This window comes from Spinacia oleracea, chromosome 6 (genome assembly GCF_020520425.1).
Source record: "Spinacia oleracea cultivar Varoflay chromosome 6, BTI_SOV_V1, whole genome shotgun sequence".
Lineage (NCBI taxonomy): Eukaryota > Viridiplantae > Streptophyta > Magnoliopsida > Caryophyllales > Amaranthaceae > Spinacia > Spinacia oleracea.
The window spans coordinates 20,855,357-20,927,013 of NC_079492.1; the positions used below are offsets into that span (position 1 = coordinate 20,855,357).

The 71,657-nt window shown below is 37.6% G+C and overlaps 5 protein-coding genes and 1 long non-coding RNA gene across 6 annotated transcripts in view; 3 read left to right on the forward strand and 3 right to left on the reverse strand.

Moving 5' to 3' along the window:
* The first annotated feature begins 15,121 nt into the window (after nt 1-15,121).
* Nucleotides 15,122-25,883, forward strand: LOC130462993 (uncharacterized). Its single transcript, XM_056832005.1, has 9 exons — nt 15,122-15,690; nt 16,436-16,543; nt 20,376-20,477; nt 23,663-23,981; nt 24,080-24,310; nt 24,436-24,732; nt 24,810-25,250; nt 25,368-25,643; nt 25,731-25,883. Exons 4-9 carry the CDS (start codon nt 23,679-23,681, stop codon nt 25,881-25,883), a joined length of 1,701 nt encoding a protein of 566 aa, XP_056687983.1. The 5' UTR covers nt 15,122-15,690; nt 16,436-16,543; nt 20,376-20,477; nt 23,663-23,678.
* A 1,548-nt stretch (nt 25,884-27,431) lies between these two features.
* Nucleotides 27,432-29,002, forward strand: LOC130464233 (uncharacterized). Its single transcript, XM_056833701.1, has 6 exons — nt 27,432-27,756; nt 27,853-28,056; nt 28,145-28,252; nt 28,344-28,425; nt 28,511-28,612; nt 28,748-29,002. The coding sequence occupies exons 1-6, from the start codon at nt 27,593-27,595 to the stop codon at nt 28,847-28,849; spliced, it is 762 nt and encodes a 253-aa protein (XP_056689679.1). The 5' UTR covers nt 27,432-27,592; the 3' UTR covers nt 28,850-29,002.
* A 5,345-nt stretch (nt 29,003-34,347) lies between these two features.
* LOC130462994 (uncharacterized) lies at nt 34,348-35,317 on the reverse strand. Its single transcript, XM_056832006.1, has 3 exons — nt 34,994-35,317; nt 34,601-34,876; nt 34,348-34,513 (listed from the first exon to the last, which is right to left on the reverse strand). The coding sequence occupies exons 1-3, from the start codon at nt 35,315-35,317 to the stop codon at nt 34,361-34,363; spliced, it is 753 nt and encodes a 250-aa protein (XP_056687984.1). The 3' UTR covers nt 34,348-34,360.
* A 171-nt stretch (nt 35,318-35,488) lies between these two features.
* Nucleotides 35,489-56,126, reverse strand: LOC130464315 (uncharacterized). The gene is made up of 6 exons (XM_056833827.1): nt 55,938-56,126; nt 54,285-54,392; nt 40,221-40,322; nt 36,263-36,581; nt 35,934-36,164; nt 35,489-35,808 (listed from the first exon to the last, which is right to left on the reverse strand). Exons 4-6 carry the CDS (start codon nt 36,563-36,565, stop codon nt 35,494-35,496), a joined length of 849 nt encoding a protein of 282 aa, XP_056689805.1. The 5' UTR covers nt 36,566-36,581; nt 40,221-40,322; nt 54,285-54,392; nt 55,938-56,126; the 3' UTR covers nt 35,489-35,493.
* Nucleotides 36,927-38,990, forward strand: LOC130464316 (uncharacterized). The gene is made up of 3 exons (XR_008924694.1): nt 36,927-37,160; nt 38,602-38,691; nt 38,786-38,990. It is a non-coding gene; the product is annotated as an uncharacterized lncRNA (long non-coding RNA).
* An 11,615-nt stretch (nt 56,127-67,741) lies between the features above and the next one.
* Nucleotides 67,742-71,657, reverse strand: part of LOC110792348 (pyruvate decarboxylase 1) — a 5,300-nt gene continuing 1,384 nt past the window's right edge. Inside the window, exons 2-7 of the mRNA XM_021997156.2 lie at nt 70,339-70,502; nt 69,674-70,235; nt 69,410-69,498; nt 68,802-68,919; nt 68,513-68,701; nt 67,742-68,181 (exon numbers count right to left, since the gene is read on the reverse strand). Of these exons, the coding sequence (XP_021852848.2) occupies nt 68,008-68,181; nt 68,513-68,701; nt 68,802-68,919; nt 69,410-69,498; nt 69,674-70,235; nt 70,339-70,502 (1,296 nt within the window). The 3' untranslated portion in view covers nt 67,742-68,007. The remainder of the gene's footprint in view (nt 68,182-68,512; nt 68,702-68,801; nt 68,920-69,409; nt 69,499-69,673; nt 70,236-70,338; nt 70,503-71,657) is intronic.

Genomic DNA, 71,657 nt, shown 5'->3' on the forward strand with positions numbered 1-71,657 from the left:
AACGATTAATTTCAGACAAACTTCATCCAAAATCTGACAAATGTATCCTTGTGGGCTATCCAAAGGAAACAAAGGGGTATTACTTCTACAATACATCTGAGAACAAAGTGTTTGTTGCTCGAGATGGTGTCTTTTTGGAGAAGGATCACATTTCCAAAATGACAAGTGGGAGAAAAGTAGACCTCGAAGAAATTCGAGTCGAACAACAAACTCTAGAGAATGCTCAAGATGACATTCAGGATGAAACTCAGAGATCTTTAGAAGAATCTGGTGAGAATCATGGTCAATCTAGAAATGTTACCCCGCGTAGATCGCAAAGATATAGATCTCAACCGGAAAGGTACTTAGGTATTTTGACGAACGAGAGCTATGACGTTCTATTACTTGAAAGTGATGAACCTGCGACTTACAAGCAAGCTATGACGAGCCCTAGCTCCAAGCAATGGCAAGAAGCCATGCAATCTGAATTAGACTCCATGTCTGAAAACCAAGTATGGGATTTGGTGGATTTGCCAGATGGCTACCAAGCCATTGGAAGCAAATGGGTTTTCAAACTGAAAAAGGACAAGGATGGGAAACTTGAAGTTTTCAAAGCTAGATTGGTTGCAAAAGGTTACAGGCAAGTCCACGGTGTGGATTACGATGAAACCTTTTCACCAGTTGCAATGCTAAAGTCTATTCGAATAATGTTAGCAATCGCTGCATATTACGATTACGAAATATGGCAGATGGATGTCAAAACTGCTTTCTTAAACGGCGTTTTAACAGAAACTGTGTTTATGACACAGCCTGAAGGTTTTGAGGATCCAAAGAATGCTAAAAAGGTATGCAAGCTAAAGAAGTCAATCTACGGATTGAAGCAGGCATCCAGGAGCTGGAATATACGTTTTGATGAAGCAGTCAGTGACTTTGGTTTCATCAAGAACGCAGACGAATCTTGTGTATACAAGAAGGTCAGTGGGAGCAAAATTGCTTTCCTAGTATTATATGTCGACGACATATTGCTTATCGGAAATGACATTCCTATGTTGAACTCTGTCAAGATTTGGCTTGGGAAATGTTTTTCGATGAAGGATCTAGGAGAAGCACAGTACATATTGGGCATCAAGATTTACAGAGATAGATCTAAAAAGATGATTGGACTTAGTCAAAGCACTTATATCAATAAGGTGCTTGATAGGTTCAAGATGGCGGACTCCAAGCGAGGCTACCTACCCATGTCTCATGGAATGACTCTAAGCAAGACTCAGTGCCCAAAAACACTTGATGAGCGTAGACGAATGAATGGGATTCCATATGCATCATTGATTGGTTCAATAATGTATGCTATGATATGTTGGAAATTCTCATTGGGAAACACAAAGGAAAAAAGGGTGAGTGAAAATTCAAGAGTCCCACATTGGAAAAACTCTTCATATTCCTCTTGTTTATTAATTGGGGAATGAGTGTAACTCTTGTTTAAGAAAGTGTGAGAATGGTATGGGTGGACACATCACACACGCGCGCGCGCGCCGGGCCGGGCGCGGGCCGCGGGCCGTGGGCCTTGGGCCTTGGGCCTTGGGCCTTGGGCCTTGGTACTTGGGCCTTGGTACTTGGTACTTGGTACTTGGGAATGCGGTTCGCGGGCGTGGGGTGGGTTTTGTGGGTCAACCCTATTCTTTTTGGTAACTGGACCGTTTTGCTTAAGTCATTGTTACGGGAATCTGTATTGATTACGTAACCGTTGGATTAATTACCATTAATTACGTCCGTTACTACATTCAATGTCTCTGACCGTTTTTGGCTGTTGCAACATTCATTCCCTCAGCCGTTTTTGTCTGTTGCAATGCTTTCCTTCTAATTATTTAAATCAGAGTTTCAGTTCCCTTCACACAGAAAATCATACACACAAAATACGAAAACACATTCTTACTCTCACACAAAATTGCTCTCGGTTTTGGGCATACGTTCTGACTCCATCCGGCTTTGTGAGTGCACACAACGTCGGAGTTGCGCTAATCCTGGAGGGCGACCGCATTCTGTTCTACTGCACCGGGAGGTAGCGCGGAATCGTCTTTTAGGACAGTGGGTGTCCACGACGCAACAATTGTTCTTCGTTCAGTTCATCGAATCAGATAAGTTTGTTCTAATTTTCGCTTTAATCGCAACATGATATGTACACGCCCGGATGTTGCGTACGCACTCAGTGCTACGAGCAGATACCAGTCAGACCCAGGAGAGGCGCATTGGACTGCTGCCAAGAACATTCTGAAGTACTTGAAAAGGCACAAAGATGACTTCCTGGTCTATGGTGGAGATGATGAATTAATTGTTAAAGGCTATACGTACGCAAGTTTCCAAACCGACAAAGATGATTTCAGATCACAGTCTGGGTTTGTCTTCTGCCTCAACGGAGGAGCAGTAAGCTGGAAAAGTGCTAAGCAAAGCACCATTGCGGATTCTACAACTGAAGCGGAGTACATTGCTGCACATGAAGCAGCAAAGGAAGCTATATGGCTAAGGAAGTTCATAGGAGAACTTGGTGTAGTCCCCTCCATTAAAGGACCAATAGCCCTGTATTGTGATAATAACGGAGCTATTGCACAGGCAAAAGAGCCTAGACACCACCAGAGAGTCAAGCATGTACTTCGTAGATTTCACCTTCTACGAGAGTTCGTTGAAAGAAAAGAAGTCGAGATAAGAAAAATTGGAACTGATGACAACATATCAGATCCATTAACTAAACCTCTGCCGCAAGCGAAGCACAACTCGCACACTGCAGCTATGGGAATCAAGCATATTGGAGAATGGCTTTGATGTCTCTGTTTAATGTTTTAAAGTTTTAGAGTTTAAATCTTTGTAAAACATTATTGGTTAATCATTCACAATAAATAAAAGAAATTCATTTTTCCATTTAATTTGTGGTTTATTAAATGATGAGTCCCTTCAACTTGACGATATATTCAAGATAGACTGTCAGGACCAGTCCTGTGACTAAGAAATGTCTATCAAGTGAACTTGAATGTCAAAGGTTGAAAATGGTCCCTAATCGGAGTTTTCTATAAAATTGGACGCATAGAAAACGTTAGACGATTAGAATGCAAGATGACTAGTAGTTCTGTTTCTTGAACTATGTGGACATGGCAATGTCATAATCATTTGCATAGATACTTACTTTGGGAAGACTAGTATCGGACAAGACCTATGAAACTTTACTGTAAGAGATGAAAGTCTGTCATAAGTAAATTTCATTAAATTATTAGACACTAAATCCTCAATACCTGAGTGATTTGAGATTACTTGTTTGAGAACTGGTTGCTTTGACGTTGACCAACCGTCGCACCGTAAAAGGAGGCTATAAAGGCAACGCTCAGGTAATCACCTATCAAACGAAGTCTAATCTCAAGATCACAAGATTGGGATTGTCCTCCCATAAATCGGGATGAGATGCTTAAAAGTTGTACAAGGCCACTCGGAGAGCTAGAAACTGTGAAATGCATGGCCGTGCTCGGATGAATCATAGGCTATGATTATCTGTTTATTTGATCAGTTGAACTCTGAAACCGAGGAACACCTCTGGACATAATAAGGATGACAACTCTTACCTTATGTTCAAGAGCAAGCATCGAGCGACAAAGGAATTAGGAAATGCACACTTGTCCCTAAGGACAAGTGGGAGACTGAAGGAAATAATGCCCTTGGTCCAAGTATGCATTCTATGTTAAGTCTAATAAATGCGGTTCAGTATTAATTAACAAGTTAATAATTCAGTGAGATCAAGTGAGCTGAATGCCTAGCTAGAGGCCGCTTCAGTTCAAGTGGAATTAATGATATTAATCCACAGCTTACTCTTGACTGAACCCGTAGGGTCACACAAATAGTACGTAAACGGATCAAGTATTTAATGGCATTAAATACTCCATCTATGAATATTCGGAACCGACGGATCTTGGTTTCAGTGGGAGCTAAGATCGTCACAGGCAAGAAATGAATACTCCGGAAACGATGATATTGCCAGAAATGGAAATATGGATCGTATCGGAAATATGAATATTATCCAAGTCGTAGATGTTGCCGGAAACGGAAACATGGTACGTATCGGAAAATATTATTGGAAATGGAAATATTGCCAGAATCAGAAATATTACCGGAAACGGAAATATTGTCAGAATCGGAAATATTGCCGGAATCGGAAAATAATTCCGGAAACGGAAATATTAAATATTTGTTCGAAACGGAAATTAATTCCGGAATCGGAAATGTTAAATATTGTTCGTATCGGAAATAGATTCCGGAAATGGAAATTTAATCGGAAGCGTATCGTACGAATTAGCATCGGACGAGGCTTGCCGGACGAAGGCCCAGCACGAAGCCGGGGCCATCGCCCAGCAAGCATGCGCGCCACAAGCCCAGCCAAGGCAGCGGCCAGGCCTACCGCAAGGCATGCCCAGCGCGCGCCAAGGGCCACGGCTGCGTGGGCCGTGCTGCGCGGGCTGCTGCTCGCACGCGCATGGGCAGCCCTAGTGGCTGCCGTGTGTGTGTGAGTTTGTGCTCATGCGTGATTCCTGAATATGCAAGAGTCAGTGTATGATTAAGTTTCTATTCCTAATTGGATAAATTAATTAAATAGAATTCATGTAGGATTCTAATTCCAATTAATTCGCATCCTACTAGGATTACGATTCCTTTTCCATAACTCTATAAATAAAGGCCTAGGGGTCATAATTTATACATAAGTTTCAAAGTATTCAAAAGTGAGTTTTTTGAGAGAAAATTAAAACACATCTTGCTCATAAAAGTGCCGAATTTTCTAGTACCTTAAGGGCGGTTCTAGTTGGTCAATCTTAAGGCGGATCCGGACGTGCTGTGGACTATCTACGGAGGGACGACACTTGGAGTCCTAAAAGACTTGTTCTTGTTCGGTTCGGGCGCAGCTAGGGAGGGCACGCAACAAAGAGTATGCATCTAAATTATGCTATATGATTATGTGTAAATAATATGTTTCCTGGGTTAATGGTTGTTTCCGCATGATCTATGTAAATGTCATATGTATCATAACCTAACATACTGTACTTAGAATCTTATGTAAAAATATTAATTATGCTAATGGTATATAAGGCACTCAAGGAACTTAGAGTTGAATTATGTTGTTTATTTTACTGGAAGGAAATTTTATGGAAAGCATTTAATTAAATAAAAATAAGTTTTACTTAAATTATATTTGCGTTTTATTTATTAAGTAAAAAATTATTTTCCTAAAAATTCTCCTAAGTTTTTGTAGAAAAATAAAAACGGTTTAAAGAAAATCTTTTAGAGTTTGATTGAGTCAAAACACTAACTGCTTTCTGGTTGAACGTGGGAAGTGGTCTTCCCCTTGTTCCTCAAGTCAAGGAACGTGGAGACCAAAGTACTGGCAGTTAGGAGTTGAGGTTTTGAAGGGAACTAACCCTAGGGATAAACTCTATAAAAAGGAAATAGTTTTTAGTTAAAATTCACACAAACATTCTAAGAGTTTTTGCAATCTTAAAAACGTTTTATTAAAGATTTTCTAAAATAGTTTGTGTCCTAGTTAATTCGAAGTTCCCAAGTTCCTTATATACAAAAGCATTATTAATATCTAGAGTTTTCTAAATACGAATTGTATTTTCAGATTAGAGAGGATAGAGTTATCCTGCAAAGACTTAGAGTTTAAGTCTGAGAGAAAGAGAAGAAAAGAGAGTTGTAATCTGAGTAGGTTACTGTGAGGAACACGAGATTGAGAGGAACTTGTGTTGGAGAATTATTGTAATCGAGGCATTACTATAATATAAAAGAATTCTCTTCCTGATAAGTGTCAAGAAGTTTTCTCAATTTGTTTCCTTTTTATTCTCTAGTTCTTGGTTTCTTTATTATTTTCTAATTTCGAAAGAAACTTGTCTAATGTTCAAATTACAATTCACCCCCCCCCCTCTTGTATGTATTCCTACTGGAATATCAATTGGTATCAGAGCCAGTACTCACAAAAATCACAGGAAACCCTGTTTGAGTCAAGTTCCTAATAGTATGAACTCACAAGAGAAACTTGAAGAAGGCTACTCCACGCAAAGGCCACCTATGTTCAATGGCAAGTTTTACTCATATTGGAAGAACGGAATGGAGATATTCATCAAAGCTGGAAACTACAAAGTTTGGCGTGTGATAGAAGTTGGAGATTTTGAGGTAACACACACCAACGCAGAAAACAAGGTAGTTCCTAAACCAATGTCTGAATTTGCCAAAGAAGACTTTGAAAAATATGAGATTAATGCTATGGCTGTTAAAATCTTGCATTGTGGGCTTGGACCCCATGAACACAATAGGGTCATGGGGTGCAAGAATGCAAAACAGATTTGGGATCTACTACAAGTAACCCATGAAGGAACTAATGAAGTTAAGCGTTCCAAAATCGATCTTTTAATGTCTAAATATGAGAGATTTGAAATGCTCCCAAAAGAAACTATCCAAGAGATGTTCACTCGATTTACTAACATAACAAATTAATTAGTTTCTCTTGGTAGAATCATTCCTACTGATGAACAAGTGAGAAAGATACTAAGGAGCATGCCACAAGATGATCGTTGGAGAACAAAGGTCACTGCACTGTTTGAGACCAAGGAATTTACAAAGTTCAACATTGAACAACTTGCTGGTTCCTTGATGACATATGAACTGCATCTTGGAGTTGTTGTTCCTGAGAGCTCCAGAAACCGAGGGCTTGCTCTAAAAGCTGAGGAACTCGATGAATCTGAACCTGATGAAGAAGAGGCTGCCATGCTGGTCAGAAGGATGAGAAAGCTCTATAGGAACTTCAAATCAAGCAACCAGAAAGGAAGGAACTTTGTAAAGAAAACTGCCAGTTCCAAAACTGAACAAGGTTGTTTTAAATGTGGAGAAACTGATCATCAAATTCGTGAATGCCCTCTATGGGAAAAAGACAAAGCCAAAGGAAAAGGAAAGGAACAGTCCAAGGAGCGCTACAACAAGTCCACCTTTAACAAGCCGAATTTCAAAAAGGCCATGATAGCTGCATGGGGAGAAGCAACAGACTCAGAAGATGATGAGGAACAACCAAATGAAGAAACTGAAAATCTTTGCACTAGTAGAAAAAACCCCTGTTGCAGCCCCCTTTTTGCAGCGTACAGGTATTAATACGCTTCAACAACCAGTCGGTCAACGCGGGTCAAACCCTTTAAAGGGTTATTGCAGCGTACAATTTAATTGTTCCCTGCAAAAAAGTTTGTTGCAGCGTACATTTTAAAAGCCCCCTGCAATAGCCTGTTCTTATTGCAGCGTACAATTTAAAAGCCCCCTGCAATAGCCCGGGTAAAAAAAAATTCGCTGCAGTATTAGTTGAATAATTCAAAACAAATCAAAGCATCTCAAAATTTGGGTTCTCGCACTTAAATCTCTTCTTCTTCCCTTAGATTCCCTGCGTCGTCCCCTCAAAAAAAATACCATTCCCTGCATCGCCCAAAAAGCTTCCTCGTCGATCGTACTGGCCTCCTTGCCAATCGCTGGTGGGTCTCTTTTTCGCCTCCTCTCCAGTCGCAACCTGTTAGCTTGCTCGGCCGGTGGTTTCAAGGAAAAACTTAGCTGGCTCGCACCGGTGGTTCCAAGAAAGAAAGTTGCTCGCGTCCTGCTTTCCGTCAACCTCTTCCATGTCCCTTCTTTTAGGTTTGTTCAAGTCGCTTATCTGATTTTCGTTTTAAGAATTAGGGTTTGTTCATTTCATTTTTAGGGTTGTGTGAGTTTGTTCAATTCGTTTTTAGAGTTCAATTCGTTTTTAGGGTTTGGTCATAGATAAAGATGTGGTGGTGTTGGAATTAGAGAATGGTGGTGGGGTGGTGGTGGTGGGGTGGAGCAAGGGAGGTGGAGTTGACGGTTGTATTTTCACTACGCACTTGAATCATGTATGACAGTGTACCCGAAATCTCTGACAAAACCCACCAAACTCCATAATTCTATATTTCTTTTATTGTATTTATGCTGTCTTAAGTTGAGTACATCTTGCCTCTTTTTAGCTTGTAATTTCTGCTACAGATCTCCAGTGGTGCTTGTTCTTGTTCTTAATCTTCTGTATTAATATTCAAACTTTTGTATGCAAGATGCTGATTGATTTTCTCTTCATTACTTGTCAGGTTCCAGAGCAAGATTGATTCTGCTAAAGGATCATAGCTGCCAGGACATTCATACCCGTCATGTTGCACAAGGTTGTAGTTGCCTGCTTGGTGATGGTGGTGGTAACATTGCCTTGTAAGATTCCCTGTGTATTGGTAACTCCCTTAAGAACTGTGTAGTAGATTTTATCATTCCATGTGTCTTATGCAGTTGATTTCTAACTTGAGAATTATTGCCTCTAAAGTGTGTGTATTTCTAGTAGTTATCCTTTCATTGATATGTATATGAACTAAAAATCGGTTAGGAGCGGGTCACATGAAAATGGTGTCGAACATTGGTAGAAAGGGATTCAATATGTTCTGGACTCCTAGGAGATTCAATATATTTTTCCAACCATCAATTGTTCAACCGAGCTTAAACTTCAGATTGGATTGTGTTGCAGATGAAGAAGAATGGAACCTGAAATTTGCTTTCAGTTATCTTCGCTTGATATTTACAGAACGTAAAATGATGTTGCTGAACTTATGTTATTTTTAGGGACTAAAATGTTGTTATGAGCTATAAGTATGTTTGAGGGAAATGCCAATTTATATTATAATATATGTTCCATTTCAGTGTTATTGCTTTTGGGACTCTTTGCAGTCATCTAGTAAGTTAGTTTTTAGATTAATTCAAGACTAATTTTGCTGTTCTTGTCTGTAAACTAAGAGTTAATTAATTGATGATGATTATTTTCAACAGGGAACAACTTTGCTTTGGTTGACATCCATGATCCCTTCACTGAAACCATCACCTTGTGCTTAGTCTAGTGGTGAGAGTTGTGCCTCAGCTACTCCAATTCAGTATTATTTCTGTTTGGTTCTTTTTGCCTAATCTCGATAAAGAGAATCCCAACAATAAAAGGGTTATAGATAGTTTCTTCAACTGGTATTATGCCTCAACAAGATTAGCAACTATAATTGCTTTGACAGTTATTGTGTTCATTCAAGATAAAGGTTGGCCAATTGGGTACGGTGTGCCTGCATGTCTTATGGTACTTTCAATCGCAGCCTTTCTATTCGGTTCACCATTGTATGTTCATGTCAAGGTTAAGGATAGCTTGTTTGTTGGTATGTTTCATGTTCCAATAGCCGCTTTTCAGAAAAGGAAAATTTAGTCGTCCTCCTATTGAGGATGAAGATCAGTACTTTCGCGGAAATGGCTCTGAGAAAACAACCCTCAGTGACATCTTAAGGTAATATTTTAATACTCTAACATTCTACAGCACTTTGAGGTTTTTGGTGTGCTTATTCTGTTGATCATGAATCATTCCACTACTCCAATATTATACTCTGGTCAATATGGACAAAATCACTACCATGATACTATGCTCAATAAGTTCTAAAGGTAGTATACATCATTCATCGTATGTTAGATGATGACATTTATTTATGGTTCTTTTTAGTGTTTTTTGTTTAATTATTATTTTTATGATGTATGAAGGACATATCCCTGGAGAATGTGTCAAGCATGTATGAGCTTTTTGAGGCATTTCATGTTGTGCCATTGAGGTAGGCTAGCATCCTTTTCATTTTAGTGAAGCATGATAAATTGAGTGCTAGACCAAGGTATGCAGTTTATCTAATATGTTTTGTTTACTAGCTTTTGTTTTAGCATTACGAACTGGGTGTTTCGGGAATTCGGGTTCATATCCAAAATGATTATTTAGGGAAATAGGGTGGAAATTGTAACTAGTTGTTTATGGTATTGTTTCATTTGAAGGTTTATGCTTTAGATGCAAACCGCAGCAAGTTCTGATAATTAAAATAGCATTGATATTCTGCTTCTGACAGGTTCTAACATTGGTGTTACTGGATCTTCCTGGACTTCTGTTTTTCTCCACATATACTCTCCTTGTCCTCTTTTGGGCAGAGATCGATCATCAGGTAGAGTGTAATTAATCTGATGTTGCCTTGCTTACATTTGAAAATGACAACATTCATTTCATCTTAGCTCCTTTTCCGCCTAACAAGTGCCTACTTTTTCAGGCTAGATATCTACCAACTGATAAGCTGAGGCTTGTTTACATATTGCTAAACGCTGGAATTTACTTCATACATGTTTATTACATCTCATGTTTACTTTATCTTTCATGTTAGTGATTTGTTACCAGTTTATTTTCAAAGGGTTTGAACCCATGATAGTTATATTTTATGCTTTAGGTTTGTATCTGGATTTTTCTCTGGTTGTATAACAATGAAGCATTGGAAACCGTAGGACGAATCTTTATTGCAGGTTTGTTTCTGTTATTGATGATGATTTTTTTTTGTTATGGGACCACTATTTTCAGACTGTCTAAACTTCTTTATATTCTGTCAGCTGTCTCATTTGTTGCTGCGATCAGTTTCTTGTTTTACGGACGAAGGTCAGTTTTTGAATGTTTGAGTATTTTGATCGTCTATAACCGAACAACAATGCAAATTTGGTATACCAGTATACTTCGTATCTGTATTTACTTGTCATGTTTTCTATGAACGACTCCAGATTGTTTGTAATGCTGAGACAGTTCCCAATTGAATCTAAAGGAAGAAGTAAGAAGTTATACGAGGTTTGTCTTCTTTCCTGAAACATTTTTAGTCCAGTTTCCTGCGTAATTTCTAAGTTCTAACCTGCTAACAAAGCAGCCTTCTCCTGGAAAAAACCAGTTAATAGACAACGCCTAAATGAGTTTAAAGCCAATAAAACCTAGGGTCATGTTAGCTCTCCTCAAAGCTGGTCTCATTTATCAGGCCATTATCCTGAGATAAACCAGTTTAAAGCTAGTAAAACCCTTTAAACAGGAGTCAAAATGTACTGCCGTTATATACAACACCCATGAACAACCTAAATATGACCTATAGAAACAAATAAGAGCACGGGAGAACACAACACTGTTATTTCATAATAGAGTCTGGACTCAGTCGACGAGCTAATACCCCTCTTCTCTCTCTTTCTTCCCCTCAACCCTGCTTGTAATAGATTTCCTGTGTGACCTGGCTACTGCTCACAAATTCATCAGATAAGATCTGATAACTTCTCAATATTTGAAGATAGGTCTTTAAAATTTTAGTTTGGCCTAATAACTCTATATTTTACATCGTGTTTTATCCTATTTACAAGAGTTTTAGGGATATTTCTTTCTTAGTTGCTTGAATGTTAAAATGTGACATTTCATTTGCATTTAATCTAATGCTCCCTACAAATTTTTGTTTTTGTAAAGGTCTATACTCCGAGGAATGCGCCTTATGCTAATGAGGAAATTGATGTGGTTCGTGAACAATGGTCTATACTCCGAGGAATGCGCCTTATTATTGGCCTGAGCGCGCTTGATCGAGTTGGTTTAGATGTTATAGAACAATCTTTTATATTAAAATGTATGCGTATGTTGAAATTGGGACGTACATATATTTAAATGTAGTACGTGTATTTTGGTTTTATGATATATACAGAACACCAGTTATTGTTTTTATATTTGTTATACAATTTGAGATATTATTATTGTTGTTACAGGTTTCTATATTTGGTGCAAGGCACTCTAGCTATCCCTAAATAAAATTAAATTTTTTCCGCCAAAAGTGATTTGTTGCAGCGTACATATGTATATATACGCTGCAACAAGGCTGTAAAATTTGGCAAAAATTATGACCTTTTGCAGCGTACAAATAGATGTTCGCTGCAACAGGATGGGTTTTTTGTAGCGTACACCAATTTGTACGCTGCAACAAGTCATGATTTTGGCAAATTTTTCACACTTGTTGCAGCGTACAAATATATGTACGCTGCAAAAAAGCACTTTTTGCAGCGAACAATGTACGCTGCAACAAGTTTAGACTTGTTGCAGGCCCCCCAGTTGCAGCATACGATGTACGTTGTAACAGGGGTCTAAAAGCCCGCTGCAATAAGGGTTTTTTCTACTAGTGTTGCCTCATGGCAAGAACGGATGGAACTGAACGAGTTCCATCAGATGAAGTAAGTTCCTCCACTCTTCAATGTCTTTCAAAGTCAAAACTAATTGAACTGTTGCTAGAAACTCTAGATGATTACAAAAAGCTAAGTATACTAAAGGCACAAAGTGTTAGGGCCTTGGAACTCAGTAAAGACCACATGAATTATCTCAACAATGTTAGATCTGATGTTCAAGGTAGGTTCTTTGAATTGCTAGATAGAAATACCTCCATCACTGAGTCATTCGAGAAAATTAGGAATGCAAATATCCTTCTACAAGTGGAACTCAGTCAATATAAAATGTTTAATCTAAGTCTAGACCCTACAAAATCCTTGGAGATTAACATGGGAATTTTAAATGTCGACCTAAAAAGATTAAACAAAGACCTGATCACCACAAAGGAACAGAAAGTGAAACTAGAAAGGGAACTAGCCATGGCCAGGGCCCAGAAACAACCACCTAAGGTTCCTCCCAAGTGGATTGAGAATGCTTAATCTAAGAGAACAGAAGGCTTAGGCTTTAGCCACAAAACTAGTCATAAGAAAAAGTATGTGGAACTCCCTAGTGTGAAAGTCTGTTTCTCATGTGGAAGTGGAAATCATGTCAGTACTGAATGTTCCAAGAAGAAGGAACAGGATCAAAGGAATCTAAATTATGTAAAACAAAAATGGGTTAAGAAGTCAAATATTGTAGTTGAAAAGGAACTCGGGGAAACCCGAGTACCTGTAACTAACCTTTGATTCTTTTACAGGTTCTAGTGAGGGGGAACAGCTCGTGGTATCTCGACAGCGGGTGTTCCAAACACATGACAGGAGACAAATCTAAATTCCTCTCACTAGAAGCCTACAATGGAGGAACTATGACCTTTGGTGACAACGTGAAAGGAGAAATTGTTGGAATTGGAAAAATTGGAAGGTCAAGTTCCCATGCCATTGAAAATGTATTTTTGGTCGAGGGCCTAATACACAGTCTACTAAGTATTTCCCAATTTTGTGACAAAGGGAACTCTGTAAGTTTTACTTCTGAGAACTGTCAAATCATTAACAATAACACTGGGAAGGTTATTTTGGAAGGAACTCGTAAAGGGAACACATATTCTGTGGATCTCAATACGGTTCCAAGGAACAATCTAACCTGCCTCAGTGCCATTGAAGAAGATCCACTACTATGGCACAGGAGGTTTGGACATGCTAGTTTCTCACTGCTCGACAAACTAAGATCAAAGGAACTGGTTCGAGGACTTCCCTCAATCAAGTTCCTAAATGGTAAAGTTTGTGATGCATGTGCAAAAGGCAAGCATGTCAGAAGTTCCTTTAAGCCTACGAAATTGGTAAGCACAACAAAGTCATTGGAACTCATCCACATGGACTTGTGTGGACCAATGCGCATTCAACGTAGAAGTGGGAAAAGATATGTTTTAGTTATTGTTGATGATTATTCTCGCTTTACTTGGGTCATATTTCTAACAAGCAAAGATGAAACATTTGATGAGTTTGTCACATTTTCAAAGAAAATCCGGAAAACCACGGGTCATCAATTGATTCACATAAGATCTGATCATGGAACAGAATTTGAGAACTACAAATTTGATGAATACTGCAAGGAACAAGGTATGGACCACAATTTTTCAGCTCCCAGGACTTTACAACGAAATGGAGTAGTTGAGAGAAAAAACAGAACCTTGGAAGACATGGCAAGAACCATGTTAATCGCCAGTTCCTTGCCCAGGAACTTCTGGGCTGAAGCTGTTAATACAGCTTGCTATATTGTCAACAGAGTTATGATTCGAGCAATCTTAAATAGAACTCCCTATGAATTATTAAAAGGTATTAAACCCAACATCTCTTATTTTAGAGCTTTTGGTTGTAAATGTTTTGTCCACAACAATGGCAAAAGGAACTTAGGGAAGTTTGATGAAAGAAGCGATGAAGCAGTGTTCCTAGGATATGCCCTAAATAGCAAAGCTTCCAGAGTTTATAACAAAAGGTCAATGTGCGTTGAGGAGAGTGTACATATAATATTTGATGAATCTAACAAAATTGATGCAGTACGGGAACAAGAAAATTTCGAAATTGGTTTATCTCGTGTTGTAGACAATGATGAGGAGATCCAACCAAGTAGACAAAAGCCAGAGGAACTGTTCAACAAAACCAAGAAGTTCCAGTACAAGAGGAACACGAAGAAATCCAAGAAGATCCAGCTCCAGATGAAACAGAAGCAACTCCTGAACCTGAGGAACTCCACACTGACCAACAAGGAACTCAGGTCACATAAGGAACTGAAGAAAATGCTACAAGACTAGCAGCACAGTTTCAACCTAGACCTTGGAAACATCAAAGTTCTCATCCAATGGAACTCATTATGAGTGACATTAGAAAAGGAACTCAGACAAGGTCACATCTCAGGAACTTCTGTGCATTTCACATGTTCCTCTCCATATTTGAGCCAAGAAATTACATCGAGGCTCTGGAAGATGCTGACTGGATCATAGCCATGCAAGAAGAGTTGAATGAATTCAAAAGAAACAAAGTGTGGCACTTGGAACCCAAACCAAAGCACCAGAAAGTAATAGGACTGAATTGGGTGTTTCGGAACAAGAAAGATGAACATGCAACAATCATAAGGAACAAGGCAAGGTTAGTGGTCAAAGGCTATAACCAACAGGAAGGTATTGACTTCGAAGAAACTTTTGCACCTGTTGCTATACTAGAAGCCATTAGAATTTTAATAGCTTTTGCTGCCTTTATGGGTTTTAAACTTTATCAAATGGATGTTAAATTTACTTTCTTAAACGGTTTCTTAGAAGAGGATGTCTATGTGGAACAACCTCCTGGTTTTGAAAATCCCGAATTTCCAAACCATATTTACAAGCTAGATAAAGCTCTCTCTGGACTAAAACAAGCCACTAGGTCTTGGTACGAGAGACTATCAAAGTTCCTCCTACAAAATGATTTCAAAAGAGGAAGAATAGATAAAACCTTATTTCTAAAATCAAAAGGAACTGACTTGTTAGTAGTTCCACTAGTAGAAAAAACCCCTGTTGCAGCCCCCTTGTTGCAGCGTACAAGTATAAATACGCTTCAACAACCAGTCGGTCAACGCGGGTCAAACCCTTTAAAGGGTTATCGCAGCGTACATTTTAGTTGTTCGCAACAAATGCGTTTGTTGCAGCGTACAAAATAAAAGCCCGCAGCAACAAACCTTAGTTATTGCAGCGTACATGTTAATGCCCGCTGCAACAAGTCCGCGTTTCAAATTAAAATTTTTACTTTCCTAGTTGCAACGTACGTACAAACCGCGCTCAATCATATCTCTGTTCCTTCTCTGCTATAGCTCCAAGCTTATCCAAGGTCGCCGTCGAACTCAGCTCGCGTCGCCGTCGAACTCAGCTCGCGTCGCCGTCGAACCCAAGAGTTGCTCAGCTCGCGTCGCTGTCTTGGTTCCGTTGGTTGCTCATCTCCCCGTCGCGTCGTGGTTCAACCCTGCTTCGCTGTCTTGGTTCCGTGGTTCCGTGGTTCAGCCCTGCGTCGCTGTCTTGGTTCCGTGGTTCAGCATCTCCCCGTCGCGTCGTGGTTCCGGTGGTTGCTCGGCGTCGTGGTTCCGGTGGTATGGTGTGTTCAATTTTTATTTTCGTTTTTTATTTTCGTTTTCAGATTAGGGTTCAATTTTATTTTTTGATTTTCGTTTTGATTATTGTTTTTGATTTTCGTTTTTGATTTTCGTTTTGATTTTCGTTTTGATTTTCGTTTTTGAAACTTAACGACTCAACGAAGTAAATGGGGATTGCTATGTTTCCGAGTATAGATCTATTTCTTTAAAAAGCACACAGCCACTATGTTTCCAAGTAATGGGGAATGGGCTAAGGCTGTTGCTGACTGCTACTCACCCCTTCAGACTGTTGTTTGGATGTTATTTTGCTGATTTCCAAGAGGCTTTTGGATTACCTTTTTTTTTTTTTAATTTTTTTAATTTCCAAGTATGCTCAAAGTGTTGAATACATCACTTAGATCAGTAGTATCAGGCCCTTAGTTCCCTTCTTCCTTCCCCGAGGTTACAGGATTTTATTCTGGCATTACCCTTCTTCCTTCCCCGAGGTTACGTAAGCACTTAGTTCCGCACTTGAATGCTGCGATAATGCCAATAACTTGAATAATGTGATTGCTATGTGGTGATGTGGTAGATAGTTAATTTCCTGTTACATGCATTCTATGAGAAATATCTGAATTTGGCCCTCGAACTATTTTCGTTTGATTTTCGTTTTGATTTTCGTTTTGATTTTCGTTTTGATTTTCGTTTTGATTTTCGTTTTTATTTTGATTTTTTTGGCTGTTTTTCAATTATTTCTTTTATTTGCAGTTAATTGTGAAGATGGGTAGATACGCATATGGTTGAAGAGAGGGGCGATGATCGTACTGCCAGCATAATCTATCATCGTGCTTGTTCGAATTTCAACAATTGCATAAGGTATTGATATATCTAATTATCTTCATAAAATTTCTCTTTTCCTCTTTTGAAAGTTGAAATCAATAGTACAGTAAGTGCATATCATTTTTACGATAAATAAAATTTGGATAAGTATAGTAAGTGTAATAATAAAACGTGTACATTAGTATTCTATGCTTAAGTATCCATTCCGTTTTACTTATTATGACTGTTTTTGGACTTCTAATATCACTTCAGTGAAGCATTGATAAACTTAAATGATGTAACCAAAGATTTGCGGAACTTCTTAATGATTTTGTGACTTCTTAATATATGTGTTTATGTGTGGAACCTTTTGTTGTTGTTATTAGTAATGAGTCGTCGTTGGATGTATGGTGACCATACTACGGCAGAATACTTGAGTGGGGTCGCAGAGTTCATTAGATGTGCTTTAGCACACCAACGGAGTACAAAAGCCGAAAAAATCTATTGTCCCTGCCGTGATTGTAACAATATCAAGCGGTTAGGTGACATTGATGAAATTGAGGATCATTTATTTCGCCGTGGGTTTAAGCAAGATTACCATGTTTGGTTTTGGCATGGTGAAACAATACCTGATCGTCCAAGTTCTAGTGTCCATCAATTTGATGTTCAGAGTAATGAGAGTGATGATGATATTTATGAGAATAATGAGACGGATGATGATGAGGAAGAAGATGATGAAATAAATGAGATGATGGATGGGCTGAAAGATCACTTGGACGAACGACCTCAGATGTTCGAACAAGTATCAAAGGCTGCTGAAACTCCATTGTATCCCGGTTGTACAAAATTCAGCAAGTTGGAATGTGTGTCAATACTTTACAACCTCAAATGTAAAGGTGGTTGGAGAGATGAACACTTTGACACCTTATTGGAGTGGGTAGGTGAATTTTTGCCGGAAGGGAATGATATCCCCACCTCTACCTATTATGCCAGGAAATTGATGTGTCCCTTAGGCTTAGAGGTCGACAAGATAGATGCTTGCCCAAATGATTGTATCCTTTACAGAAAAGAGCATGAACATTTGGATGAGTGTCCAACATGCGGCGCATCTCGTTACAAACGCAAAGGGGCAAATTCAGCTAAGAGGGGCCCGCCTGCTAAGTCTTTGTGGTATCTTCCAATCATACCTAGGTTTGAGCGTATGTTTTCATTGAAGAAACAAGCAAAAAACTTAAGGTGGCATGCGGAAGTGAGGAAGAAAGATGGACTCCTTCGACATCCTGCAGATTCTGTTCAATGGAGAAATATTGATAAGAAATATCCTGAATTTGGTAAGGAGGTTAGAAATCTAAGGCTTGCTTTATGTGCAGATGGTGTGAATCCATATGGAACTCTAAGCAGTCAACATAGCACATGGCCGGTTCTTCTAGCAATTTATAATCTTCCTCCATGGCTGTGTATGAAGCGGAAGCATATCATGTTATCACTCCTCATCTCGGGGCCTAAGCAACCTGGAAATGACATAGATGTGTACCTGGCTCCACTCATAGATGATTTGAAATTATTGTGGAATGAAGGTGTTTCAATGTTCGATGCACACACCAATTCAAGCTTTACATTGCGAGCTATGGTTTTTTGTACCATAAATGATTTTCCGGCATATGGAAACTTGTCTGGATACAAAACCAAAGGAGAACAAGCATGCCCTATATGTGAAGAGGACATGAAGCCCACATGGTTGCATAATTTCAAGAAAAATGTTTACCCAGATTTCAGGAAGCACCTCAGTCGATATCACCCTTATCGTAAGAAGAAGAAAGAATTCAATGGGTTCACCGAGGAAAGAGTAGCTCGTACGCCTTTGACAGGATCACAGGTTTATGAACGAATAAAAAATGTTGAAACCAAATACGGCAAGTGCTACAAGTCCAAGTCTAAAAAGGGTGTTTTGTGGAAGAAAGTATCTCCATTATGGGATCTTCCCTACTGGAGAGATTTGTCGGTTAGGCATTGTCTCGATGTAATGCACATTGAGAAAAATGTGTGCGATGCTATCATTGGGACTTTGCTAAACATGCCTGGAAAGACTAAGGACAATGAGAATGTGCGGAAAGATATGAAAAAGAGGAATATTCGACCAGATTTGTGGCCTGTTGAAAAATCTGGTGCGGGTGGTACTAAGACTTATCTGCCTCCAGCGTGTTACACAATGTCAAGAAAGGAGAAGAAGCAGTTTTGTGAGTGCTTACATGGAATTAAGGTTCCCTCGGGATATTCGTCGAATGTAAAGCGCCTAGTATCTCTCTCGGACCTTAGGTTGGTTGGTATGAAGTCTCATGATTGCCATGTAATGATTAATGTGTTTTTGCCAATTGCACTTCGTGGGATATTGCCGAAACACGTGAGACATGTTATAACAAAACTTTGTGTGTTTTTCAATTCTATATGTGCTAAAGTGATTGATCCGGAGAAATTAGATTCTTTGCACAATGATATTGTTGAAACTTTGTGTCGATTTGAAATGTACTTTCCACCATCTTTCTTTGATATTATGGTGCACTTAATTGTCCATTTAGTTCGAGAAATCAAGTTATGTGGTCCGGTGTTCTTAAGATGGATGTATCCTTTTGAGAGATTTTTTGGGCATTTAAAGGACAAAACAAAGAATCGGGCAAGGCCGGAGGGTAGTATCATTCGGGGAGTCCTTGAGGAAGAGATATCTCAATATGTAGCTGAATTCTTAACAAGGCTTGAGCAAATAGGTCTTCCAAAATCTCGTCATGCAGGGAGGCTTGAAGGGCATGGGGTAATTGGTAAAAATGTGATCTCGCCTCCATCTGAAAGGAAGAATAAGGCACATCTTTGTGTGTTGCAGCATCTTACCGAGGTCAATCCTTACATAGATAAGCATTTGCTAGAATTGCAACAAAAGAATCCTAAGTTGAAGGAAAGAGCGTTGATGCAAGAACATAATCGCACATTTGTTGATTGGTTTAAGAAGGAAGTAGCCGAGGAAATGAAAAAAAATCTAGATGTTTCTGAAATGGTCCAGTGGTTAGCTCGAGGTCCTCGACTATGTGTTCTGTCTTATGAAGGGTATGATATCAATGGGTTCACATTCTACACTAGAAGACAAGATGAAAAGAGTGTGGTGCAGAATAGTGGAGTGAAGCATGTTGCAGCATCTAGGGTCTTTGCAAGCGCCAAGGATAGAAGACCGGTTGATGCGACACAATCATATTATGGTGTTATCGAAGAAATATGGGAGCTTGATTACAACAAATTTACGATCCCTGTATTCCGGTGCAAGTGGGCCAACAACCATAATGGGGTGAAACAAGATGAAATTTTTCCTGGTTTAACATTGGTTAACTTTGATCGATTAAGTGATAGTGACGAGCCATTCATTCTAGCATCACAAGCTAAGCAAATTTTCTATGTGGTAGACAATGTTGATCCTATATGGCGTGCAGTTGCCCAAGGCAAGAGAAATATTCTGGGTATTGATGATGTTGTGGATGAAGATGAGTATGACAAGTACGATGAAACACCCCTGTTACCAACGGCTGTTCAACCGTTACCGGAGGAGGAAGATGCAAATAATACTAATCATATGCGCACAGATCATAGGGAAGGAATTTGGGTTGTAAACCGTAAATGAATAAGATGAGTTGGCTTCTGGGAATAGGTAATTCTAGCTAACTGAATATCAGATTAAATGTATCTTTTCTAGCATTTAGGAAGGTGTAGTTTGTACTTCCACATCTTTAATTCTTATTTTATACTTCCATTGTGTTCATGATTATACTTTTCTAGCTTTCTTTAATTCTTACTGTACTTCCACATCTTACTTTTGTTCCTGACCAAAGTTTTCTAACTTTCTGTGCAGATGACTTGAGATCCCCGAGTCAGAAATTTTCAGAAGCTTTCGGTGATTTGTGTCTTTTCAGAAGTTCTCAGAATCGGAAAATAAAGCACGTATTTACTTTTGGTGAGTTGTGCGTTTTCTCCTAGTGTTGCGCTAATTAACATGTCTCCTAATCTTGAGCTAGAATGACCTAAATCAAAACGAGCGGGCTTAAATTGACCTTAGTTGAATAAATTGACCTAAATTGACCTTAGTTGACTAAATTAGCATAAATATGAACCATAACTACCAAACAAGTCTCAAATGGCATAAATTGATTGAATTGAGTCTAGGTAAGTTAAAACTAATCATATTAATCATTTAAAAGGATTAAAATGAGTGTTTAGGTTCTTTAGTTCAAAGTTGGGAGCGAAAATGTCATTTTAGCTCTATATATGACATATAACGACCCAACGAGCCATAAATGTGCATGAATAGGTTCGAATGAGTTTTAGAAACTTAAAACTATGCATATTAGTCATGTAATAAGAATAAAATGAGTCATTAGGTTCTTTAGTTCAAAGTTGGGAGCGAAAATGTCATTTTAGCTCTATATATGACCTATAACGACCCAACGAGCCATAAATGTGCATAAATAGGTTGGAATGAGTTTTAGAAACTTAAAACTATGCATATTAGTCATGTAATAGGATTAAAATGAGTGTTTAGGTTCTTTAGTTCAAAGTTGGGAGCGAAAATGTCATTTTAGCTCTATATATGACCTTTAACGACCCAACGAGCCTTAAATGTGCATAAATAGGTTCGAATGAGTTTTAGAAACTTAAAACTATGCATATTAGTCATGTAATAGGATTAAAATGAGTGTTTAGGTTCTTTAGTTCAAAGTTGGGAGCGGAAATGTCATTTTAGCTCTATATATGACCTTTAACGACCCAACGAGCCTTAAATGTGCATAAATAGGTTGGAATGAGTTTTAGAAACTTAAAACTATGCATATTAGTCATGTAATAGGATTAAAATGAGTGTTTAGGTTCTTTAGTTCAAAGTTGGGAGCGAAAATGTCTTATTTTAGCATAAATATGAACCATAACGACCAAACAAGTCTCAAATGGCATAAATTGATTGGATTGAGTCTAGGAAAGTTAAAACTAATCATATTAATCATTTAAAAGGATTAAAATGAGTGTTTAGGTTTGTTAGTTCAAAGTTGGGAGCGAAAGTGTCATATTAGCCTAAAAATGAGTTCTTAGGTTCTTTAGTTCATAGTTGGGAGCAAAAATGCCTCATTTTATCATAAATATGAACCACAACGACCAAACAAGTCTCTAATGTGAATAAATAGATCGGATCGAGTCTTGGAAAGTTAAAATTAATCATATTAATCATTTAAAAGGTTAAAATGAGTCCTTATGTTCGTTAGTTCATAGCTGGGAGCGAAAATGCCTCATTTTAGCATAAGTGGTGTTTTCTAGACTTATCTCATATGAGTATATGATTTCATGATATAAGAGAAGTGAGATTGTCAGATTTCCTCATTAAGTTTCTTAATGATTGTTGCTTGAGTTTAAGTGAAACTCAATTACATAATTTCATTTTACGATCTAACTTACATACTACTCCGTACTATACTAGATTAATAGAACTTGTTTATAGAATGAGTTAGCTGCCCTGCATTCTCATATTGCCTCAACAAACACACCAAGAATGACAAAGAACATTGCAGATCAGATCAGCACATGCAGATCAATGCAGATCAGATGAGGGTAGCACTGATCTGTGTTGATCTGTTCTGCACTGATCTGTGCTGATCTGATCTGCACAGATCAGTGCAGATCAGATCAGCACTGATCTGTGCTGATCTGTTCTGCAGATCTGATCAGTGCAGAACAGATCAGCACAGATCAGTGCTGATCTGATCAGCACTGATCTATGCTGATCAGATCTGCACAGATCAGTGCATTCCACATATATAATTTTTCATGCTTGTTGGCTTGTTGCTGCTATAGAGTTCAAATTCTTTGATATGATTTGATTCTTTGAAGGCCGGAGCATGTGTCAACTTAGTATTCTATCAATTGTTCAATTACATTGTAAAGCGATGTTTTGGTCCCTAACAAAAAGCGGAGAGGAATAAAAAGAGGGAAAAGGGGTGAAATGGATCAAGGAAGGGATGTGAAGGTTGGTTTTTCTGGTGATGTATCCATGGTGGGTGGAAGTGAGAGTTGCTTTAGTGGTGACTAGTGAGGTGACGGTGATAGTGGTGGTGAGGTGATGGTGGGGTGGGGTGGATTGATTTGGGATGATGGTGGTGACCATTGAGTCATTGACCAATGAGAGACTGATAGAAATTTGGGGGAATCCAAGTCCAGGGGGAAGTCTGGGGAACCAAACAGCCCCTAAATTTCTTTCTCTCTATGCTGTTCTTATTGATTTTCCATTATGTTGAGCTTTGACATATTTACACTTAAATTTCTCGTTCATTCTTCAATTAGTGCCATCTCTTTTGCATGATCCCCTTTGCACAAACTAGAGACTTAAAATTGGTGGGGAGTGGTACTGTTAGTTGCTGTTGTTTCAAAATTGACCTTGATTTATCTCTTCTGACTGCCATAAAACTAGCATCTGCAAATCCTTGATGAAATTTTATTAACCAAATATTTGGTTAAAATAGTGTCAATTGTTCCTCTATGGTTTCACTTTAAAAAAATGGACTTACCTGACTACCTGTCTCAAGCTGCAGATGCAACAGTCATATTGTTATAATTCGAACAAAATCAACAAGGGGGGAACATTGCAGATCAGGTCAGCACAGATCACTGCAGATCAGATCAGCACTGATCTGTGCTGATCTGTTCTGCACTGATCTGTGCTGATCTGTTCTGCACTGATCTGTGCAGATCAGATCAGCACTGATCTGTGCTGATCTGTTCTGCACTGATCTGTGCTGATCTGTTCTGCACTGATCTGTGCTGATCTGATCAGCACTGATCTGTGCTGATCTGATCTACACTGATCAGTGCAGATCAGATCAGCACAGTTCAGTGCTGATCAGATCAGTGCAGAACAGAGAAGTGCAGATATCACAGATCAGATCAGCACTGATCAGTGCAGATCTGATCAGCACTGATCTGTGCTGATCTGTGCTGATCTGATCAGTGCAGATCAGTGCTGATCTGATCTGCACTGATCAGTGCTGATCTGATCTGTGATATCTGCACTGATCTGATATCCTTCTGTATGCTAGAGCACTGATTTGCTGCTGCGCGCACATTTTGTAACCACTCTTCTGTATGTTTTACTTGATGCAGGAACAACATAGGTACGATGAATGAAAACCAAATTGTTGTTAGGCATGAATCAGAAGGTGGCAAGACTCCCACAACGCGTGACGAATCACAAGATGTTAGTACGATTACAAAGACCATTAAAGGCCGTGGTCCGTCAAAAGGTGTTAAAGTCGCTAAGCCTATGTTCCTTGAGTATAATGTATATAATGTCCCCGATGGACAATGGTCTCATGAATACGGGAAGCAAGTTGGGAGTTGTGCTACTAGAATTAATATTAACGTCCCATTATATCCAAAGGTAGATGAGCAAATCAAGAAGGGGTTTTGGGAGGAGACTAAGGTAAGCATTGGATATTAACTTGATTTGTATATTTTAGGGATTATTTAATTTGATTTAAATACTATTTTTATAATTTAACTTTTTTTAATTATTAACAGCTTATGTTCCACATTACTGATGATTCTAATCATTCGAGGGAGAAATATTTTCATTCTTGTGTGGCGAAACGATTTAGTTGTTTCAAGAGCAAGTTGGTGCGCCGATGGATAACTATGAAGGAAAAGAAGCCAAAAAATCAAACAAACAAGATGCCTTGGGATGTCTACAACCATATCACAGAGGATGATTGGAAGACTTTTGTTAAACATTATTTCCTGCCAGAGTCATTGGTAATGATAATATTTCTTTAACTTGTCCTTAAAGAGTTTTTCATGTAGCAAACTGACATTGGTTCTAGGACAAAAAGTTATCAGAAAAAACATTTATTTCCATCTTTTTATGTTGTCTTTGACAGCTTCGTAGTGAAAAGGCGAGGAAAAGTGCATCATGCAACAAGAACCCACATCGCACCGGCCAAAAGGGTTATAATAGAAAGCGACTAGATTGGATAAAGGATGGACGACTTCCACCAGATGCAGCTTTACCTATCTCGAGTAGCTCCTCGGTGAACTCATCAGTGACCTCAAATGTTAATAGAGTTAGAAAATACAGATCAAAGGAGTGGATTTTGGCCCATCAAGTACAAAATAAAGAGGGAAAGTGGGAAATTGACCCGAACGATTCAGAAGTTGTTGAAATCGCAACAAAAGCTGTAAGTAGCGATAATTAATTAATATTTACTTGCTTTGATTAGAGAATATAAAGTAATTTTACTTTCCTAATTGGCAGTTAGAGTACATCGCAGAAGAGGAAAAAGGAAATCTTTCTTTCGAACAGGGTGAGGATGCCCTCACTAAAGCTATAGGGAAAAAAGATCATCGTGGGCGTGTCAAGGGAACAGGTGGCATGGTTGGTATCAAAAAGGCTTTCGGTCCGTGTATTCGACATAGTAGAAGTGACCATGGTGAAGCTTCATCAGAAAATTACGAATCAATCAGAGCTTCTGTGAAAAAGGAGTTTGAAGGTGAATTAGAGAAAAGGGTAGAGAAGAGGGTGGCAGAGGCCCTCCAAAAGCAACTAAGCACCTTGTTAAAAACAGGACAACTAAACTCCATTTCTACCCCGATACCTGATGACCTCCACTTAAATGATTCTGCCAGAGTTGACCTTGATGTTAGTGCTACAAGAACCACTCGTCACATCTTAGTGCCGCAACCACGCGAGCTAAAGGTACGACGTAGTCACTCTTTTTTAACATAGTTGCTTGATCCTTTTATGTTTTTAGTTGACATTTACTTAATAATCTGTATCACTTACAAAGTTGCATTGAAACCTTTGTTTATGAAGGAAAGGACTCCATGTCGTCTTGCCCTTGAGGAGAAAGTTTCAGGCAACAACATTGTCGTGGCGGATGGTATGGTACAACCCTCAGATGGTGCATTGCCCCAACATTTTACATCGATGAAGCCTGGTCACTATAAAGTCCAAGTTGATTTTGTTTACGACGGACATGTTGATGATATTCTTCCGGTACCTACGGGAGATGGTTTCACTAACTTAGGCGGTGCTCTGGGTAGTTTTGTGCAATGGCCCATACACTTAGTGATTTTCGAAGACGGCGAGGTATATATGTTTTATTGTTTAGAATGTATATGTTCACGCAAGCACATTCGACATCTTACCTACTCTTGTTTTTGTTGAATTTTAAAGGATTGTATTTCACCTCCTAAAAAGAAGTCCAAGTCTAATGTTTCTAAAGAGAGGGATGGTAGCTCCAAGAAAAAGACAACGGTGTTAGCGGCCCAAAAGAAGACAACAGACTTACCATCCAAGGTAAACCCTCTAAAACTCATTCGAACCTAAAATGACATTTTCGCTCCCAACTTTGAACTAAAGAACCTAAGGACTCATTTGATTCTTATTACACGACTAATATGCATAGTTTTAAGTTTCTAAAACTCATTCGAACCTAATTATGCACATTTAAGGCTCGTTGGGTCGTTATAGGTCATATATTAACCTAAAATGACATTTTCGCTCCCAACTTTGAACTAAAGAACCTAAGGACTCATTTGATTCTTATTACACGACTAATATGCATAGTTTTAAGTTTCTAAAACTCATTCGAACCTATTTATGCACATTTAAGGCTCGTTGGGTCGTTATAGGTCATATATTGAGCTAAAATGACATTTTCGCTCCCAAATTTGAACTAAAGAAGCTAAGGACTCATTTGATTCTTATTACATGACTAATATGCATAGTTTTAAGTTTCTAAAACTCATTCGAACCTATTTATGCACATTTAAGGCTCGTTGGGTCGTTAAAGGTCATATATAGAGCTAAAATGACATTTTCGCTCCCAACTTTGAACTAAAGAACCTAAACACTCATTTTAATCCTATTACATGACTAATATGCATAGTTTTAAGTTTCTAAAACTCATTCGAACCTATTTATGCACATTTAAGGCTCGTTGGGTCGTTAAAGGTCATATATAGAGCTAAAATGACATTTTCGCTCCCAACTTTGAACTAAAGAACCTAAACACTCATTTTAATCCTATTACATGACTAATATGCATAGTTTTAAGTTTCTAAAACTCATTCCAACCTATTTATGCACATTTAAGGCTCGTTGGGTCGTTATAGGTCATATATAGAGCTAAAATGACATTTTCGCTCCCAACTTTGAACTAAAGAACCTAAACACTCATTTTAATCCTATTACATGACTAATATGCATAGTTTTAAGTTTCTAAAACTCATTCCAACCTATTTATGCACATTTATGGCTCGTTGGGTCGTTATAGGTCATATATAGAGCTAAAATGACATTTTCGCTCCCAACTTTGAACTAAAGAACCTAATGACTCATTTTATTCTTATTACATGACTAATATGCATAGTTTTAAGTTTCTAAAACTCATTCGAACCTATTCATGCACATTTATGGCTCGTTGGGTCGTTATATGTCATATATAGAGCTAAAATGACATTTCCGCTCCCAACTTTGAACTAAAGAACCTAAACACTCATTTTAATCCTATTACATGACTAATATGCATAGTTTTAAGTTTCTAAAACTCATTCGAACCTAATTATGCACATTTATGGCTCGTTGGGTCGTTATAGGTCATATATAGACCTAAAATGACATTTTCGCTCCCAACTTTGAACTAAAGAACCTAAGGACTCATTTGATTCTTATTACACGACTAATATGCATAGTTTTAAGTTTCTAAAACTCATTCGAACCTATTTATGCACATTTATGGCTCGTTGGGTCGTTATAGGTCATATATTGAGCTAAAATGACATTTTCGCTCCCAACTTTGAACTAAAGAACCTAATGACTCATTTGATTCTTATTATATGACTAATGTTAATTGACTATTGTTATAGGAATTTTCGCATCCAAAGAAGTCGAATTCTAAGCCTAAGTCCAACTTAGAGGTCGTGGGTAGTTGTGATCGTAAAACACAAGAATCAACCACCAAAAGCAAGAAAGCGGGACTTGTACACGATGCAATTCAAGGTCTTGGCCCGTCATGCAAATACTTGCAGTTTATCATGACTTCGGCGCCTGATGATATATATGATAATACTACCATCCCATTGGCGGCCTCAGTTTGGCACTCGGATTTTGATCAAGAAACATACATAACTGCGTCTGATATAGGAGAGTTCCTTCGCGGGGCGTGCTTAAACATTTCAGCGATCCAAGTCTACATATTGTAATTAAATGTTTTATTGTTGTTAATAAAACTATTATTTCTTTGAAGTTTTTTCTCTTTATCGATCTTAATAGTGTAATCTTGTTTATTTTGTAGGTGTTTATTGCACGATCATGCCAAATCATTTGAAATGTCTCGGATTTCGTTCATTTGTCCCGAGATTATGTCAAGCACTAGAATCAAGGCCGACCCTGGAGCGCCAACAATGTATTTGAAAAACATTTTCCAAGCTGAAATTGAAAAGGAGAAGATGGGTAATCCTAACCTAACTAATTGGTTTTTAATCCCATATAATCAAGAGTAAGTGTGTTATATTATATAAGTTTCATATAAAATATTAATTATTATTGTTATTAAATATTTAATATATCATTTATAAATTATACAGAAATCATTGGAATTTATACGTGATGGACCTACGTAGAGGTTATGTATATATTTTCGATTCTGCTAGAGATCCACGTCGAACAGATTATGCATGGGGAATCTTGAGTTTGTAAGTTCTTTTGCTTACAAATTACATTAGTCTTTAAGAAACCTAAGCCAAAATCATATTCATGAGTACCCATGTTTCGTTAATTTTCTAGGGCATACCAAGTGTACAAGTGCAATGGTGGGCATTGTCCGAATAAAACGAGTTTTAAGTCGTGTAAACCCATTCATATAGAGGTATAACATGTTTCTTAATTAGCTTTTTGCTTTGTTTTTATTAATTATTGGCCTTGCAAGATAAAGTATTATGTTTCTTAATCAGTGTGCTCAACAAATCGGCGGAACTGAGTGTGGCTATTACGTTATGAAGTTCATGTTAGAGATAGTCACGTTACAACATGACTATGAAGGCCGGCTAGATGAGGTAATTAAGTAACTAATTGATTCGTATTCTAGACTATTAATACATTGTCATTAGTTGCTTGAATGTTAAAATGTGACATTTCATTTGCATTTAATCGATCTAATATATGCTCCATCAATTTTTTGTTTTTGTAAGGTCTATACTCCGAGGACTGCGCCTTATGCTAGTGAGGAAATTGATGTGGTTCGTGAGCAATGGGCGAAGTTTTTTACCACCAAGTATTTATTATTGACCTGATGGCGCTTGATCGTGTTGGTTTAGATGTTATAGAACAATCTTTTATGTTAAAATGTATGCGTACTTTGAAATTGGAACGTAAATGTATTTAAATGTATCGGTATGTGCACTTTTGGTTTTGGGATATATACAAAACTCCAGTTGTTGTTTTTATATTTGTTATACAGGTTGCGTTATTCTATTATTGTTTTGACAGGTTTCTATATTTGGTGCAAGGCACTCTAGGTATCCCTAAACAAAATTAGAATTTTCCCGCCAAAAGTGCTTTTTTGCAGCGTACATATATGTTGTACGCTGCAACAAGGGAAAAAAATTTCGCAAAAATTCAGACTTGTTGCAGCGTACAAATAAATGTACGCTGCAAAAAATTGAGTAATTCAGACTTGTTGCAGCGTACAAATAAATGTACGCTGCAAAAAGTTGGGTCTGTTGCAGCGGGCTTTTATATGTACGCTGCAACAAGTCCAAAATTTTGCCAATTTTTTGGCACTTGTTGCAGCGTACATCTAAAAGCCCGCTGCAACAAATCACTTTTTGCAGCGAACATGTACGCTGCAACAAGTTCAGACTTGTTGCAGGCCCCCCAGTTGCAGCATACGATGTACGCTGCAACAGGGGTCTAAAAGCCCGCTGCAATAAGGGTTTTTTCTACTAGTGTTCATTTATGTTGATGATATATTATTTGGAGCAACTAATGAGAACTTGTGCAAGGATTTTGCAAACTTGATGAGCAGTGAATTTGAAATGAGCATGATAGGGGAACTCAACTTTTTCCTTGGTTTGCAAATCAAACAAATTGAGGAAGGAATCATGATCCATCAATAGAAGTATGTGAAGGAACTCCTAAAAAGATATGAGCTAGAATCTGCTAAGGTGAATCACACTTCCATGGGAACAACTACCAGATTAGACACTGATCCAAATGGGAAAAGTGTAAATCAAACAAAGTATAGAGGTATGATTGGATCACTCCTATATCTAACTGCTAGTAGACCTGACATTTCTTTTAGTGTAGGACTATGTGCAAGATTTCAATCCAATCCAAAGGAATCTCACTTAACTGCTAGAAAAAGGATACTTAGATATCTCAAAGAAACAGATGACCTATGCCTGATCTATCCAAGAAGTGGATCATTTGAGTTAAAAGGATATGCTGATGCTGACTATGCAGGTGATCTAGTAAATAGAAAGAGCACATCAGGTATGGTACAGTTCCTAGGTCCATGCATGGTTTCTTGGGGTTTCAAGAAACAAAACACTGTTGCTCTATCCACAGCTGAAGCTGAGTACTTACGTAGCTGCTGCAGCTTGTTGCTCACAAATACTGTGGATAAAACAACAGTTAAAAGATTTTGGTATCATCTATGACTGTGTTCCCATCTACGGTGATAACACAAGTGTCATTTGTATTCACTAGTAGAAAAAACCCTTATTGCAGCGGGCTTTTAGACCCCTGTTGCAGCGTACATCGTATGCTGCAACTGGGGGGCCTGCAACAAGTCTGAACTTGTTGCAGCGTACAAGTTCGCTGCAAAAAGTGATTTGTTGCAGCGGGCTTTTAGATGTACGCTGCAACAAGTGCCAAAAAATTGGCAAAATTTTGGACTTGTTGCAGCGTACATATAAAAGCCCGCTGCAACAGACTCAACTTTTTGCAGCGTACATTTATTTGTACGCTGCAACAAGTCTGAATTACTCAATTTTTTGCAGCGTACATTTATTTGTACGCTGCAACAAGTCTGAATTTTTGCGAAATTTTTTTCCCTTGTTGCAGCGTACAACATATATGTACGCTGCAAAAAAGCACTTTTGGCGGGAAAATTCTAATTTTGTTTAGGTACCTAGAGTGCCTTGCACCAAATATAGAAACCTGTCAAAACAATAATAGAATAACGCAACCTGTATAACAAATATAAAAACAACAACTGGAGTTTTGTATATATCCCAAAACCAAAAGTGCACATACCGATACATTTAAATATATTTACGTTCCAATTTCAACGTACGCATACATTTTAACATAAAAGATTGTTCTATAACATCTAAACCAACACGATCAAGCGCCCTCAGGTCAATAATAAATACTTGGTGGTAAAAAACTTCGCCCATTGCTCACGAACCACATCAATTTCCTCACTAGCATAAGGCGCAGTCCTCGGAGTATAGACCTTACAAAAACAAAAAATTGATGGAGCATTAGATCGATTAAATGCAAATGAAATGTCACATTTTAACATTCAAGCAACTAATGACAATGTATTAATAGTCTAGAATACGAATCAATTAGTTACTTAATTACCTCATCTAGCCGGCCTTCATAGTCATGTTGTAACGTTACTATCTCTAACATGAACTTCATAACGTAATAGCCACACTCAGTTCCGCCGATTTGTTGAGCACACTGATTAAGAAACATAATACTTTATCTTGCAAGGCCAATAATTAATAAAAACAAAGCAAAAAGCTAATTAAGAAACATGTTATACCTCTATATGAATTGGTTTACACGACTTAAAACTCGTTTTATTCGGACAATGCCCACCATTGCACTTGTACACTTGGTATGCCCTAGAAAATTAACGAAACATGGGTACTCATGAATATGATTTTGGCTTAGGTTTCTTAAAGACTAATGTAATTTGTAAGCAAAAGAACTTACAAACTCAAGATTCCCCATGCATAATCTGCTCGACGTGGATCTCTAGCAGAATCGAAAATATATACATAACCTCTACGTAGGTCCATCACGTATAAATTCCAATGATTTCTGTATAATTTATAAATGATATATTAAATATTTAATAACAATAATAATTAATATTTTATATGAAACTTATATAATATAACACACTTACTCTTGATTATATGGGATTAAAAACCAATTAGTTAGGTTAGGATTACCCATCTTCTCCTTTTCAATTTCAGCTTGGAAAATGTTTTTCAAATACATTGTTGGCGCTCCAGGGTCGGCCTTGATTCTAGTGCTTGACATAATCTCGGGACAAATGAACGAAATCCGAGACATTTCAAATGATTTGGCATGATCGTGCAATAAACACCTACAAAATAAACAAGATTACACTATTAAGATCGATAAAGAGAAAAAACATCAAAGAAATAATAGTTATATTAACAACAATAAAACATTTAATTACAATATGTAGACTTGGATCGCTGAAATGTTTAAGCACGCCCCGCGAAGGAACTCTCCTATATCAGACGCAGTTATGTATGTTTCTTGATCAAAATCCGAGTGCCAAACTGAGGCCGCCAATGGGATGGTAGTATTATCATATATATCATCAGGCGCCGAAGTCATGATAAACTGCAAGTATTTGCATGACGGGCCAAGACCTTGAATTGCATCGTGTACAAGTCCCGCTTTCTTGCTTTTGGTGGTTGATTCTTGTGTTTTACGATCACAACTACCCACGACCTCTAAGTTGGACTTAGGCTTAGAATTCGACTTCTTTGGATGCGAAAATTCCTATAACAATAGTCAATTAACATTAGTCATGTAATAAGAATCAAATGAGTCCTTAGGTTCTTTAGTTCAAAGTTGGGAGCGAAAATGTCATTTTAGCTCTATATATGACCTATAACAACCCAACGAACCTTAAATGTGCATAAATAGGTTCGAATGAGATTTAGAAACTTAAAACTATGCATATTAGTCATGTAATAAGAATCAAATGAGTCCTTAGGTTCTTTAGTTCAAAGTTGGGAGCGGAAATGTCATTTTAGCTCTATATATGACCTATAACGACCCAACGAGCCATAAATGTGCATAAATAGGTTCGAATTAGTTTTAGAAACTTAAAACTATGCATATTAGTCATGTAATAAGAATCAAATGAGTCCTTAGGTTCTTTAGTTCAAAGTTGGGAGCGGAAATGTCATTTTAGCTCTATATATGACCTATAATGACCCAACGAGCCATAAATGTGCATAAATAGGTTCGAATGAGTTTTAGAAACTTAAAACTATGCATATTAGTCATGTAATAAGAATCAAATGAGTCCTTAGGTTCTTTAGTTCAAAGTTGGGAGCGGAAATGTCATTTTAGCTCTATATATGACCTATAACGACCCAACGAGCCATAAATGTGCATAAATAGGTTCGAATTAGTTTTAGAAACTTAAAACTATGCATATTAGTCATGTAATAAGAATCAAATGAGTCCTTAGGTTCTTTAGTTTAAAGTTGGGAGCGGAAATGTCATTTTAGCTCTATATATGACCTATAACGACCCAACGAGCCTTAAATGTGCATAAATAGGTTCGAATGAGTTTTAGAAACTTAAAACTATGCATATTAGTCATGTAATAAGAATCAAATGAGTCCTTAGGTTCTTTAGTTCAAAGTTGGGAGCGGAAATGTCATTTTAGCTCTATATATGACCTATAACGACCCAACGAGCCATAAATGTGCATAAATAGGTTCGAATTAGTTTTAGAAACTTAAAACTATGCATATTAGTCATGTAATAAGAATCAAATGAGTCCTTAGGTTCTTTAGTTCAAAGTTGGGAGCGGAAATGTCATTTTAGCTCTATATATGACCTATAACGACCCAACGAGCCTTAAATGTGCATAAATAGGTTCGAATGAGTTTTAGAAACTTAAAACTATGCATATTAGTCATGTAAGAAAAATCAAATGAGTCCTTAGGTTCTTTAGTTCAAATTTGGGAGCGAAAATGTCATTTTAGCTCAATAAATGACCTATAACGACCCAACGAGCCTTAAATGTGCATAAATAGGTTCGAATGAGTTTTAGAAACTTAAAACTATGCATATTAGTCGTGTAATAAGAATCAAATGAGTCCTTAGGTTCTTTAGTTCAAATTTGGGAGCGAAAATGTCATTTTAGCTCAATATATGACCTATAACGACCCAACGAGCCTTAAATGTGCATAATTAGGTTCGAATGAGTTTTAGAAACTTAAAACTATGCATATTAGTCGTGTAATAAGAATCAAATGAGTCCTTAGGTTCTTTAGTTCAAATTTGGGAGCGAAAATGTCATTTTAGCTCAATATATGACCTATAACGACCCAACGAGCCTTAAATGTGCATAAATAGGTTCGAATGAGTTTTAGAAACTTAAAACTATGCATATTAGTCGTGTAATAAGAATCAAATGAGTCCTTAGGTTCTTTAGTTCAAAGTTGGGAGCGAAAATGTCATTTTAGCTCTATATATGACATATAACAACCCAACGAGCCTTAAATGTGCATGAATAGGTTCGAATGAGTTTTAGAAACTTAAAACTATGCATATTAGTCATGTAATAAGATTAAAATGAATGTTTAGGTTCTTTAGTTCAAAGTTGGGAGCGAAAATGTCATTTTAGCTCAATATATGACCTATAACGACCCAACGAGCCTTAAATGTGCATAAATAGGTTCGAATGAGTTTTAGAAACTTAAAACTATGCATATTAGTCGTGTAATAAGAATCAAATGAGTCCTTAGGTTCTTTAGTTCAAAGTTGGGAGCGGAAATGTCATTTTAGGTTCGAATGAGTTTTAGAGGGTTTACCTTGGATGGTAAGTCTGTTGTCTTCTTTTGGGCCGCTAACACCGTTGTCTTTTTCTTGGAGCTACCATCCCTCTCTTTAGAAACATTAGACTTGGACTTCTTTTTAGGAGGTGAAGTACAATCCTTTAAAATTCAACAAAAACAAGAGTAGGTAAGATGTCGAATGTGCTTGCGTGAACATATACATTCTAAACAATAAAACATATATACCTCGCCGTCTTCGAAAATCACTAAGTGTATGGGCCATTGCACAAAACTACCCAGAGCACCGCCTAAGTTAGTGAAACCATCTCCCGTAGGTACCGGAAGAATATCATCAACATGTCCGTCGTAAACAAAATCAACTTGGACTTTATAGTGACCAGGCTTCATCGATGTAAAATGTTGGGGCAATGCACCATCTGAGGGTTGTACCATACCATCCGCCACGACAATGTTGTTGCCTGAAACTTTCTCCTCAAGGGCAAGACGACATGGAGTCCTTTCCTTCATAAACAAAGGTTTCAATGCAACTTTGTAAGTGATACAGATTATTAAGTAAATGTCAACTAAAAACATAAAAGGATCAAGCAACTATGTTAAAAAAGAGTGACTACGTCGTACCTTTAGCTCGCGTGGTTGCGGCACTAAGATGTGACGAGTGGTTCTTGTAGCACTAACATCAAGGTCAACTCTGGCAGAATCATTTAAGTGGAGGTCATCAGGTATCGGGGTAGAAATGGAGTTTAGTTGTCCTGTTTTTAACAAGGTGCTTAGTTGCTTTTGGAGGGCCTCTGCCACCCTTTTCTCTACCCTTTTCTCTAATTCACCTTCAAACTCCTTTGTCACAGAAGCTCTGATTGATTCGTAATTTTCTGATGAAGCTTCACCATGGTCACTTCTACTATGTCGAATACACGGACCGAAAGCCTTTTTGATACCAACCATGCCACCTGTTCCCTTGACACGCCCACGATGATCTTTTTTCCCTATAGCTTTAGTGAGGGCATCCTCACCCTGTTCGAAAGAAAGATTTCCTTTTTCCTCTTCTACGATGTACTCTAACTGCCAATTAGGAAAGTAAAATTACTTTATATTCTCTAATCAAAGCAAGTAAATATTAATTAATTATCGCTACTTACAGCTTTTGTTGCGATTTCAACAACTTCTGTATCGTTTGGGTCAATTTCCCACTTTCCCTCTTTATTTTGTACTTGATGGGCCAAAATCCACTCCTTTGATCTGTATTTTCTAACTCTATTAACATTTGAGGTCACTGATGAGTTCACCGAGGAGCTACTCGAGATAGGTAAAGCTGCATCTGGTGGAAGTCGTCCATCCTTTATCCAATCTAGTCGCTTTCTATTATAACCCTTTTGGCCGGTGCGATGTGGGTTCTTGTTGCATGATGCACTTTTCCTCGCCTTTTCACTACGAAGCTGTCAAAGACAACATAAAAAGATGGAAATAAATGTTTTTTCTGATAACTTTTTGTCCTAGAACCAATGTCAGTTTGCTACATGAAAAACTCTTTAAGGACAAGTTAAAGAAATATTATCATTACCAATGACTCTGGCAGGAAATAATGTTTAACAAAAGTCTTCCAATCATCCTCTGTGATATGGTTGTAGACATCCCAAGGCATCTTGTTTGTTTGATTTTTTGGCTTCTTTTCCTTCATAGTTATCCATCGGCGCACCAACTTGCTCTTGAAACAACTAAATCGTTTCGCCACACAAGAATGAAAATATTTCTCCCTCGAATGATTAGAATCATCAGTAATGTGGAACATAAGCTGTTAATAATTAAAAAAAGTTAGATTATAAAAATAGTATTTAAATCAAATTAAATAATCCCTAAAATATACAAATCAAGTTAATATCCAATGCTTACCTTAGTCTCCTCCCAAAACCCCTTCTTGATTTGCTCATCTACCTTTGGATATAATGGGACGTTAATATTAATTCTAGTAGCACAACTCCCAACTTGCTTCCCGTATTCATGAGACCATTGTCCATCGGGGACATTATATACATTATACTCAAGGAACATAGGCTTAGCGACTTTAACACCTTTTGACGGACCACGGCCTTTAATGGTCTTTGTAATCGTACTAACATCTTGTGATTCGTCACGCGTTGTGGGAGTCTTGCCACCTTCTGATTCATGCCTAACAACAATTTGGTTTTCATTCATCGTACCTATGTTGTTCCTGCATCAAGTAAAACATACAGAAGAGTGGTTACAAAATGTGCGCGCAGCAGCAAATCAGTGCTCTAGCATACAGAAGGATATCAGATCAGTGCAGATATCACAGATCAGATCAGCACTGATCAGTGCAGATCAGATCAGCACTGATCTGCACTGATCAGTGCTGATCTGATCTGTGATATTTGCACTGATCTGTTCTGCACTGATCTGATCAGCACTGATCTGTGCTGATCTGATCTGCACTGATCAGTGCAGATCTGATCAGCACAGATCAGTGCTGATCAGATCAGCACAGATCAATGCAGAACAGATCAGCACAGATCAGTGCAGAACAGATCAGCACAGATCAGTGCAGAACAGATCAGCACAGATCAGTGCTGATCTGATCTGCACTGATCTGTGCTGACCTGATCTGCAATGTTCCCCCCTTGTTGATTTTGTTCGAATTATAACAATATGACTGTTGCATCTGCAGCTTGATCTTCGAATCTGGACTGAAGGAAAGATTGTTGCGATATGCAGCGAGCGCATTGCTTTTTAGTGAAAAGGGTGTTAATCCGTTCTTTGTGTCTTGGAATCGGTAATGGAGCACAAATCTCATATTAGTGGTATTAGTTTCATTCTTATGTATGTCTCTTGTTATGTTAGTTTTGTTCTACAGATTAGAGATATTCATTCATACATTTTAGCTACTGTAAACCTGTGTTAGATTACATAGGTTTAAAATAACTAAAATCTAGTAATGAATGTCTCTGATCTGTTTAACAAACTAACAGCATAAGAGATATGCATAAGAATTAAACTAATATCATTAACATGAGATCATTTTATCCCATATCTCTTAATTTTTGGTATGTTGTCTTGAATCTATTAGCTCTGTTGATAGCTTATGTTTTCTATTTCACACTACTATCATATTTCTCTTTTAATCAGTTTTTTTAATCATTATATTGGATCGGTTTAGAGAGAGTTTAAAATGCTATAAAGTATAAATGGAAGATTTCTACGCTGTGTTCCTGCTACAGAAGTTTATTTTTCCTCTTGAAAGCAGAACTATATTCTTTTCTAATACAGTAATAGTAGTGTAATACAGAGTACAGGTCATCATCTGAATTTTTTTAAATTTATTTATCAGAGAGAAGGCTAAAGGTTCTCTAATTGCAGTTTCTCACCTAGATCAGTTACTCCTAATAACTGATTACAGCAACTTTCTCATTAACTTGTATGACTGTTCAGTCCTTTCATCAGCCAAAAGCCACGTAGTTTAAGGATGCTCAGCTTCTTACTACAAACTCGATTTATTTAGAAGCTTGCAATAAGTTAGCTGATTAGCAAGCATTGAATTTATGAAGTTCAGTGTTCATTGTTTGATACTCTAGCTGGTAAATGATGATCACTGAGTTAAGTTTACAGGCTTGCTGAGTAGAAATAAACTAGATGTATGTCACATAGACACATGCTGAAAGTGCATTCTAGAAAATGTGTGATACAACACAAATTACTTAATCTAAGACCAGCTATAAGAGAAAGAAGTACTCCGCATATTAGAAAGTGGGCCCAATACACTTGAACTTGCGTTATCTTTTTTTCCTTTATATTTATCTTAAGCTTTGAAAAGAAAGCATGCTATAGAGAAAAGACCATTTCTTATGCTTTAGAAGTCACTAATTATGTTTATGATCCTAAAAGTTGACTTTCACTTGTACTGATGTCAAATGCCCTGAATTTGTATTTTAAAATTACATTCATTTCACATCTTTGAACAGGAAATATGTTTCTGAATAATGTATTATAATAGCAGTATGGAAGTCATCATTATAACAAAGTAATCCTGTAGATATCTTGACCATGTTTTGAATTTTAAAAGCTCCATTGTGATTAGACCCAAATATTATTGTTTGAAGTTAACACTACTACATTCTTTCTAGATAGATACACTGGGGTTGCTAGTGGAACAACCCCAGTTGACTACCTTTCCTTTTCCTCTCTTTTTCTACTAAGTCTTTCCTTTTCAATGGCAGAATCATTCTTCTACACGGACCCCCAGGTACTGGTAAAACATCATTGTGTAAAGCATTGGCTCAGAAGCTGTCAATTCGGTTCAGCTCCAGGTTTGGATGTGTTATGCAGCTTGAGATAATTTATCACTCTGAGACCGTGGTATAAACTTTTTTTTGACCTAATAGTTTCACCTTACAAATTCAGATATCCACAGTCCCAGTTGATTGAAGTTAATGCTCATTCTTTGTTCAGCAAATGGTTTTCAGAAAGTGGCAAATTGGTATGTGCTGCTCATCAAGCCTGATGTTAGTCCATTTACACATTTTCGCTCCCAGCTATGAACTAACGAACATAAGGACTCATTTTAACCTTTTAAATGATTAATATGATTAATTTTAACTTTCCAAGACTCGATCCAATCTATTTATTCACATTAGAGACTTGTTTGGTCGTTGTGGTTCATATTTATGATAAAATGAGGCATTTTTGCTCCCAACTATGAACTAAAGAACCTAAGAACTCATTTTTAGGCTAATATGACACTTTCGCTCCCAACTTTGAACTAACAAACCTAAACACTCATTTTAATCCTTTTAAATGATTAATATGATTAGTTTTAACTTTCCTAGACTCAATCCAATCAATTTATGCCATTTGAGACTTGTTTGGTCGTTATGGTTCATATTTATGCTAAAATAAGACATTTTCGCTCCCAACTTTGAACTAACAAACCTAAACACTCATTTTAATCCTATTACATGACTAATATGCATAGTTTTAAGTTTCTAAAACTCATTCCAACCTATTTATGCACATTTAAGGCTCGTTGGGTCGTTATAGGTCATATATAGAGCTAAAATGACATTTCCGCTCCCAACTTTGAACTAAAGAACCTAAACACTCATTTTAATCCTATTACATGACTAATATGCATAGTTTTAAGTTTCTAAAACTCATTCCAACCTATTTATGCACATTTAAGGCTCGTTGGGTCGTTATAGGTCATATATAGAGCTAAAATGACATTTTCGCTCCCAACTTTGAACTAAAGAACCTAAACACTCATTTTAATCCTATTACATGACTAATATGCATAGTTTTAAGTTTCTAAAACTCATTCCAACCTATTTATGCACATTTATGGCTCGTTGGGTCGTTATAGGTCATATATAGAGCTAAAATGACATTTTCGCTCCCAACTTTGAACTAAAGAACCTAATGACTCATTTTATTCTTATTACATGACTAATATGCATAGTTTTAAGTTTCTAAAACTCATTCGAACCTATTCATGCACATTTATGGCTCGTTGGGTCGTTATATGTCATATATAGAGCTAAAATGAAATTTCCGCTCCCAACTTTGAACTAAAGAACCTAAACACTCATTTTAATCCTTTTAAATGATTAATATGATTAGTTTTAACTTACCTAGACTCAATCCAATCAATTTATGCCATTTGAGACTTGTTTGGTAGTTATGGTTCATATTTATGCTAATTTAGTCAACTAAGGTCAATTTAGGTCAATTTATTCAACTAAGGTCAATTTAAGCCCGCTCGTTTTGATTTAGGTCATTCTAGCTCAAGATTAGGAGACATGTTAATTAGCGCAACACTAGAAGAAAACGCACAACTCACCAAAAGTAAATACGTGCTTTATTTTCCGATTCTGAGAACTTCTGAAAAGACACAAATCACCGAAAGCTTCTGAAAATTTCTGACTCGGGGATCTCAAGTCATCTGCACAGAAAGTTAGAAAACTTTGGTCAGGAACAAAAGTAAGATGTGGAAGTACAGTAAGAATTAAAGAAAGCTAGAAAAGTATAATCATGAACACAATGGAAGTATAAAATAAGAATTAAAGATGTGGAAGTACAAACTACACCTTCCTAAATGCTAGAAAAGATACATTTAATCTGATATTCAGTTAGCTAGAATTACCTATTCCCAGAAGCCAACTCATCTTATTCATTTACGGTTTATAACCCAAATTCCTTCCCTATGATCTGTACGCATATGATTAGTATTATTTGCATCTTCCTCCTCCGGTAACGGTTGAACAGCCGTTGGTAACAGGGGTGTTTCATCGTACTTGTCATACTCATCTTCATCCACAACATCATCAATACCCATAATATTTCTCTTGCCTTGGGCAACTGCACGTCATATAGGATCAACATTGTCTACCACATAGAAAATTTGCTTAGCTTGTGATGCTAGAATGAATGGCTCGTCACTATCACTTAATCGATCAAAGTTAACCAATGTTAAACCAGGAAAAATTTCATCTTGTTTCACCCCATTATGGTTGTTGGCCCACTTGCACCGGAATACAGGGATCGTAAATTTGTTGTAATCAAGCTCCCATATTTCTTCGATAACACCATAATATGATTGTGTCGCATCAACCGGTCTTCTATCCTTGGCGCTTGCATAGACCCTAGATGCTGCTGAAGGAAATAATGCCCTTGGTCCAAGTATGCATTCTATGTTAAGTCTAATAAATGCGGTTCAGTATTAATTAACAAGTTAATAATTCAGTGAGATCAAGTGAGCTGAATGCCTAGCTAGAGGCCGCTTCAGTTCAAGTGGAATTAATGATATTAATCCACAGCTTACTCTTGACTGAACCCGTAGGGTCACACAAATAGTACGTAAACGGATCAAGTATTTAATGGCATTAAATACTCTATCTATGGAGGATCGGAATCGACGGATCTTGGTTTCAGTGGGAGCTGAGATCGTCACAGGCAAGAAATGAATACTCCGGAAACGATGATATTACCGGAAAAGGAAATATGGATCGTATCGGAAATATAAATATTATCCAAGTCGTAGATGTTGCCGGAAACGGAAACATGGTACGTATCGGAAAATATTATCGGAAATGGAAATATTACCAGAATCGGAAATATTGCCGGAAACGGAAATATTGTCAGAATCGGAAATATTACCGGAATCGGAAAATAATTCCGGAAACGGAAATATTAAATATTTGTTCGAAACGGAAATTAATTCCGGAATCGGAAATGTTAAATATTGTTCGTATCGGAAATGAATTCCGGAATCGGAAATTTAATCGGAAGCGCATCGTACGAATAAGCATCGGACGAGGCCTGCCGGACGAGGGCCCAGCACGAAGCCAGGCCATCGCCCAGCAAGCCAAGCGCGCCACACAAACAGCCACGCCAGGCCCAGCGCAAGGCCAGGCCCAGCAGGCCGTGGCAGCGCGCACAGCGCGCGCAGCGCGCGCGGGTGCTTGCGTGGGCTTGTGGCTCGCGCAGGCCTCGCTGCGTGGGCTGCTGCTCGCACGCACGCATGGGCGGCCCATCGAGGCTGCCGTGTGTGTGTGCGTAAGTGTTTGTGTTCGTGCACGTTTCCTAAAACGTGCAGAGTTCGGTTAATGATTAAATTCCTAATTCTATTTGATAAATTAATTAAATTAGAGTTCTTGTAGGATTCTAGGTTTAATTAATTTGTATCTGAATAGGATTCCAATTCCCTTTCCATAACCCTATAAATATGTGGCCTGGGTTCACAATTTATAACGAGTTTCAAAGTATTCAAAGTGAGTTTTTGAGAGAAAAATTCAGCCACACATCTTGCTCAAAAGTGCCGAAAATTCTAGTACCTTAAGGGCGATTCTAGTTGGTCAATCTTAAGGCGGATCCGGACGTGCTGTGGACTATCTACGGAGGGACGACACTTGGAGTCCTAAAGACTTGTTCTTGCTCGGTTCGGGCACAGCTAGGGAGGGCACGCAACAAAGAGTATGCATCTAAATTATGCTATATGATTATGTGTAAATAATATGTAATCCTGGGTTAATGGTTGTTTCCGCATGATTTATGTAATATCATATGTATCATAACCTAACAGTGGTATCACGAGCCCCTTATTATTTTCATAATCTTAATTGCATAAACATGGTTAAATATTACAAATTTGCAAGAATTAAAAGGGGTGATTAATTTTCGTAATTGTTAATTAATTGCAAATTGCGTTTATTTAATTATACGTACGCAGTTTTTCGGCAGTTTCTTCGTTACTCATCCAAATCGAGTGATTTTTGTGTCAATTCCGCATGTAAAAGGCATTCTAAAATTTTGACAAAAATAATATTTTTCTGCCGAACCCAGAATTCTCAAATTCGAAGCCTAACTATGACTTTTCGAAGATTTTAGTTTTTCGAATGCAAAATTTCGTAAATTTAAGATGTTAAATTAAATATTTGCGATTCTTGTTGATAAATCTTGAATTTTTGATTGATCTACTGCATATGTTTAACAAGTTTGAATGCCTAGTCTTGTTAATTAGGCAATCTAATTTGTAATTATGATTAATTTGTTGAAAATTAGAATAATTTAGAATTAATTTGATTTTCATAATTAATTGTAATTTAATTAGAAACCTATGATTAAAAACCACCATAAAAATTGTAAATTTATGATAAATTTTAAATTTTTATGACCTAGACTTGAATCCATAACAATCGGAAATCAATTGGATAATAAAGTTTCGATTTTTCGCCCTAAAATTATGAAATTAATAATATTTATTAATTTGTCATTAATTTTATAAATTTTAAATTTTTATGCGATTCGTTCATATAACTTGCACGCACAAAGCAATGGACGCTTCGTGTTACCCTTAAGGGGTGTTGTATAATGCGGGCATGCGACGACGAGCAAGGGAGCTCGTCGCCCGTGCGGCACGAATGCAATGAGCAAGGGCGTAGTGCACGAGCACAAGGCAGCAGCCCTGCCTTGTGTCGTGGGCCACGAGCAATGGATGAATGGGCATGGGCGAAGGGCGAGCCAAGGCAGTCGCGTGTGGGCAGCAAGCGAGCTGCGCCACAACGCGCACTGCCTCGCGCATGAGCGCGCAGCCTCGCGCGCAGCGAGCGCAAGCTCGCGTGCCACGAGCGCTGCGCCCAGCGTTGCTCGCGCGCACAGCGAGCGATGACGCGCGCACAGCGAGCGATGACGCGCGCCCAGCAAACGATGGCTCGCGCGCACTGCGAGCGATGGCTCGCGTGCGACGAGCGTTGGCGCGCGCGCAGCAAGCACCACAGCGTGCGATGGCTTGCGATGGAGATGCAGCAGCTATGCGACGAGCGCATGGGCTGCGCGCACATGGCCAGCGATGGCTGTGTGCGTGCGGCCCATGGGCGTGCAATGCGTAGGGTGTTTGAGTTACGATTAGATCGTTTTGAATGTTTAATTTGAAAATTTCAGTTCACGTAATTTTAATTAATTTTAAAATTAATAATTTAAATTATTTTCTTGGATTTTAATTTTGAATATTGTAATTATAATAAATTTTATTTATTCTAATTATTTTACTAAAATTAAAATCATGAATTAATTTAAACACGACTGAAATTAAATTAAACTTTTGGATTCAATTATAAATTTATATGAGCTTTAAATTTTAATTAAATTTGTATGTTTCCGGTTAGACTAGAAATACATTTTTATGTTTAAAATTAGTAAAGCATATGAATTTATTGGTTTAAGTGGGAGCGTATTTTAGTCATAAACTCTTGATTAGGTCTACAAATCCTTAAGGTTAAAACAACTTGATTAGAATTAATAAGGACTGAATAATTGGTAGATTATTGGTGCCCTTGATTAATTGCTGCAAATGTTTACGTGATGCATAATGTGTTTTACTAACCAGCTATGTGGGCCATTCATGATAATGAATGGGTGAATGGTATATATTGTATATGTACTGTTTTGGAGGTTATGAAGTGACTAGTATGGCCCAAATAGGATAGAAAATATGGTCTGCGTACCATTAATTTGAATGTAATTGGTCTAAAGTACCAAAGTTATTTTTCAATTCAAATATGGTCTGCGAACCATCAAATAGTTGTAATTAGTTATAGCTTATCCTATTTGAAGAAAATGGTGCCTCCCACGGAGATTTTCAAGACGGACTTTGAAGTCAAAGCTTCAAGATGAAGTCGGGCCATACTAGATCACATTTATTTTATGCATGTTTTAAGTTATTTATTGCTTTTAAATATGTCTTAAAATGCATGAGATCAAAAGCTTGATTATGTTGCATGATTAAGGATTTTAGTTCACTTAAAATCTAACCAACATAGTAAGAGCCTTAAGTTCAAAACTTAAAAATTGAGTTAAAAGGTGCCATGCCAAAATATACACTTGCTTGGATATCCTTTACATCAATCTAGTAATAGTTTTCGCTCAGCGAGGTGTTACTTATTGGTCCTAAAGGGGCAAGGTACACAAATAATTGTGAGTACATGTTAGTTTTGGTGAAACTCAACGATATAAGTAAGGAGTCCTTTTATGTCGTGGCAAATTCGATAGGTTTACCTAATAAGTTCTTAGACGTACCTATCAACCAAGAATAGTTTCTAGACTATTAGCAAAAGGCTTTTGCTTACCTAAGATGTTCTAGGATTAAGTCGACAAACTGTGCTTAGTTCTTCAATGATTTTAGGATCTTGGAATCATTTTATTCACACCTGCCGGAACACATAATTTGAATAAAATGCTTAATAAACATTGAATTATGCATGTATGCTAGAATTTAAGTTTATTAAGAGAAACTGTGAATGGTTATTTATTTGTTTATTCTTTTCAATTGTAGTTTTAATATGGCAAACAACAATCAAAACATCATCATGGGTTCTGAGCTTATGGTCAAGCTGAACCTGACAAATTTTCTTGAATGGGAAGCTAAGCTAGTTGAAATAGTCAAACTCAATGGACTTGAGTATGTACTGTCACATCCCATGCCAAGCTACTATGCCAGAGACATGACCCCTGAGAGATTTTACGCCTGGGATGCGGATCTCAAAAAGGTTATGAGTCTCATGCTGAACAATATCCCTGATGATTGGGCTAACAGGTTTGTAGCCTATGAACCTTTTACGCTCATCAAGAATCTGAGGGATATCTGTCGTGGAAGTACGGAGGACAGGGACCTGAACGTCCATGAGTTGATTGAATCAATGTCTGGTCTAAAGGTTAGTTCTCCCAACAGGTGTTATAGGATGGAGGTCCAAGAAACACATGTTCAGCTCCTTCGCACTAAACAGAGGGTAGGCGTCCCACTGAGGTTCCATGTGGATCTTATGTGTTCATATTTTGATCGCCTAAGTCTACTAGGAACACCAATAAGCGAAAGGATGGCAGTCTCTGTCTTGCTCAATTCACTACACAGTGGGTTTGGTCGCTTCAAGCAACTATACCTAAGTGAACCAAGAGAAGAAACAGTTGCAGAATTTATTCACCTTGTCAGAAAGGCTGAAATAGTACTGGACTGTGAAGCCAAAGATTTACTCAAGGCTAGAAAGAGACCATTCAAGAAAGGTGGAAAGTCCAAGGGCAATGCTAAATCAAAGCAGGACAAGTCCACATCAAGCTGTCTTTATTGTGATGGAATAGGCCATTACAAAAGAGAATGTCCAAAGCTAAAGGAAGATCAGAAGAACGGAACAGTCGTTCCATCTTCAGGTATTTTCGTTATAGACTGTATACTTGCTAATTCAACTTCTTGGGTATTAGATACAGGTTGTGGCTCACACTTATGTTCCAATCCACAGGGACTAAGAAGAAGTAGAAAGTTAAGCAAGGGTGAAGTCGACCTACGAGTGGGAAATGGAGCACGGATTGCTGCATTAGCTGTAGGAACTTACTATTTGTCGTTGCCCTCCGGGCTAGTTTTGGAAGTGGAAGAATGTTTCCATGTTCCAAGTCTTACTAAAAACATCATTTCAGTTTCTTGCTTAGATGCTAAGGGATTTTCCTTTTTAATAAAAGACAATAGTTGTTCGTTTTATTTTAAAGAGATGTTTTATGGATCTGCTAGATTAGTCAATGGACTTTATTTATTAGATCACGACAAACAAGTATATAACATAAATACCAAAAAGGCCAAAAAGAATGATTCAGATCTCACCTATCTGTGGCATTGTCGATTAGGCCATATAAACTTGAAACGCTTAGAAAGACTTCAAAAGAAAGGAATTCTAGAACCATTTGACTTAGAGGATTATGGTAAATGCGAATCATGTTTACTTGGCAAAATGACAAAGCAACCTTTCTCTAACGTTGGAGAAAGAGCAAATGAACTATTGGGTTTAATCCATACAGATGTATGTGGACCAATGAGTACAAATGCTAGAGGTGGTTTCAGCTACTTTATCACTTTCACTGATGACTTCAGTAGGTATGGTTATGTCTACCTAATGAAGCATAAGTCTGAATCCTTTGACAAATTCAAGGAATTTCAGAGTGAAGTAGAGAATCAATTAGGCAAGAAGATTAAGGCACTGCGGTCTGATAGAGGCGGTGAATATCTGAGCTATGAATTTGATGACCATCTGAAAGAATGTGGAATTCTATCAGAGTTGACTCCTCCTGGAACACCACAATGGAACGGTGTGTCAGAACGGAGGAACAGAACCTTGCTAGACATGGTCAGGTCAATGATGGGTCAGGCCGAACTTCCATTAGAATTTTGGGGACATGCACTAAATACAGCTGCACTCACTATAAATAGAGCTCCGTCTAAAGCTGTCGAAAAGACTCCATACGAATTATGGTTTGGAAAGCCTCCAAATGTGTCTTTTCTTAAGATTTGGGGATGTGAAGTATACGTCAAACGATTAATTTCAGACAAACTTCATCCAAAATCTGACAAATGTATCCTTGTGGGCTATCCAAAGGAAACAAAGGGGTATTACTTCTACAATACATCTGAGAACAAGGTGTTTGTTGCTCGAGATGGTGTCTTTTTGGAGAAGGATCACATTTCCAAAATGACAAGTGGGAGAAAAGTAGACCTCGAAGAAATTCGAGTCGAACAACAAACTCTAGAGAATGCTCAAGATGACATTCAGGATGAAACTCAGAGATCTTTAGAAGAATCTGGTGAGAATCATGGTCAATCTAGAAATGTTACCCCGCGTAGATCGCAAAGATATAGATCTCAACCGGAAAGGTACTTAGGTATTTTGACGAACGAGAGCTATGACGTTCTATTACTTGAAAGTGATGAACCTGCGACTTACAAACAAGCTATGACGAGCCCTAGCTCCAAGCAATGGCAAGAAGCCATGCAATCTGAATTAGACTCCATGTCTGAAAACCAAGTATGGGATTTGGTCGATTTGCCAGATGGCTACCAAGCCATTGGAAGCAAATGGGTTTTCAAACTGAAAAAGGACAAGGATGGGAAACTTGAAGTTTTCAAATCTAGATTGGTTGCAAAAGGTTACAGGCAAGTCCACGGTGTGGATTACGATGAAACCTTTTCACCAGTTGCAATGCTAAAGTCTATTCGGATAATGTTAGCAATCGCTGCATATTACGATTACGAAATATGGCAGATGGATGTCAAAACTGCTTTCTTAAACGGCGTTTTAACAGAAACTGTGTTTATGACACAGCCTGAAGGTTTTGAGGATCCAAAGAATGCTAAAAAGGTATGCAAGCTAAAGAAGTCAATCTACGGATTGAAGCAGGCATCCAGGAGCTGGAATATACGTTTTGATGAAGCAGTCAGTGACTTTGGTTTCATCAAGAACGCAGACGAATCTTGTGTATACAAGAAGGTCAGTGGGAGCAAAATTGCTTTCCTAGTATTATATGTCGACGACATATTACTTATCGGAAATGACATTCCTATGTTGAACTCTGTCAAGATTTGGCTTGGGAAATGTTTTTCGATGAAGGATCTAGGAGAAGCACAATACATATTGGGCATCAAGATTTACAGAGATAGATCTAAAAGGATGATTGGACTTAGTCAAAGCACTTATATCAATAAGGTGCTTGATAGGTTCAAGATGGAGGACTCCAAGCGAGGCTACCTACCCATGTCTCATGGAATGACTCTAAGCAAGACTCAGTGCCCAAAAACACTTGATGAGCGTAGACGAATGAATGGGATTCCATATGCATCATTGATTGGTTCAATAATGTATGTTATGATATGTACACGCCCGGATGTTGCGTACGCACTCAGTGCTACGAGCAGATACCAGTCAGACCCAGGAGAGGCGCATTGGACTGCTGCCAAGAATATTCTGAAGTACCTGAAAAGGCACAAAGATGACTTCCTGGTCTATGGTGGAGATGATGAATTAATTGTTAAAGGCTATACGGACGCAAGTTTCCAAACCGACAAAGATGATTTCAGATCACAGTCTGGGTTTGTCTTCTGCCTCAACGGAGGAGCAGTAAGCTGGAAAAGTGCTAAGCAAAGCACCATTGCGGATTCTACAACTGAAGCGGAGTACATTGTTGCACATGAAGCAGCAAAGGAAGCTATATGGCTAAGGAAGTTCATAGGTGAACTTGGTGTAGTCCCCTCCATTAAAGGACCAATAGCCCTGTATTGTGACAATAACGGAGCTATTGCACAGGCAAAAGAGCCTAGACACCACCAGAGAGTCAAGCATGTACTTCGTAGATTTCACCTTCTACGAGAGTTCGTTGAAAGAAAAGAAGTCGAGATAAGCAAAATTGGAACTGATGACAACATATCAGATCCATTAACTAAACCTCTGCCGCAGGCGAAGCACAACTCGCACACTGCAGCTATGGGAATCAAGCATATTGGAGAATGGCTTTGATGTCTCTGTTTAATGTTTTAAAGTTTTAGAGTTTAAATCTTTGTAAAACATTATTGGTTAATCATTCACAATAAATGAAAAGAATTCATTTTTCCATTTAATTTGTGGTTTATTAAATGATTAGTCCCTTCAATTTGACGATATATTCAAGATAGACTGTCAGGACCAGTCCTGTGACTAAGAAATGTCTATCAAGTGAACTTGAATGTCAAAGGTTGAAAATGGTCCCTAGTCGGAGTTTTCTATAAAATTGGACGCATAGAAAACGTTAGACGATTAGAATGCAAGATGACTAGTAGTTCTGTTTCTTGAACTATGTGGACATGGCAATGTTATAATCATTTGCATAGATACTTACTTTGGGAAGACTAGTATCGGACAAGACCTATGAAACTTTACTGTAAGAGATGAAAATCTGTCATAAGTAAATTTCATTAAATTATTAGACACTAAATCCTCAATACCTGAGTGATTTGAGATTACTTGTTTGAGAACTGGTTGCTTTGACGTTGACCAACCGTCGCACCGTAAAAGGAGGCTATAAAGGCAACGCTCAGGTAATCACCTATCAAACGAAGTCTAATCTCAAGATCGCAAGATTGGGATTGTCCTCCCATAAATCGGGATGAGATGCTTAAAAGTTGTATAAGGCCACTCGGAGAGCTAGAAACTGTGAAATGCATGGCCGTGCTCGGATGAATCATAGGCTATGATTATCTGTTTATTTGATCAGTTGAACTCTGAAACCGAGAAACACCTCTGGACATAATAAGGATAACAACTCTTACCTTATGTTCAAGAGCAAGCATCGAGCGACAAAGGAATTAGGAAATGCACACTTGTCCCTAAGGTCAAGTGGGAGACTGAAGGAAATAATGCCCTTGGTCCAAGTATGCATTCTATGTTAAGTCTAATAAATGCGGTTCAGTATTAATTAACAAGTTAATAATTCAGTGAGATCAAGTGAGCTGAATGCCTAGCTAGAGGCCGCTTCAGTTCAAGTGGAATTAATGATATTAATCCACAGCTTACTCTTGACTGAACCCGTAGGGTCACACAAATAGTACGTAAACGGATCAAGTATTTAATGGCATTAAATACTCTATCTATGGATATTCGGAATCGACGGATCTTGGTTTCAGTGGGAGCTGAGATCGTCACAGGCAAGAAATGAATACTCCGGAAACAATGATATTACCGGAAACGGAAATATGGATCGTATCGGAAATATAAATATTATCCAAGTCGTAGATGTTGCCGAAAACGGAAACATGGTACGTATCGGAAAATATTATCGGAAATGGAAATATTACCAGAATCGGAAATATTGCCGGAAACGGAAATATTGTCAGAATCGGAAATATTACCGGAATCGGAAAATAATTCCGGAAACGAAAATATTAAATATTTGTTCGAAACGGAAATTAATTCCGGAATCGGAAATGTTAAATATTGTTCGTATCGGAAATGAATTCCGGAATCGGAAATTTAATCGGAAGCGCATCGTACGAATAAGCATCGGACGAGGCCTGCCGGACGAGGGCCCTATAAATATGTATCTGAATAGGATTCCAATTCCCTTTCCATAACCCTATAAATATGTGGCCTGGGTTCACAATTTATAACGAGTTTCAAAGTATTCAAAGTAAGTTTTTGAGAGAAAAATTCAGCCACACATCTTGCTCAAAAGTGCCGAAAATTCTAGTACCTTAAGGGCGATTCTAGTTGGTCAATCTTAAGGCGGATCCGGGCGTGCTGTGGACTATCTACGGAGGGACGACACTTGGAGTCCTAAAGACTTGTTCTTGCTCGGTTCGGGCGCAGCTAGGGAGGGCACGCAACAAAGAGTATGCATCTAAATTATGCTATATGATTATGTGTAAATAATATGTAATCCTGGGTTAATGGTTGTTTCCGCATGATTTATGTAATATCATATGTATCATAACCTAACAGTTGCAACATGCTTCACTCCACTATTCTGCACCACACTCTTTTCATCTTGTCTTCTAGTGTAGAATGTGAACCCATTGATATCATACCCTTCATAAGACAGAACACATAGTCGAGGACCTCGAGCTAACCACTGGACCATTTCAGAAACATCTAGATTTTTTTTCATTTCCTCGACTACTTCCTTCTTAAACCAATCAACAAATGTGCGATTATGTTCTTGCATCAACACTCTTTCCTTCAACTTAGGATTCTTTTGTTGCAATTCTAGCAAATGCTTATCTATGTAAGGATTGACCTCGGTAAGATGCTGCAACACACAAAGATGTGCCTTATTCTTCCTTTCAGATGGAGGCGAGATCACATTTTTACCAATTACCCCATGCCCTTCAAGCCTCCCTGCATGACGAGATTTTGGAAGACCTATTTGCTCAAGCCTTGTTAAGAATTCAGCTACATATTGAGATATCTCTTCCTCAAGGACTCCCCGAATGATACTACCCTCCGGCCTTGCCCGATTCTTTGTTTTGTCCTTTAAATGCCCAAAAAATCTCTCAAAAGGATACATCCATCTTAAGAACACCGGACCACATAACTTGATTTCTCGAACTAAATGGACAATTAAGTGCACCATAATATCAAAGAAAGATGGTGGAAAGTACATTTCAAATCGACACAAAGTTTCAACAATATCATTGTGCAAAGAATCTAATTTCTCCGGATCAATCACTTTAGCACATATAGAATTGAAAAACACACAAAGTTTTGTTATAACATGTCTCACGTGTTTCGGCAATATCCCACGAAGTGCAATTGGCAAAAACACATTAATCATTACATGGCAATCATGAGACTTCATACCAACCAACCTAAGGTCCGAGAGAGATACTAGGCGCTTTACATTCGACGAATATCCCGAGGGAACCTTAATTCCATGTAAGCACTCACAAAACTGCTTCTTCTCCTTTCTTGACATTGTGTAACACGCTGGAGGCAGATAAGTCTTAGTACCACCCGCACCAGATTTTTCAACAGGCCACAAATCTGGTCGAATATTCCTCTTTTTCATATCTTTCCGCACATTCTCATTGTCCTTAGTCTTTCCAGGCATGTTTAGCAAAGTCCCAATGATAGCATCGCACACATTTTTCTCAATGTGCATTACATCGAGACAATGCCTAACCGACAAATCTCTCCAGTAGGGAAGATCCCATAATGGAGATACTTTCTTCCACAAAACACCCTTTTTAGACTTGGACTTGTAGCACTTGCCGTATTTGGTTTCAACATTTTTTATTCGTTCATAAACCTGTGATCCTGTCAAAGGCGTACGAGCTACTCTTTCCTCGGTGAACCCATTGAATTCTTTCTTCTTCTTACGATAAGGGTGATATCGACTGAGGTGCTTCCTGAAATCTGGGTAAACATTTTTCTTGAAATTATGCAACCATGTGGGCTTCATGTCCTCTTCACATATAGGGCATGCTTGTTCTCCTTTGGTTTTGTATCCAGACAAGTTTCCATATGCCGGAAAATCATTTATGGTACAAAAAACCATAGCTCGCAATGTAAAGCTTGAATTGGTGTGTGCATCGAACATTGAAACACCTTCATTCCACAATAATTTCAAATCATCTATGAGTGGAGCCAGGTACACATCTATGTCATTTCCAGGTTGCTTAGGCCCCGAGATGAGGAGTGATAACATGATATGCTTCCGCTTCATACACAGCCATGGAGGAAGATTATAAATTGCTAGAAGAACCGGCCATGTGCTATGTTGACTGCTTAGAGTTCCATATGGATTCACACCATCTGCACATAAAGCAAGCCTTAGATTTCTAACCTCCTTACCAAATTCAGGATATTTCTTATCAATATTTCTCCATTGAACAGAATCTGCAGGATGTCGAAGGAGTCCATCTTTCTTCCTCACTTCCGCATGCCACCTTAAGTTTTTTGCTTGTTTCTTCAATGAAAACATACGCTCAAACCTAGGTATGATTGGAAGATACCACAAAGACTTAGCAGGCGGGCCCCTCTTAGCTGAATTTGCCCCTTTGCGTTTGTAACGAGATGCGCCGCATGTTGGACACTCATCCAAATGTTCATGCTCTTTTCTGTAAAGCATACAATCATTTGGGCAAGCATCTATCTTGTCGACCTCTAAGCCTAAGGGACACATCAATTTCCTGGCATAATAGGTAGAGGTGGGGATATCATTCCCTTCCGGCAAAAATTCACCTACCCACTCCAATAAGGTGTCAAAGTGTTCATCTCTCCAACCACCTTTACATTTGAGGTTGTAAAGTATTGACACACATTCCAACTTGCTGAATTTTGTACAACCGGGATACAATGGAGTTTCAGCAGCCTTTGATACTTGTTCGAACATCTGAGGTCGTTCGTCCAAGTGATCTTTCAGCCCATCCATCATCTCATTTATTTCATCATCTTCTTCCTCATCATCATCCGTCTCATTATTCTCATAAATATCATCATCACTCTCATTACTCTGAACATCAAATTCATGGACACTAGAACTTGGACGATCAGGTATTGTTTCACCATGCCAAAACCAAACATGGTAATCTTGCTTAAACCCACGGCGAAATAAATGATCCTCAATTTCATCAATGTCACCTAACCGCTTGATATTGTTACAATCACGGCAGGGACAATAGATTTTTTCGGCTTTTGTACTCCGTTGGTGTGCTAAAGCACATCTAATGAACTCTGCGACCCCACTCAAGTATTCTGCCGTAGTATGGTCACCATACATCCAACGACGACTCATCACTAATAACAACAACAAAAGGTTCCACACATAAACACATATATTAAGAAGTCACAAAATCATTAAGAAGTTCCGCAAATCTTTGGTTACATCATTTAAGTTTATCAATGCTTCACTGAAGTGATATTAGAAGTCCAAAAACAGTCCTAATAAGTGAAACGGAATGGATACTTAAGCATAGAATACTAATGTACACGTTTTATTATTACACTTACTATACTTATCCAAATTTTATTTATCGTAAAAATGATATGCACTTACTGTACTATTGATTTCAACTTTCAAAAGAGGAAAAGAGAAATTTTATGAAGATAATTAGATATATCAATACCTTATGCAATTGTTGAAATTCGAACAAGCACGATGATAGATTATGCTGGCAGTACGATCATCGCCCCTCTCTTCAACCATATGCGTATCTACCCATCTTCACAATTAACTGCAAATTAAAGAAATAATTGAAAAACAGCCAAAAAAATCAAAATAAAAACGAAAATCAAAACGAAAATCAAAACGAAAATCAAAACGAAAATCAAAACGAAAATCAAAACGAAAATCAAACGAAAATAGTTCGGGGGCCAAATTCAGATATTTCTCATAGAATGCATGTAACAGGAAATTAACTATCTACCACATCACCACGTAGCAATCACATTATTCAAGTTATTGGCATTAACGCAGCATTCAAGTGCGGAACTAAGTGCTTACGTAACCTCGGGGAAGGAAGAAGGGTAATGCCAGAATAAAATCCTGTAACCTGGGCTGTAAGAAGCCTTTCATATATGCTGATAGGCTTCAGTCGGCAAAAATGTGGTGTTATTTATCCTTTAAACCTATTGGAATCAGATATCTCTTTTGCCTAATAATGGAGGAGGTTGAAAAATACTCTAGGAACTTCCTTTACTCCAAACAAGGCTCTAGTATTCCAGGATTTAAAAGCTATCCTAAAGTGGCAGGTGGCCGGAATATCGCACCCACAAAGCAGCAGCCAATAAGCTGATAAAAAGTGGGGCTCAGAAGATAGCAGACTTACAGTTAAAAATAATCTTTAATTGCTGAGATTTGACGAGTTCAGTTGGTAATGGGCACGATGTTCTGCATCACACTACTTATTTCTTTCAAGTTTATATATGATGTTTGTGTGGCTCGTATGCTAAAGTTTCTTAGAGGAAGGTTTTGAGAGGTACAAGAGCTAGTTCATGCGCATATGTGAGAGCCTTGAAAATGTTCAACTCTTCTTTTTCAGTGTAAATACTAAATAGTCTAAATCAGTGTGGACAAAGGCCAGTGATTTCCTGAAGGTCTTGGGTTTACAACGACCACTTAATGGTTTTGACTCACAACTGACTTGAGGTAAACTTGAGTCAAGCAGCCATCCCATATCATCTGTACACAAAGGTTTGAGATCTTAAAACAGAATTTTAACCCAGATGGTTGGATAACAGAGATTATTTTGTAAGGTCCTGCAAATGAAGAGTTCCCCTTCCCAACTCTACCAAGAAGACGGGTGAATACTGATGTTTTTGAAGGGCCTGATACTACTGATCTAAGTGATATATTCAACACTTTGAGCATACTCCGTAAAATAAATTAAAAAAATTAAAAAAAAAAAAAGGTAATCCAAAAGCCTCTTGGAAATCAGCAAAATAACATCCAAACAACAGTCTGAAGGGGTGAGTAGCAGTCAGCAACAGCCCTTAGGCCATTCCCCATTACTTGTTATGAGCAAGCTTAAATAGTGGCTGTGTGCTTTTTAAAGAAATAGATCTATACTCGGAAACATAGCAATCCCCATTTACTTCGTTGGGTCGTTAAGTTTCAAAAACGAAAATCAAAACGAAAATCAAAACGAAAATCAAAACGAAAATCAAAACGAAAATCAAAAACGAAAATCAAAAACAATAATCAAAACGAAAATCAAAAACTAAAATTGAACCCTAATCTGAAAACGAAAATAAAAAACGAAAATAAAAATTGAACACACCATACCACCGGAACCACGACGCCGAGCAACCACCGGAACCACGACGCGACGGGGAGATGCTGAACCACGGAACCAAGACAGCGACGCAGGGCTGAACCACGGAACCACGGAACCAAGACAGCGACGCAGGGCTGAACCACGACGCGACGGGGAGATGAGCAACCAACGGAACCAAGACAGCGACGCAGGGCTGAGCAACTCTTGGGTTCGACGGCGACGCAGGGCAGAGTTCGACGGCGACCTTGGATATTTGTTTAAGGGAAAAGGCTTGGAGCTATAGCAGAGAAGGAACAACGTACGTACGTTTCTCGTTTGAGCGCGGTTTGTACGTTGCAACTAGGAAAGTAAAAATTTTAATTTGAAACGCGGACTTGTTGCAGCGGGCATTAACATGTACGCTGCAATAACTTCGGGTTGTTGCTGCGGGCTTTTATTTTGTACGCTGCAACAAACGCATTTGTTGCGAACAACTAAAATGTACGCTGCGATAACCCTTTAAAGGGTTTGACCCGCGTTGACCGACTGGTTGTTGAAGCGTATTTATACTTGTACGCTGCAACAAGGGGGCTGCAACAGGGGTTTTTTCTACTAGTGATTTCAAAGGATCCGGTTCATCATTCCCGAGTCAAACATATTCACATTAGACACCATTTCCTTACAGATTATGTTGAGAATGGAAATTAAATTAGATTTTTGCCAAACTGATCATCAAATTGCTGACATTTTGACTATGCCTTTAAACAGGGAGAAACATGAGAAAATGAGGATGGAACTCGGAATGATCAAGCTAAGGTAATTAGAATTGAAGTTCCTCTAAGGCAAAGGAAAAGGCAAAAACTATGGTACATATAGACTATTACAAACACAAATTTTATGTGTGCAAACATAGTTGAAGTTTACCATCATTGAAGACAGACTCACACTACAAATTTGCTAGGTAAGCAGTTCCTTTTAAACTGGTTAATTTAAGGTACAAAACTAAGCAAGTCAAAACCAAGTCAAACTATTTTTCATTTTTATTTTATCCTTTTCTTTCTATTTTTATTTTTTTTTAAACAAACTTTTAAAATTCAAAACCAAATACCCAATTCAAAGAACATCTGGGTTGGTTCCATTGGCAATAAATAGCAGAAACTCTTCACATCCCTCATTCAACCCATACATTCATTTTTCTTCCACTCTCACACGTCTTCCCCACTGACACCACCACTCCACCCACCTATAAAAACCCTCCGCCATGGTTCTCACCAGCAACAACACGGATCTCACTTCCCTCAAACGAAAAAAGAAACCCATCCTCTCCAGTTCCCATGGATACTTCACCCATGCAATCACCAATTCCCCTCTGATCTCACTACCCCATACTCGCAATTACCCAAGGGGAACCAATCGACACTGATATTGAAATGAAAAGCCCAATCTCAAACCCTAGATCCTCCACATGAAAAAAAAAAAAAAAAAAGAAAAGAAACGCCGGGTAGAAGTTTCCGATGACCATCTCGAGGAAACAGAGGAACCGCAGGAGAATGATCGATCTTAGGGGGAAGGAAAGAGTTCTAAAAAACTCTATGCAAAGAATAAGAATCTGGTTGAAGGGTTTGCAATCAATTCCACATGGTGCGAAGCTTCAAAATTTCACGAACTGATGGAGATCCTTGAGCACCAAAAATGGGTAAGTCTGTTGAGTACTTATGCTATATCACCTCTAATTCCAGAAGCCATGAAAAAGTTTTGCAAAAACTTTACTTGTGTTGATAATGTGTGTTCCGTTAAGGTGAATGGAACACGCATTGAATTTGATACTGCGTATTTGGAACAGCTGTTTGGTACTCCCAATAGTGGATTTGATATGTGGTTGAAGGGTCAAATAAAAGTAACAATTGATAATGTCAATGAAGATGATATAGTAGGTTCTATTGGAGGAGACAGTTCAATTTCCACCTCCACCACTCAAGGTTCCTTTTCCCCACTCCAGAAACTGCTTTTCAATATTGTTTGGAGGGGGGTAGTGAAGGAAATAATGCCCTTGGTCCAAGTATGCATTTAATGGTAAGTCTAATAAATGCAGTTCAGTATTAATTATACAAGTTAATAATTCAGTGAGATCAAGTGAACTGTATGCCTAACTAGAGGTCGCTTCAGTTCAAGTGGAATTAATAATATTAATCCACAGCTTACTCTTGACTGAACCCGTAGGGCCACACAAATAGTACGTAAACGGATCAAGTATTTAATGGAATTAAATACTCCATCTATGGATATTCGGAATCAACGGATCTCGGTTCCAGTGGGAGCTGAGATCGTCAAAGGCAAATTATGAATACTCCGGAAACGATGATATTGTCGGAAACGGAAATATGGATCGTATCGGAAATATAAATATTATCCAAGTCGTAGATGTTGCCGGAAACGGAAACATGGTACGTATCGGAAAATATTATCGGGAATGGAAATATTGCTTGAATCTGAAATATTGCCGGAAACGGAAATACTGTCGGAATAGGAAATATTATCGGAATCGGAAAATAATTCCGGAAACGGAAATATTAAATATTTGTTCGAAACGGAAATTTATTCCGGAATCGGAAATATTAAATATTGATCGTATCGGAAATGAATTCCGGAATCGGAAAATTAATCGGAAGCGCGACGTACGAAATAAACATCGGACGAGCTTGCTAGACGCAAGGTCCAGCACGAAGCTAGGCCCAACGCCTAGCGAAGCCCGCGCGCACAAGCGCATAGGCGCAGCCCACTGCGACCAAGCAAGCAAGCCCAGCCAAGCGAGAAGCAAGGCCAGGCCCGCGAGCAAGGCCAGCGAGCTGGCACGCCCTTCGTGGGCTGCGAGCAGCTGCTGGGCCAATCCTCAGCGCGCGCGCGCATAGCACCCTTCGTGGGCTGTTGTGCGTGTGTGTTTGTGTTTGTGTACGAAGCCTTGATCGATTAGGATTCGTTTAGATTAATTTCCTAAATCTACTAGAAATTAAGTGATTGAATTTAAGTTAAATTCAGATTAGCTAAATTGATTCCTAGTAGGATTCTAATATCCGATTTCCCTACCCTATAAATAGGTGATCATATTTTACAATTTATAACGAGTAATTCAAGTATTCATATACGTTTTAGGCTTAAAACTCAGATTTTTATTTGCTATAAAATCCGAAAATTACATAGAACCTTAGGTGCAATTCTAGTTAATTAAATCTAAGGCGGATCCGAGAGTGTTGTGGACTTATCTACGGAGGGACAACATTTGGAGTCCTAGACTTGATCTTGTTCGGTTCGGGTGCAGCTAGGGAGGGCACGCTACAAAGTGTATGTGTCCTAAATTATGCTAATTGTTATGTGGCAATTAATTTGGATTCCTGGCTTTATGGTTTTTCCTCATGATTTATATTCAGTTATATGTATCATAACCTAACAGGTAGTTCCTCGCACCCAAAAGAGGAACATAGCTAGCCTATTTGATGCATGTCTTATGTATTGCCTCGAAAGAAAAATCTCGATAAATTTTCCAGCCATCATGATCAAATACCTCTCTACTTGCATTCCCAAATGCAAAATTCCATACTCCTCCCTTCTCACTGAAATCTTCAAAAGTTTCTCAGTCGATCTAAGCCACTACGATGTAATCCCCCTAAAATCAACTCAAATCCTCCAATTAGAGATGTTAAGTCTGCTAAACCTTAAGGTTGTTCAGGGTAAGGTCATTAAGGCAGGCAAAGAAGAGAAAATGGATGAGGAAGAGAAAAAGGGCACTGAAGTTGAAGAGGAAGAGGATGAGGAACTCGATCACTTGAAGGTGACTCTCTCTTGAGTTCCTAAAGGAAAAAGAAAGAGTGTGGGTTCCCAGGGAAAAAGGAAAAGCATGAGGGTGGCTATGCAGGAAAACAAGAAGAAAGGTCCGGTGTTCATGGAGATTAATGAGGAAGGCGAGGTAAAGGAAATGCCCATCCAAGAGGATGCAGTTCCTATCAAGCATGAGGAACTGCCTGAAGTTGCTGTGCCAAGAAACAGGGCACCTAAATCCTCCAGGAAGTCCAAAGCTCGTCGTGTTCCATCTGCACAGGAACCTGTTCCAAATCATGGTGGTGCCTGGAACACCAAGGATGACCAGATATTGAAACTCAAGGCTACAGTTTCTCGATTGGTGGAACTGTAGGAAGGAACAGACCACGGGATCAGTATGATGCAAGCTCACATTGGTCCCTTGGTTGACAATGTCAAGTCCCTACAAGCCAATCTTCAACACTACTCAGATCAAGCCAATGCTACTTGAGCCACCATTCTCTCCAAGATTAACAACCTGGAAACCTTTGAGGAAACTGTGATCGAAGAAACTGTTGGTTCTGGTTCTCCATCCCAAGCCTAAAACCCTACTATGCTATAATTTCTTTTGCCATGGAACAATTTTTTTCTTTTGCTTTTGGTTTGTATAAAACTCGGGTATTTGTTCCATCTTAGTTTGACTTGCTTGAAGTAGTATCTTTCTTTCCTGGTTTGATCATTGCTGCTTGCCTCCTTATTGTTGTTTGAGTTGGTCCAAAACTTTGAGGCTAACTTAACTTGCCAAACGTTGATTGTGGGGCACTATGTTTGGAATATCTATATTTTGTGCTATGCTTTTTGTTAATGTCAACAGGGGGAAGTCAGTTGCAAACTTCCAAGGTACATCAATCCTAGTTCCTGACTCACCATCTTGTGTACTCCTCTCTGTAAGTTTTTTTAATTTTATTTTTTGTATTGGAATCTGCATCTGTTCATGTTGCTGATTAATCTCAAGTTGTAAAAAGTTTGCATGTGTTGCCATCACCAAAAAGGGGGAATATTGTTGTTCCTAGGTTTTGGTTGATGGCCCACACATTGCAAACTTCCTAATTGTTGTTGCTAATGCATATAGACATGTAAGTTCCTGAGTTGGAACTGGAACAACTACTGGAGTTCCTGAGTTGGAGCTGGAACAGCTACTAGAGTTCCTGGATTGGAAGCAGAAGCAGTAGAGCTACAGTTTCAAAGTCAACAAAGTCAAGAGCAACAATTTTCATAAAAAGAGCATTCTTCAATAACACAGGAAAAGATACAATTCCTAGTTCTGAGTTCCTCAATGAGCATAAGAGAAACTCACCACTGTTCTAGAGCAGGGACATCTGAAGCTTCTGATTTGCAAGTTCCAGACAAAGGGAAGACATTAAAGTCTAGGTAGTTTACTGTACTTAGAATCTTATGTAAAAAGATTAATTATGCTAATGGTATATAAGGCACTAAAGGAACTTAGAGTTTAATTAAGTTGTTTATTTTACGGGAAGCAAATTTTATGGAAAGCATTTAATTAAATAAAAATAAGTTTTACTTCAATTATATTTGCGTTTTATTTATTAATTAAAAACTTATTTTCCTAAAAATTCTCCTAAGTTTTTGTAGAAAAATAAAAACGGTTTAAAGAAAATCTTTTAGAGTTTGATTGCGTCAAAACACTAACTGCACTCTGGTTGAACGTGGGAAGTGTGGTCTTCCCCTTGTTCCTCAAGTCAAGGAACGTGGAGACCAAAGTACTGGCAGTTAGGAGTTGAGGTTTTGAAGGGAACTAACCCTAGGGATAAACTCTATATAAGGGAAATAGTTTTTAGTTAAAATTCACACAAACATTCTAAGAGTTTTTGCAATCCTAAAAACGTTTTATTAAAGATTTTCTAAAACAGTTTGTGTCCTAGTTAATTCGAAGTTCCCAAGTTCCTTATATACAAAAGCATTATTAATATCTAGAGTTTTCTAAATACGAATTGTATTTTCAGATTAGAGAGGATAGAGTTATCCTGCAAAGACTTAGGGTTTAAGTCTGAGAGAAAGAGAAGAAGAGAGAGTTGTAATCTGAGTAGGTTACTGTGAGGAACACGAGCTTGAGAGGAACTTGTGTTGGAGAATTATTGTAATCGAGGCATTACTATAATATAAAAGAATTCTCTTCTTGATAAGTGTCAAGAAGTTTTCTCAATTTGTTTCCTTTTTATTCTCTGGTTCTTACTTTCTTTATTATTTTCTAATTTCGAAAGAAACTTGTCTAAAGTTCCAATTACAATTCACCCCCCCCCCCCCCCCCCCCTCTTGTGTGTGTTCCTACCGGAATATCAAAGTTGATCCATAGGAACTTCCACCAACACCCTAGCAAATTGGATCTTATCTCTGCTTGCAGTTTCTTGATCCCTTTTGATAGGAGTTCCAATCTTCCGCACTATCTTAAACAAGGATTTATCTCCCAGTATTTGAAGTTCAATTTCAGTTGCACCCAAATTGGAACCACCGTGATCTCTTTCTTCTCCATGTTCATATCCACAGACCAAGGTCTCAACATCAGTGGTTTGTTATTGAAGAAAAAATGCCCTACCAACACTTTATCTCTCGATTCCATAGTTTGAAATCGCACCAGAAATACCCCCTTTTTACCATACTCACCTTATCAACCTTCGGATTTCTCCAGATCCTAATGAACCCCTCCATCACATTCAATGGTGGATTTGCACCCACCACATAACACACCACAGAGGAATTCCAGAAATCCACATTTTCATGTATATCCTCTATTTCAATTTGCACAGTGGCCAAAGCACTATCATTATGTGATGCCATGCTCAAAACATTCTCATTTTCCGTAGTTAAATCATCAACATGATCAACAATAGTTTCAGCAACTTCATCAAATTGTAGTAAAATAGGGATTGAAATTGTGCCAATATCCAGGTTAAGACGAGAGTTGCCTTGATTCATTCGCGTCGCAGTCCCATGAATAATTTCCATGAACTCATTGAATGAGTGCCGCATTTCAGATCGAGTTTGTAAATGCTGTAAACACCTCAATTTCGAGCTCAAAATCCAGTGCCTCCACCCCCAAAACCTCGTCCATTGATAGCATTTTCAACGCTTGAGAATCAGAAGAAGGTCCTCTTGATTTTCCATTACCACTCCCTTTCTTTTTACCTTGAGTTTACGAGCCATCTTTCCTTGCCATGGCTGCGGCGCAGGTTAAGCTAACTTGCACCGAGAGAAAACTTGGAGAGAAAGTCTCAAGGTTGTCACCTACTACGCACTTTTGAGTTTTTCTTTTTGGCAATAACTTCTCGTATGTGCTTATGGACACTTTATTCCTTAATTATTAAACAAGTAATTCCCTCTTAAAAAAAATTAATTTTCACCTTAATAGTTAATTTATTACATTGTACTAAAACAGACACCATGAATGACATATGTCACTTCCTTGTGCAAAATTTTCTCGCCAAAAAACCTTTTCTGAAAAAACATATCTACTTTATTCTTTTTTATTTTCTCTCATTTTGTATAGATGTTTAAATGTGGAAAAAATTATAGGATTATGGAATGTGACATTATTAGACATTTTTGGTAATATTTAAGTCAAATTGTCTTGTCAACAATAGAATATATTATTCCCTCCGTCCCGGAATACTCGCAATGTTTTGACTGAACACGCTTGGCAGTTGGCAATGCACAACTTTGACCATCTCTTTAACTACATATTATAAAAACTTATAAAATATTAATATATACTAACATTTGTTTTCATATATACTAACATTTGTATATATGAAGCGAACAATATGTTATATACTAACATTTGTTTTCATATACTTGAAATAAAATAAGGTCAGAGTGAATTATGTGAATAGTGCAAAAAGTCAAAATGTTGTGAGTATTCCGGAACAGATGGAGTATTACTCAATTTTTGGGTCATATTAACATGTATATAAGCATATCAAATATTTTGGTCAAATCTAAACATATAAAGTATATAACACGTAGTATAATAAAATGAGTACGTTCGAGATTTATTAATTACGCAATTGATGTAAGAGATAAGTATTTCAGTTAAATATTTTATAAAAAAGATGGTTAAATAATTATTTTCAAATATCCGTACGTGCAGAAGACCTAATCTAGTTTTCAACTAAATTCTAATTGCAATATCAATTTCAATTTGAGGTAGATAATAAAATTAAAAGTCGAGTTTATTGCCAATTGTCGGGTGGAGTAACTAACTTCGTGCTAGCAAAATACAAAATATGGTTTATGCACCCGGGTGCACAATGCTCACTGTGCACCCTGTTTTCAATGAACATATAGTTGAAATACAAAGAACATATTGTTCATACTCAAAGAACATATAGCCAATGAACATATAGTTCGAATCCATAGAACATATAATTTAAATATTTTACTAGTACATGTACATTAAAATCATTCTCAATGTTCTTTAGTTTTTCAATAAATGTTCAACAGGGTGCACAATGAGCATTGTGCACCCGGGTGTATAATCCAAATTGCGAGCAAAATAGCAATCAACTTTTTTTTTGTTTTTTTTTTTTTTTTGACAACGAGTTCATTCAAATGAAAAACAATTACAACCTAAACTATAGGAAATTAAAGCAAATCGAATACAACAAGCCGAATACTAAAACTATTACACTGCTTTGGTTAAACAACAAGCTAGGTATGTCCACGAAGGGCATACCACATCCCGCACATTAAACTGCGAGACAAACCACATTGGCTCTTACCTAGTCTTCAATAACCTGCAGTCTGCAGATCCCACCACCACACAAACAACAAACAAAAGTGAACGAGAATGGTGAAGTAACTTGCATTGGGAATAAACAAGGAGCCTGGCAAAAAAATACCAATAGACCACAATGATGGAAGTCGCTGCGAACTAGAGCAAGCTTCACAACTTCGTTGCCATGCCACAAACGGCAAGAACTTATATTCACCAACAAGGACATCCCAAGGCCTTAACAAAGAGCTTTCTTGGGATCTTTGACCAAGAGTTACTTTTCCCAGTAACTGAAGCGACCAGAGCCACAACTAGTGTAGACAATAACATTAGATTTCTGCCTCGAAAATCCTTACCTACACCATCCTTTACCCCATCCACCATCAGACAACCTACGAACAAGCCACCAGAAACCACCGGCGGCACATACCAAGAGAGGAACCAAATTAACCACTTCATCCTAGACTCTACACCCGGAATTATAACCTCAATTCCATTCAGATGATAACGCATCCACCTACTTGAAAAAACAAACCAAGCCACAATACTCCTAAACACCCTATGAAACAATCGAACCAGGAACAAGATTACATGGACACAACAATACATAAACCAAAACCTTGAATCTCTTTCCAGCCCACCAAAAACCCAAGTAAACTAATCACAGCCCAATAACAACTAAATTTTATTGCCAAAAGGAAATTAAAGCAATCAAAGGAAATAATGTACAAACCCATCTGCAAGGAGAACATGGCTAGAAAAAACTCATGTAGACCAACCTCCGACAGTCAGAAGCTGCACAAAACGAACGAGAGGAACGACAAAGGAGCAAATCGGAAACCCAGACACCGCCATAATTTTGTACCGACTATCTATTTTGCGGTCGGTAAATCTCTTTTTACCAACTAATTTATGACCCGTCGGTAAATTTCAGGGCCGGCCCTAGGGGGTAGGCGAGGGGTCCGACCGCCTAGGGCCCAAGGCGGAAAGGGGCCCAAATAATTGTCTATCCAGTAATTAAGTACTAGTAATAAACAACGCATTAAATATACATGTTATTTCCTTGGCTCATTGGTATAAAGTAACTTTTAAAGTTTTGATATCTACTTAGAGGTCTAGGGTTCGACTCTCCTTACTAACTCTTTTCTTTTAAAACTTTGTCAATATTTTTATTTTTGTGTTTTACGTTAATTTTATGTATGTAGTATTTGACTTTTAGTACTCAGTTCTAATTGATATAAACTATATGTGAGCATAAAAATGCTTATTTGATGGGCTATGGGTTTATAAGTTTTAAAATAGATAAGCATTTTAATGAAGATAAGATTAACTGATATTTTTATAGGCTTAAAATGAACCTTTATTTTCAAAAAATATCTTTTTACGCATATTAATTATCTTGTAATTAAATGAGTATTTTTTTTATTGAAATATTTCAAGAAATCGACTAGAGCCGGATTTTGAAATTCTAGGATCCTACAAAGGAAATATAGTAAGTTTTTATTGATTTGAATTCAACAATATAGTGGATCTCATAAAAAATTAAAAAAATAAAAATATTATTTCAATTAAAGGCGTATTATTTTGGAAGGGGCCCAAATCCCTTATTTCGCCTAGGGCCCTCAAAATATCAGGACCGGCCCTGGTAAATTTAGACATTAAAAATGCGAATTCTTAAATTATTATATCTGACAAAACTTATTTTGATTTAAATAAATTTATTTTGTAAAAATTTCTGAAAAGAACCTATATTTTCCAACCTTATAATTATCTGAACTGAACTTATCTTGTGTAAAATAAGTCAAAATAAGTTAAACATAACCCCACTGAATAGTAGGGGTATCTGGAGTATGTTACCAAACAATATACTTCTAAACAAAAATTATTAATTATATTCATATTTTTGCATGTCGAATCAAATTAGATCATTCCATTGGAGGGAAAATTGGGCTACACAGTTTAGCTAATCGTTAACTGCTGTACCCGGGTACAGCCAGCTCTCGCTGTACCCAAAAACGACACGCTCATATTATTTGTCCATTCTTGTCGACGGTTTGTTCTTTTTTATTGTATTGTTTGTTCATTCTTATTGTACTGTTTGTTCATTCTTATTGTACTGTTTGTTCATTCTTGTTGTGCTGTTTGTTCTTTCATGTTGTTTCTTAAATTCATCATCAAATTTTCATAATTGTTGTATTTTTTTGTTCTTTCTTCTGGAATTTTTTGTTCTTTTTTATATTGTTTGTTCTTTCTTGTTTATTTGTTTGTTTATAATAATCATATGGTTAATGTTCATAATTAAACTCGTCATTAATCTTTTATTCTTTCTTTTTGTATTGTTTGTTCTTTCTTGTTGTACTGTTTGTTATTTCTTGTTGTTTTTTAAATTCATTCATCAAACTTATTGTTGTATTGTTTGTTCTTTCATTGGCTTTAAAATTCATCATAAAATTGTTCATAATTGTTGTATTGTTTGTTCTTTTTTCTGGAATTTTATGTTCTTTTTTATATTGTTTGTTATTTTTTGTTGAATTATTTGTTCTTTCTTGTTTATTTGTTTGTTCATAATAATTATCTGCTTTATTGTTTCTTCTTTCTTGTTGTATTGTTTGTTCTTTCATGCTGGCTTTAAAATTCATCATAAAATTGTTCATAATTGTTGTATTGTTTGTTCTTTTTTCTGGAATTTTATGTTCTTTTTTATATTGTTTGTTCTTTTTTGTTGAATTATTTGTTCTTTCTTGTTTATTTGTTTGTTCACAATAAATATATGGTTAATGTTCATAATGAAATTGTTCACTACATTTGTCTTTTATGTTTTTACAAGCGCCTATATTGTTTATTTCCAAATAAATAAATAAATGTTCATTTCCAAAATAGTAAATGTTCATTCCAAATAAATAAATGTTCATTTTCGAAATAGTAAATGTTCATTTCCGAAGTAGTAAATGTTCATTTTTGTAGTTTATTTCCAAATAAATAAATAAATGTTCATTTCCAAAATAGTAAATGTTCATTCCAAATAAATAAATAAATGTTCATTTTCGAAATAGTAAATGTTCATTTTTGTACCAGTATATTAATGTTCATTTTAAACAACACAAAACGACGTCGTTTTGGATGGGGGTACAGCCAGCTTTGGCTGTACCCGGGTATAGCCAAAAATTTGCGCAGTTTAGCAATTCAGGCATGTGTTGATTTGTTTGGGCCGGGCCAGTTTTGCATGGTTTAGATACAGTGGTACGAATTACAAAACAAACATTGCCTGGTTTTTCGTACATGTCCTCTCAGACTACCAAGCAACTATTCTTACTTCATATATCCCAGATTACCAACTAAAAGTCTGACTTTCTACATTTATTTACATACAAACGCCATATAAAATCTATCTTTGGTACGGAGTACTTATTTTCTTATGTCTTTAACTATTCTCTTTATTTAGTGTCACTACAGATCCCCTACAACAGTCAGTACACCTCGTCGTGGTAGATGAAAAGCCGGCTAAATCAAGCACTACTGAGGATTCGGAGGCCGGCTGTTGGCAGAGGCAACACGAGATCCCCATTCCAACAGTTCTTTGCTTGTATCGTCCTTGTGCACTATGATTTCGATAAAACAAAGCGAATCCTTGTATTCATCTGAAGTAGCAGTTGCTATCGCCTCAATCAGCTGTTCTTCTGTTCGGACCTGCATTTTACAAGTCGATATAACAAAATTAACACTTGACAAGATGAAGAATTCCTTGTATCATAGCCAAGCCACTCTTTTTGCTACCATGGTTGATGACCTTGATTTTTGTTCTCTTCACCTCATTTTTATTACTTATTAAATAGACCAGAAAAATCAAACTACTAGATTAGAAATAGCAAAAAACACTCATAGAAAAACATTCAAATCAGACCAAATCAGATGAAAATAACAAGCTATATACTTTTGTATTTCATGATTGACAATTGCTTTAAACCCAGCATATAATAGCATGCCTAAGAAAATGCAGAAGTTAATTATCCGTATTTACCTTGGCCGTCCAACATTTTCCTTGACCATTATGGATGGCCTTAATAAAGCCTGTATAGTCCCAGTTCTTAATCACATTATAGGGGCCGTCATGAATCTCGACTTCGATTGTATATCCACCATTGTTAATAAGGAATATTATGGTCCTTTGCCCGCAGCGGATCATTGTTGAAACATCTTGAGCAGTAACCTATTAAAATATAGAAGAGACTCTCAGTTTTTCCCTTCTTGAAATGTTAAGATGGAAGACCGAATTGCTACCTGAGTATGCATTCAAATTAAGAGCTGACCTGAAAGCTCCCGTCACCAATGAAAGCAATAACTCGCTTGTCTTGGGCGGCTTGAGCATATCCCAATGTAGCACCTACTGACCAACCAATTGACCCATACTGCATCTGAAATTCAAACCTGTAAATTGAACACATATCCACAGGTTCAGACAAGGACCACTCATGGTCGATCAAATTCTTGGGGAAACTGATCCTTGCAGGGAGATTCGGAAAGATAACTTATACAAAGTAAACCAAAAAGAGGATCTATAAAATCAGTATCTAGCAGCAAACATTAACACATAGACCCATCCTAACGAAAATGTCTGGGGGCGGGAGGAAATATAAGTAAACTACCCCATGTACAACTGAATAAAACCAAGCATAAATTATCTATTATACTGCTTATACAGTATTTCAGAACACACAATAACATGTTATTATCCCATTTTTTTAGTTTAATTATGAAAGCATTATAGAAAAACATAAGAATCAGTCACACCATGCAAGTAAAATGTACTTATCTTTGCAATTTCATTGGTGCATGTATGACTGTGCACAATACTTGTTGCAGAAGTGCAAAGATCAATAAGGACATCATATTTTTCTTAAAGCAGGTATTGACTTACCCGCAGCCTTCCGGAAGTCGGAGCTTTTGACAATTGAACCACGAGTCTCCAGTTTCCGCAATTACTGCAGTATTTCCATCAATCATATCCTGTTTCATAACTTTCAAATGTCAAATAATAATTCAAGAAAGGCTACAGCAAGAAGCTAGAAAATTCTGCATAAGACGGAAATAAGTAGGCGGATAGGCGAATGATTATTGTTCTCTTCTCATCTCATATTCATGCGATGAATGTAGTGCTAATAAATAGATATATTTGGCTTGCCTGGATATGCTTGAAGAGAACATTAACTCTGAGCGGTTCATCCTTCTGACATTTCAAAGGCATGCCAGGAGGAACATATATCCGTTGGTAATTCTCCATTGCTGTGGTGTTCCTCTTTAGCTTCTTAGCCAATGCACTCAAGAACTCGGCCATGAAAACCCAGCCGTATGAGGGACCATTAGCAATAGTAACGCGGTTAGGCTGCACTAGAATTGTTTTTTCTTTCTTGAGCAGCAGCGAATACCCAACTGAGCTATAATCGTTAAAAATGGGACCCACAAAAACATAAGCATCAGCTGACTCGACCACCTCACCAACAAAGTTAGAGCTTACAGCACCCCAGTAAGTGCCAATAAAATGGGGATGGTGTTCCGGCACCAGCCCCTTACCTGATGGCATGACTGCTATTGGATAACCACATGCATCTGCAAGTTCTACACAGGCTTTTTGGGCCTTTGCCACCCTAAGTTTCGGTCCACCAATAATGACAGGTTTCACAGCCTTGTTTAGAAACTCAGCTGTCGCTTCTACTGCAGCTTCCAAGCCTAGCTGGTTGCTCAACCTGCATTGCAAATCAGTGTTATAAACTAAAACAGAACATAGGATTTATGTGCTTGAGTTTAATCCAAGAGATACGAGGGGGAAATGATAATGATAATTCATACTGTGGTGCAAGGAAGTATGGAACAGGATCCCTGGCAAATGTTGGATGAGAAATTCCAGGCAGATTACACCCGATACTAATGTAAGCTGGCTTGCTTTCCTTTAAAGCAGTTGAAATTGCAGTGTCTATCAGCTCATGTGCATCATCCAAGTTGTTCACTACCGCCTATTGTGTTGACAATGATCATATACATCAAACATGAGCAACAGGGTAAGATATTACTAAAAAATTGCAGCAGGCAAGTAATATTGTATTCCTTTTTCGGTTTTAATTTCCTATATTTTCCTCAAATGATGTGTTGCTTTAGTTTTGATTTACACTAAATGCCGAAAGATGTAAACTACCCTTCATTTTGCTCAAGTTCCTTGACATGAAACAAAGTACAACACCAAAATATCTCAACTTATACTATTATCTAATTCACATGTACTAGTTGGAGGGTAGAATTGTTAAAATGTTAATCTAGAAAAATCTAAATCTAGAATGTACTATACAAAAATCTAGTAGTAAAGTGTGTAGAAAAATCTAGCTTAAATAATGTCTACCATTTACTTAAGAAATATATAGTTATGAAAATTCTAGATAAATGACAAGTGTAGAAAAATCTAGAAACTATAATACAACCACTAAAAATATGTTGCATTTGCATAAGTTTAGAGGTGAGCTAATCAAGAGAGCTCCCACAAAATATAAGGGGTAGAAACAAGTGTTCTACCAAAGTTAATATTGTTGTACAATTCTTATTAATGTAATCAGTGATGAAAATGCAATTTTGTTATATTATTCAGGCCCATCAAAACTTCAGCGTGCGTCCTCAAATTTCTATCAAGAATAATGTCAGAAATCAACGGCCTCCTATCTCTCTAATAGATTGTCAGAAATTCACTATATTCATTTAAACGAATCAGATCAGAGCTCATTGATCAACAATTGGACAAACGATGTCAACTTTAACACACATATCTCAAGTCCGAATCTCCTATATTTTGAAAGCATGTTGCTCGACTTTAGACATCATTGTTTACTTTAAGCTAGTACGAAGTGTATTTTTCAGAAAGGCTGGAACTGTAACCATTGTCGCTCTTCTTTTGTACCGAAAGAAGAAAGCAAGCAACTGTAGCATTAAAACTAAGTGTTTGTTTTAGCCGAGAAGGGATTCGATATGGAAACCGAATGAAGTAATGTAAGCATGTACTTGAAAGTTAAAATCTCAGTTTCAACCATCATGTACCATGACCAATATTATCAGAATTGCACATGTACCGTCCGATAGCAGCCAACAAAGGTTACAAATCTAAGAGGAGAAACTTAATTCGATGG

What these genes read in the sequence shown, in the direction of transcription:
- LOC130462993 (XM_056832005.1), top strand. Translation starts at nt 23,679, where the DNA reads ATGAATGAAAACCAAATTGTTGTTAGGCATGAATCAGAAGGTGGCAAG. An exon ending in GGTTTTGGGAGGAGACTAAG is followed by an intron (nt 23,982 to 24,079) that starts GTAAGCATTGGA and finishes AATTATTAACAG; the next exon opens with CTTATGTTCCACATTACTGA. An exon ending in ATTTCCTGCCAGAGTCATTG is followed by an intron (nt 24,311 to 24,435) that starts GTAATGATAATA and finishes TGTCTTTGACAG; the next exon opens with CTTCGTAGTGAAAAGGCGAG.
- LOC130464233 (XM_056833701.1), top strand. Translation starts at nt 27,593, where the DNA reads ATGACTTCGGCGCCTGATGATATATATGATAATACTACCATCCCATTG. An exon ending in GCGATCCAAGTCTACATATT is followed by an intron (nt 27,757 to 27,852) that starts GTAATTAAATGT and finishes TTTATTTTGTAG; the next exon opens with GTGTTTATTGCACGATCATG. An exon ending in ATGAAGGCCGGCTAGATGAG is followed by an intron (nt 28,613 to 28,747) that starts GTAATTAAGTAA and finishes TGTTTTTGTAAG; the next exon opens with GTCTATACTCCGAGGACTGC.
- LOC130462994 (XM_056832006.1), bottom strand. Translation starts at nt 35,317, where the DNA reads ATGGTTGGTATCAAAAAGGCTTTCGGTCCGTGTATTCGACATAGTAGA. An exon ending in CGCAACCACGCGAGCTAAAG is followed by an intron (nt 34,877 to 34,993) that starts GTACGACGTAGT and finishes TTGTTTATGAAG; the next exon opens with GAAAGGACTCCATGTCGTCT. An exon ending in TGATTTTCGAAGACGGCGAG is followed by an intron (nt 34,514 to 34,600) that starts GTATATATGTTT and finishes TGAATTTTAAAG; the next exon opens with GATTGTACTTCACCTCCTAA.
- LOC130464315 (XM_056833827.1), bottom strand. Translation starts at nt 36,565, where the DNA reads ATGAATGAAAACCAAATTGTTGTTAGGCATGAATCAGAAGGTGGCAAG. An exon ending in GGTTTTGGGAGGAGACTAAG is followed by an intron (nt 36,165 to 36,262) that starts GTAAGCATTGGA and finishes AATTATTAACAG; the next exon opens with CTTATGTTCCACATTACTGA. An exon ending in ATTTCCTGCCAGAGTCATTG is followed by an intron (nt 35,809 to 35,933) that starts GTAATGATAATA and finishes TGTCTTTGACAG; the next exon opens with CTTCGTAGTGAAAAGGCGAG.